The 72,089-nt window shown below is 34.6% G+C and overlaps 1 protein-coding gene and 2 long non-coding RNA genes across 7 annotated transcripts; 2 read left to right on the forward strand and 1 right to left on the reverse strand.

Annotated features, from left to right (window-relative positions):
* Window positions 1-13,318: 13,318 nt before the first annotated feature.
* LOC139891783 (uncharacterized) lies at window positions 13,319-15,397 on the forward strand. The gene is made up of 3 exons (XR_011773834.1): window positions 13,319-13,497; window positions 14,668-14,734; window positions 15,198-15,397. It is a non-coding gene; the product is annotated as an uncharacterized lncRNA (long non-coding RNA).
* A 5,220-nt stretch (window positions 15,398-20,617) lies between these two features.
* LOC139891784 (uncharacterized) lies at window positions 20,618-22,696 on the forward strand. The gene is made up of 3 exons (XR_011773835.1): window positions 20,618-20,796; window positions 21,967-22,033; window positions 22,497-22,696. It is a non-coding gene; the product is annotated as an uncharacterized lncRNA (long non-coding RNA).
* A 24,551-nt stretch (window positions 22,697-47,247) lies between these two features.
* Window positions 47,248-49,731, reverse strand: LOC139891785 (acyl-coenzyme A oxidase 3, peroxisomal-like). 5 transcript variants are annotated; one of them, XR_011773837.1, is made up of 6 exons: window positions 49,409-49,731; window positions 48,752-48,928; window positions 48,440-48,646; window positions 48,242-48,359; window positions 47,866-47,975; window positions 47,248-47,763 (listed from the first exon to the last, which is right to left on the reverse strand). XR_011773837.1 is itself a non-coding variant. In XM_071874765.1 (6 exons), exons 3-6 carry the CDS (start codon window positions 48,458-48,460, stop codon window positions 47,422-47,424), a joined length of 453 nt encoding a protein of 150 aa, XP_071730866.1. In that variant the 5' UTR covers window positions 48,461-48,646; window positions 48,752-48,928; window positions 49,409-49,731; the 3' UTR covers window positions 47,248-47,421. The 5 variants fall into 5 exon arrangements, 3 of the variants coding, with proteins under 3 accessions (XP_071730866.1, XP_071730864.1, XP_071730865.1); XR_011773836.1 differs by having other exon boundaries at window positions 48,242-48,367; XM_071874765.1 differs by having other exon boundaries at window positions 47,248-47,688; window positions 48,242-48,296.
* Window positions 49,732-72,089: the final 22,358 nt, after the last annotated feature.

The raw sequence follows: 72,089 nt of genomic DNA on the forward strand, positions 1-72,089 counted from the left end.
TTACATAAAGGATTTCGTCCTTTGTAACCTGAGCTTGAACCACTACCCGCACCTTGTGTGGTTTCTTGTTTCTTGTTGGATTGTTGATGATTACCATCCCACTTTCTTTTGTTTTCTGATGTCTTGACATCGATGTTCTTATCCAGAATAATCCGGTCCATCAACTCGTTTGCCATGGTGATGGCTGATAATGCTAAAAACGAACATATATTTCATAGCATTATTCCTCAAGAAAGACAAGCTTTTAGTTGCAATTGTTCTATTTACAAGTGATATTCGTTTAAATAATAAAAGGTGAAGACAAAAGACAGATTCGACGAATTGAAGACGCAAACGACCAAAAAGCTCAAAAGTACAAAAGACAATAAAAAAGGTTCCAATTATTGACAATAAACGTCTCGAAATTACAAGAGTACAAGATTCAAAACGCAAAGTACAAGATATTAAATTGTACGCAAGGACGTTCGAAAATCCGGAACCGGGACATGAGTCAACTCTAACGGACTAAAAATTACAAGTTAACTATGTATATAAATATAATATAATATATAATTAATTATATTAATTATATATATATTATATTTATAAATAAAACGTCGGCAAGAAAGACTCCAAAAGCTGGTGAGCTGTATTTTCAATCTCCGCGACTCGCGGAGTTTGAAGGCCAAAAATGCCGCGAGTCGCGGAGCCCCAAGTTTTGAAAGTCCCTATAAAAGCAACCGAATTCTGAGCATTTTATAATCATCATATATCCATCTCTTACTCTATATCGTATATATTTATATTTATATTTATATTTTAATTTTAATTTTAATTATAATTCTAATAATAAGAGTATGTTAGCGAATGTTGTAAGGGTGTAAGTCGAAATTTTGTCCGTGTAACGCTACGCTATTTTTAATCATTGTAAGTTATGTTCAACCTTTTTATATTAATGTCTCGTAGCTAAGTTATTATTATGCTTATTTAATCCGAAGTAATCATGATGTTGGGCTAATTACTAAAATTGGGTAATTGGGCTTTGTACCATAATTGGGGTTTGGATAAAAGAATGACACTTGTGGAAATTAGACTATGGGCTATTAATGGGCTTTATATTTGTTTAACTAAATGATAGTTTGTTAATGTTAATATAAAGATTTACAATTGGGCGTCCCTATAAATTACCATATACACTCAATCGGACACGATGGGCGGGGTATTTATATGTACGAATAATCGTTCATTTAACCGGACACGGGAATGGATTAATAGCCACTAGAATAATTAAAACAGGGGTGAAATTATATACAAGGACACTTGGTATAATTGATAACAAAATATTAAAACCTTGGATTACACTCAGTCGACATCCTGGTGTAATTATTAAACAAAGTATTAAAATCTTGTTACAGTTTAAGTCCCCAATTAGTTGGAATATTTAACTTCGGGTATAAGGATAATTTGACGAGGACACTCGCACTTTATATTTATGACTGATGGACTGTTATGGACAAAAACCAGACGGACATATTAAATAATCCAGGACAAAGGACAATTAACCCATGGGCATAAAACTAAAATCAACACGTCAAACATCATGATTACGGAAGTTTAAATAAGCATAATTCTTTTATTTCATATTTAATTTCCTTTATTTTATATTTAATTGCACTTCTAATTATAGCACTTTTATTTATTGTTATTATATTTAATTGCACTTTTAATTATCGTACTTTTTAATTATCGCAAGTTTATTTTATCGCACTTTTATTATTCGCAATTTCATTATCGTTATTTACTTTACGCTTTAATTTAAGTCTTGTATTTATTTTTATTATTTTTCATTTGGTTTTAACTGCGACTCAAGTTTTAAAATCGACAAACCGGTCATTAAACGGTAAAAACCCCCTTTATAATAATAATATTACTTATATATATATTTGTATTTTTATAAAAGTAAACTAATATAGCGTTAAGCTTTGTTTAAAGATTTCCCTGTGGAACGAACCGGACTTACTAAAAACTACACTACTTTACGATTAGGTACACTGCCTATAAGTGTTGTAGCAAGGTTTAAGTATATCCATTCTATATATAAATAAATATCTTGTGTAAAATTGTATCGTATTTAATAGTATTTCCTATAAAATTAATAAGTATTATATACCACTCTGCTAAAACATCAAGTTATTTTTGGCGCCGCTGCCGGGGAATCTCTTAAAAGCCGGAAGCGCAACGCTAATAAAAAAAAAGAAGATTTTTAGTTTACTTTTATTAAAATTCGTTTTTATAAAAATACGTTTTAAAAATTCGAAAATATAAAAAGAAAAAGAAAAATATAAATATTTTTAGGAGTTTGATAAATATTTAAGTTTTATAAAGTTTCTTTAGTTTGTAAAAATATAAGTTTTATTTAATTTATTTTATAAATATATTTTATAAATATAAAAAACCGAAAAAAAAATATATATATATATATAAATCTAGTTTTACGATTTATATTTATAAAATTATAAAGTAATTCTATTTTTATTTTAGTATTTAAATATAAGTTTTTATTATATATAACTTTTAGATTATAAAACAGAAAATTATAAAACATAAAAATAAAAAATAAAAATAAAAAGAAAAACGCGTAGAATTTTAAATATCCTGTCAGTTGAAAACTGGAACCCCGCGACTCGCGGGGTTTAATGCCTCGATTACCGCAACTCGCGGAGTTTCCCTGACACCGACAGAAACCCTAATTCATAATTAATTACGGGTAATTATTAATTATTATAATTATAAACCCTAATTATCTATTATTATTATAATTAAGTTTTATTTTAAAGTTTCTTTTTATTTAATTTGTTTTATTTAGTATTAATTAGTTTAATTAATTTATAAAATTAGTAGTTTTAATAAATAAATAATATAAAAATAATATTTTTATAAAAATTGTACTTTTTACAACTTTTTGTATATTTTTATATTTTGTCCCTTTTTAATCGTTTTAGCGTAACTTTTGTATTTTTCGCTCATATTTAGTTTTAAACTTAGTTTTTGCCATAGTTATTTTTACTTCTAGATTTTTAGGCTTTGCCGTAGAATTCCTTAAGTGCTTTTTCTTTAGACTAAGATTTAGGTACTTTAGAATTTTGCGACGCCTTTTTAAGTTTTAGTTTCTTTTTAAGTTATTTCCATTTGGGATTTAGTTTTTCCTGTAAGCTTTAATATTTTTAGACGACTTTTACCTATGTATCAATTATCATTCCAATTAGTAATCTCAATTTGCGATTATAATTTTAAGTTAGTTGTAGTAATAAGGTTAGGTTAGTCAAGTATTTTTAAGTTTTATAAGTTTCTTTTATTTTTCCGTCACCTTTTATTTTTCAACCATTTTTCTTTTTCGACCTTTTTCGACGAACTCTTTTTCTTTCTTATTTCTCGCTATTCTAGTTTTAGGACATAGATTTTTATTCTACTTCTTATCTAAATTTCTTAAAATTACGAAAATTTATTTTAAGTGGTTAAATTGATAGACATCAAAATTTTATGGTTCGTAGTAATAGTTGGATTTGTACGTGGACCGGGTTATTGGAGCCAAACAGTCCTCAATTATATTGAGACCAAACGAATCCTGCCCCTCTGCTGCATCTTTTGGCTATTCGAAACGTGAGCAAAATCAGAAAAGTCTATTGATTGGATAACTTATTATAATTTTTCTTTCCTTTTAAAAACTAATAGGATATTCAGTGAATGCACCGAGCAAGACGTTCATCACCTTTTGTACGTTCACCACCTGTAACTAGATCAAGACATTTAGCAAATATTACTGCCGTTGATTTTTCTTTAGAATCGTCATCCAGTCGACCAAGTACTTCAGTTCAAATTTCCGATAATCCATTTTTTGAACCCGACCTCACAATTGAGAATCCGGAGAATATTCAGGAACGGTTCGTAGATCCTGAACCACTAAACTTTCCTCCGGAACCACCAATCATTCAAACAGAGATTGTTGATGAACGAACCATTAAATCAGAATCCTCTAGTGATTCCGATTCAACAAATTCAATTATGGAGAATCTGGAACCTTTAAGTATGGAAGACCGAATGAGAGCTAAACGCACTGGCCAAGGTCACGCAATTACTCATCCAGACATTAATGCGCCAGATTATGAAATCAAAGGACAAATTCTACACATGGTGACTAATCAATGCCAATTTAGTGGTGCGCCGAAGGAAGATCCAAATGAACATCTACGTACCTTTAATAGGATCTGCACACTATTTAAAATCCGAGAAGTGGAGGATGAACAGATATATCTCATGTTATTTCCCTGGACTTTAAAGGGAGAAGCCAAAGATTGGTTGGAATCGTTACCTGAAGGGGCGATCGATACATGGGATGTTTTAGTTGAAAATTTTCTTAAACAATTCTTTCCGGCATCTAAAGCCGTAAGACTTCAAGCAGAAATTGTTACGTTCACACAGAAGCCAAATGAAACTCTATATGAGGCGTGGACAAGATATGGAAAGTTGTTAAGAGGATGTCCGCAACATGGTTTAGACACCTGTCAAATAGTACAAATATTCTACCAAGGACGCGACATCACTACAAGGAAAGACATAGATATAGCAGCTGGTGGTTCTATTATGAAGAAAACCGAAACTGATGCTTACAAAATTATTGATAACACTGCTTCCCACTCACATGAGTGGCACCAAGAAAAAGATATCGTTAGATCATCTAAAGCAGCTAGAGCCGATTCTAGCCATGACTTAGATTCCATTTCCGCAAAGATAGATGCTGTGGAGAGACGAATGGAAAAGATGACTAAAGATATTCACTCAATACGAATTAGTTGTGAGCAGTGTGGAGGACCGCATTTGACAAAAGATTGTCTCAGTATTGAATTAACAATGGAACAAAGAGAGAATATTTCATACATAAACCAAAGGCCTGAAAATAATTATCAGAATAATTATCAACCGCCAAGACCAATTTACAATCAAAACCAGAATTATAACCGAAATATTCCATACAACAACCAACAAGGTCCTAGCAATCAACAAGTATCCAATAATACTTACAATCAGCAAAGACCTAATTTTCAAAACAAACCACCACAACAAACCGATGATAAAAAGCCGAATTTAGAAGATATGATGACGAAGCTAGTTGAAACTCAAACGCAATTTTTCACATCTCAGAAACAAACTAATGAACAAAATGCTCAAGCATTTAGAAATCAACAAGCTTCTATTCAAAATCTGGAACAAGAAGTAAGTAACCTAGCAAGGTTAATAGGTGAAAGAAAACCGGGAAGTCTACCTAGTGATACAAATGCTAACCCCCGGAATGAAACAGCTAAAGCCATTACCACAAGAATTGGTACAACACTTAAACCACCTGAAATACCTGTAACTTCTGATGAAGCTATTCCTACTCCACAAGAACCACAACCTGATCAAGATAAGGAAAAAGAACCGGTAGTTGAAAAGGTTAATGAAGATAACACAGCTAAGGATAAACCTTATGTTAAACCATACCAACCACCACTTCCTTACCCGAGTAAAATGAAGAAAGAGAAACTTGAAGCCGAGCAATCCAAATTCTTGGATATGTTTAAACAGATAAATGTAAATCTTCCTTTCATTGATGTGATTTCAGGAATGCCTAGATATGCTAAATTCTTGAAAGATCTAATCTCAAATAGAAAGAAAATGGAAGAACTATCGGCTGTTACTATGAATGCTAATTGTTCAGCAGTGCTATTGAATAAGATACCAGAAAAATTATCTGATCCAGGAAGTTTCACAATTCCATGTTTTCTGGGTAGTCTTAGTTCAATAGAAGCATTAGCAGATTTAGGTGCTAGTATAAATCTAATGCCGTATTCACTATACGCTAAACTAGACTTTGGAGAATTGAAACCAACCAGAATAAGCATACAACTAGCCGATAGATCAATAAAATATCCTAGAGGGATAATGGAGAACATGCTAGTTAAAGTTGGTACTTTAGTATTTCCAGTAGATTTTGTTGTTTTGGACATGGAAGAAGATTCTCAAGTTCCTCTCATATTAGGAAGACCATTCTTAAATACGGCTAAAGCAATGATAGACGTGTTCGGTAAGAAACTGACCCTAAGTATAGAGGATGAGAGTGTTACCTTTTTAGTTGATAGAGCAATGCAACAACCACAATCTGCAGATGATACATGTTATTATATTCTAACCATAGATGCACATGCAGAATTATTAGAAGAATTTCCAGAATTACAAGGAACAGGAGAATGTTCTTTAGGAAAAGGTAATGAACCAATTGATGAAGCTGAAATGTTAGCTACACTTATAGCTAATGGATATGAACCAACAACAGAAGAAATTCAAATGCTAAAAGAAGAAGACAGATATCGATACAAATCATCGATAGAAGAACTCCGAAATTAGAGTTAAAGCCACTTCCAAACCATTTGGAATACGCTTATTTACATGGTGAATCTGAATTACCTGTAATAATATCGTCTTCTCTTACTGAAAATGAGAAATCACAACTCATTTCTGTGTTGAAAGCTCATAAACCAGCCATTGCATGGAAGATTCATGATATTAAAGGAATAAGTCCTTCGTATTGCACACATAAAATCCTTATGGAAGAAGGTCATAAAACGTATGTGCAACGCCAACGAAGACTAAATCCAAATATGCAAGATGTAGTTAAAAAAGAGATTATTAAACTGCTAGATGCAGGTTTGATATATCCAATTTCTGATAGTCCATGGGTAAGCCCAGTTCAATGCGTGCCTAAGAAGGGTGGCATGACTGTCATTATAAATGAGAAAAATGAGCTTATTCCTACTAGGACTGTAACAGGATGGCGTGTATGTACTGATTATAGAAAATTAAATGACGCCACCAGAAAAGATCACTTTCCCTTACCTTTCATAGATCAAATGTTGGAAAGATTAGCCGGAAATAGTTACTATTGTTTCCTAGATGGATTTTCCGGATATTTTCAAATTCCAATAGCACCCAAAGATCAAGAGAAAACCACATTCACGTGCCCTTATGGTACTTTTGCTTACAAACGCATGCCATTTGGACTTTGTAACGCCCCTGCAACCTTTCAAAGGTGTATGATGGCAATTTTTCACGACATGATAGAAGAATGCATGGAAGTTTTCATGGATGACTTTTCAGTCTTCGGTGATACATTTGAATCATGTCTAGTTAATCTGGAACGAATGCTTATTAGATGCGAACAATCAAATCTAGTACTTAATTAGGAGAAATGCCATTTTATGGTTAAAGAAGGCATCGTTCTTGGTCATAAAATTTCAAAAGAAGGAATTGAAGTGGATAGAGCTAAAGTAGATGTAATTGCTAAACTTCCACATCCCACCAATGTTAGAGGAGTTAGGAGTTTTCTAGGGCATGCCGGTTTTTACCGACGTTTCATAAAAGATTTTTCTAAAATTGCCACTCCTATGATGAGGCGACCTCGTATTGCCCCGGTAAGGAGAGTCGAGGCACTCACGGTCGATGGCGTAAGGAGAAGGGGTAGACCTACACGTAGGTGGATGGATAGACTTAGGCTCGACATGAGGGAGCTTTCGCTGACTGAGGACATGACTTCTGATAGGGGTGCGTGGAGGGCTAGAATTAGAATAGTCGAGTAGGGTTACGTCCTATTATGTTATTTTTTATTTTTAATAGTATTTCTCATTAGGTTTCTTACTTTGGCTTTTTTTTGCTTTTTATTACTTTTTTATTATTATTATTACTATATTTATTATTATTATTATATCTATATTATTATTGTTAGTTTTTATTATTATTATTATTTTTATTATTATTATTTTTATTATTACTATTATTTTTATTATTATTATTATTATTATTATTATTATTATTATTATTATTATTATTATTATTATTATTATTATTATTACTATTACTATTAGTATTATTTTTATTATTGTTACTACTACTATAATACTCTTGGTATTACTAGTACTGGTACTATTACGACTACTACTATTACTTTTATTATTGTTATTTTTATTATTATTATTATTATTATTATTACTTTTATTATTATTATTATTATTATTACTATTAGTGTATTATGGGTGTGTTAATATAAATTATTAATATTATTTGTGGTATTAATATTATTACTATTGCTTTTAACTATGTTTTACTAACACTAGTACTAGTATTAGTATTTTTATTTTTTAGCCGCTTAGAGCCTAAATTGATTTTCAGGGAGACTTTTAAACCCATGAAATTTTGATTCTATCATTTTCATGGCGTCTCAATATATATATATATATATATATATATATATATATATATATATATATATATATATATATATATATATATATATATATATATATATATATATATATATATATATTTTTTTTTTTTTTTTTTTTTTTTTTACTATTTTTATAAATAAATAAAAAAAGGCCGGAGGTCCACTCGGAAGCAATCTCTTTATCCGCCGAATAAAGAGAGGGATGACTTTCTCTACTTTTCTGGGTGGAGAAATGACTTGTTTTTATTCTCGGATAAGGGAAGGATTGTCTACATCTCACCTCCCCCATACACCACTCAAGTGGTATTGGGTACTGTTGTTGTTGTGTTGTTGTTGCATTCATCTTTTCAGATGAGTGTATCAAATCTTTTAATATTCTTAAAGAAAAACTCACTAATGCGCCTATTATGATAACACCAAATTGGAATCTACCATTTGAACTAATGTGCGATGCAACTGATTTTGCAATGGGAGCCGTTTTAGGACAAAGGATTGAAAAACGATTTCAACCTATATATTATGCTAGTAAGACGTTACAAGGAGCACAAACGAACTATACAACTACTGAAAAAGAACTCCTTGCTATTGTCTTTGCTTTTGACAAATTTCGATCATATCTCGTTCTAGCAAAAACGGTGGTCTATACCGACCATTCTGCTCTTAGATACTTATTTTCAAAACAAGATGCTAAACCAAGATTAATCCGTTGGATCTTACTCTTACAAGAGTTTGATATTGAAATTCGAGATAAAAGAGGAGCAGAAAATCTCGCCGCTGATCATCTTTCTCGTCTTGAAAATCCCGAATTAGAAGTTCTAAATGAATCGGCCATACAAGACAACTTTCCTGATGAATATCTATTGAAGATAGATTATAAAGAAATCCCATGGTTTACAGACTATGCAAACTACTTAGTTTGTGGATTCCTTGAAAAAGGATTATCGTACCAAAGACGAAAGAAATTCTTCAGTGATATAAAACACTATTTTTGGGAAGATCCACATCTATTTAAAAGTTGTCCCGATGGAATAATACGCCGATGTGTATTTGGAGATGAAGCTAGTAAAATATTAAACCATTGTCACACAGGACCAACAGGAGGGCATTATGGGCCTCAACTAACAGCAAGAAAAGTTTATGATGCTGGATTCTATTGGCCTACAATTTACAAAGACGCACACCTTCTTTGCAAATCCTGTGATGCTTGTCAAAGGGCCGGAAAAATAAGTCAACGTGATGAAATGCCACAAAATGTCATCCAAGTATGTGAAGTATTTGACATTTGGGGTATTGACTTTATGGGTCCATTTCCAAAATCTCATAATAATCTATATATACTCGTAGCCATTGATTATGTATCTAAATGGGCGGAAGCACAAACTCTCCCAACTAACGATGAACGAGTTGTAGTCAACTTTTTAAAACGTCTTTTTGCAAGGTTTGGAACACCGAAAGCTTTAATAAGTGATCGGGGTACTCATTTCTGTAATAATCAACTTGAGAAAGTTCTTAAAAGATATGGAGTAACTCATAAAATCTCCACCGCATATCATCCACAAACAAGTGGACAAGTTGAAAATACCAACCGAGCTTTAAAATGTATTCTAGAGAAAACCGTAGGATCAAATCCGAAGGAATGGTCCATTAAATTGGAGGATGCACTCTGGGCTTTTAGAACAGCCTACAAAACTCCAATTGGAACCACACCTTTTAGACTTGTTTATGGAAAAGCATGTCATCTTCCAGTAGAAATTGAACACAAAGCATTTTGGGCTTTGAAGACATGTAATCTTGATTTACATGAAGCCGGACGTCTACGATTAAGTCAACTAAACGAATTAGAAGAATTAAGACATGAAGCATACGATAATTCGTTAATCTATAAGGAAAGAACGAAGAAATGGCATGATAAAAGAATCAGAAGTTCAAAAGAATTTAAGGAAGGAGACAGAGTTCTTCTTTTCAATTCACGATTCAAGCTATTTCCTGGAAAATTGAAATCAAGATGGTCTGGACCATTCATAGTCAAAAGAGTTTTTCCATACGGAATGATAGAATTAATAAATTCAAAAGGGATTGAATTTAAAGTTAATGGTCACAGAGTTAAACATTACATACATGGTCCGATGGAAGTCGATAACGAAGTTAATCACAATTTCGACACCACGGCTAACTAAGTGTGGGGAGAATCAAGTCTTTAAAGGATAATATGTATTTCTGTTAGAGTTAGATTATCTGTTTTCGTGTAGTTCTCGAAAATGGAACCCGAATGGTCTTTCCCTAGCAGACCCTAAAGAACTAGTCTTCTCCCCCCATTCTGAATTTTTATTTTTTTAGGAAATGAAGACTGCCTGTGAACTAAACCATGGTCTAATGCTACACGCTTTGATCACTAAACGTAATAATGACATACTACCGAGTGAACTAGTATCAGTAATCAGAGAAAGAATGGACGGAGTTAGAAAAGAATCCAGATGCGAAGATAATAAGTTACAATTTGGTAAAGGAAAATCAAAATCCGCAGCGAAAAGAAGAGCACGACACCTAGAAAGATGTCACAAATGCGGAAAATGGTCACATGGAGGTAAATGTTCAAATAATCAAACCTATTCAAACACCGAATTTGTTACTTTATGCAGAGACGGACCGTTCATATGTTTAGAAGAAAAGACACTGAATGCTCGAGGTTACGCCTATGTAGCTATGGAAAACCAATTAAACCGACTATCTTATGAATGGGATAGATCATATAACTAAGAAATCTATTTCACAGGTATGTCTGTACAGTTTTTATTTTATTTTTTTTTATTTTTAACCTTTTGATAATAAACGCTAATTTGTTCGCTAAAAAGTATTAAATTGGTATTGAATAAAATTAGGTTTGGCGACCGAAATTATTGATATCATTCAAAAATTTATTACATCACTGCGAAATTTAACGTTTATTCTTAAGGTATAAATATCTTTAATCAATCAACCCAAAATATTTCAAAAATTCGTCATGAGTTAAATTAGATCTTGGAACCGAAATTACTTTACCGAAAAGAGGGGCACATATTTTTGATAATATTTGATTGATTAAAGTGGGATAAAAAGCCAAAAAGATTTTTAATTTTATTTTTACCATGTTTTTAAAATTAATATATAAATCTTAAATTAATATTGTAAACTTTGTAAAATCAATATATTTAAAATTGTAAATATTTGAAAAATTAATATAAGTTTGGTGTGAATTTATAATATGAATTTTTAAATTAAGATTGGTGTGAATTTTTAATTTTTAAAATATGAATTTTAATTTTATGCATTTCAAATTTTAAGTTTGGTGTGAATTTTTAATATTAATTTTAAATTTTATATTTAAGTTGTGTGAATTTAAAAACAAAAATATACTTTATCTCATTAAGTTAAAAATATGATTTTTAAAATTCGTCGTAAGTTGAAGACTTGGTCTTTGAACCGAAATTGCTTTACCCAAGGGAGGGACGAGAACTTTTATTATCATTATTTTTAATCTTATTGAATTAAAAGTATGCCAAAAACATTAAAAAAAACCCAAAAATCTTAGCTTTTAAAACAATCGCTACAAAAAGATAAATTTTAAAATTTTGTCGAGGAACGGACTAGGACATCGATCCGAAACGACCTCGTCCTAAATAACAAGGGAAACAAAATTTTAAATTAATTAATTAATTGTTTTAATTAGTATAAGATGTAAAATAAAAAAAAATAAAAAAAATAAACAAACTCCGCGACTCGCGGAGTTTGAAGGGGAAATCTCCGCGACTCGCGGAGGGACCAAAACCCAGAAAAAAAATAAAACGTAAAAAACTAATCAGTTTGAAACCACACACCACAAACTCAAAGAAAAACACTGCGAACAAAAACCCGAAAAATACACCCCAAAATCACAATTTTTAACCGTTAATCACCAAATTTTTTACTAAAATCATGTTGAGAAGGATGCTATCAAGGAATTACTCAAGAAAAACGGTAAATTTCTACACCTAAACACTATTTAATCCGAAATTAGTGTTCTTGAGCAATTTTTTCCCCAATTTGATTTTGATGCTTTTTAGTGAAATTAGGCTTAAATTGTTTATGTATTATGCTTGTATAACCTAGATTGATGCTGTTTAACATGATTAGAAGCCTTAAACTTCAAATTTTGAGTAATCTAGGGTTTGTGTTCTTGAGCAATTTGGGGCTTTTTGATATAAACAGGTTATGGTCGATTTTTGTCATGAATTGTTGCTAAATTAAGTAGTGTAACATGTCTAGGTAGTTAAATGATCCAAACTTTGAGCCTAAACATGATTTTGAGAATTAAAGTGGACTTTTTCAAGTCTAAAATTCATGAACTTGATTTTTGAAAGATAATGCCATTTGAAACTTGTTTAATTGCTAGTAATGATTATTTTGACATGTTATTTGAGTTGAATGCTTATGAACTTGGCGAACATTTTCGTATATGCTTATTTGAAAAAGTGTAGATTTGATGAAAATATGAAAATGAGCTTAAGTTTGATATAAATTGATCATGTCATTGTAATTATTTTGATTGATGATTTTGCTGACACTAATGCATATTTGGATGCACAAAAATTGTGTTTGATGTGTTTTGCAGACTGAAAGGGGTGAATCTTCATCCCAAGCCCACAATGCTCCTACTGAGAATGCGGAACAACAGGAGGTGGATAACTACTACAAGCAGGATATACCTCATCCAGTCATGACCTTTTCTGATATGCACTTGGAAGAGTTGCACCCGAACCTGAGATTTGACAGACTTTGGATAGATTATCCAAAATATCAAAGGGGTTTGCATACTCTTCATTCTTGTAACATCCCGCCTTTTTCCATTTACTTTTCCGTTTAACTATTTAAGTTCCGTTATATGTTTATAACACATCTCGTTAATACGCGTTTGAATTATCTCGTTTAGGTAATTCCCGTACCCGTTTCCTAAGTTGAGGGACTAAAGTTGCCAAATGGAGAAAGAGATGACTAGGTCAACTAGTCAACTCTTTCCTCTCCATTCATTTTATCACCTCCCAAATAATACTTCACCCTTTTTCTCTCAAAACCCTCAAACCTTCAATCATCATCCAAATTCGTTCAAGAAGGATTCGATCAAAACAAATTGCATATTTGAACTCCTCGTGATCTCCTCTTCGTTTCCATACCGATTTCATCAATTTTGGGTAACTTTCTAAAATCACTAATTCTTGTGTTCTTGAGATTTTTAAGTTATAAGGTTGTTAATTAGTGTCTATGGCTCGAGTCTAGTTTGTTTATGTGATTTATATGCTCGATCTCGTTGTTTTAGTGTAACTAGCATGAACTTGAATTTTGGTGTGTTGATCTTGAAATTTGAGTGTTCATATGTTGTTTGATGCTAAGAGATCATGTTTTAATTGTGTTTCTAGTGTTACTAGCTTCATTATGATGTATAGTTTGATTAATGAAACCTCCTAAACTTGATTATGAAATTTGGTGAATTTAGATTAAGGTTTCATGAACTTAAAATGGACTTTTAATGATTTGAATGACATGGAATGTTAGTTGTAAGTGTTAGGTTGTGTTGTATGCTTAATTACCTTCAAAACGGCATATCATATGTATAAATTGGATTCCCGAAACTTAAATTAAAATTGATAAACTTGAAACTTGAAAATAAACCTCTATTGATCGCTTGACGGGATTTCGGTTATAGTATATGATGTTTTTGCTTGATGAAAAGTGCTTAGTTGCGTTCCTTGTCGAAAGAGCTTTCCGATGATATAAACTACATGTTCTAATTGTTCGCGGTTTGTAAAATGTGTTGGTTTGTGTTTTGGTTCGTGCAATTGAGAAATTCAGCAAACAGGGCCTGTAAGGCATTTGGGACGCCGTCCAGATACTTGGGACGCCGTCCCACCATTTGAACCTAGACGCCGTCTAGGATGGCAGGACGCCGTCCCACCCTTCATTGTGGGACGCCGTCTAGCTCTTTGGGACGCCGTCCCATTGTGCTAAAACTGACTGTTCGCCTTGGTCATTTGACATGAAAATGTTTGCTATGCTACGGACCTCCGATTAACATGAAACTTGGCCAACATGCTCATATATGATTATATAACTTAGAAAAATTGTCGGATATCCAACCCGACCCCGTTGACTTTTCTGTTGACTTTGACCCGACCAAGTTGACTTTTAATCAAACTTAACCAAATACTTGTGCAATCGTTCTAACATGTTTTTATACTTGTACCTTGCATGAAACATGACAACTTGACTCACATGCTACATTATTGAGTCATAACGAGCCATAGGACTAATTGAACATCTTTGACCTATCGTGTTTACCGTTATTGATACGACCTATTGTTTAGGTCAAGACTAGCATTGTTCTTTGCACACATTTACTTGTCGAAGTACTTTACTACTCGTACACTCAAGGTGAGATCATAGTCCCACTTTTACTCTTTTTGAACTTACATTTGGGATGAGAAAACATAAATATTTCTTTTACTAAGTGAACACAAGTACAGGAAAACAAACATTCTACATACGAGTTTAGAACAAAATCCTCAATTCGATTATCATTAGTTACACTTGCCGGGTGTAAGCGAGAACTTATGTTGTATGGATCCATATGGGTTTGACAAACCCTCATTCAAACGGTTCGCTACCGTTTACGAATGAAATATATTTTCGAGAAACAGTGTATGTTCTAGCACTAAGTGATGGGGTTCAATGGAAGGAAATGTTAAGCATTGATAATTGGGTGCTCGTGAAACAAACTTTTGGAATGTATTACTATTATTTCATTGATGCAAATCTTGTGGTTCACTTGTACTTACTTACTTAAACCTATGATTTCACCAACGTTTTCGTTGACAGATTTCTATGTTTTTCTCAGGTCCTTGAACGATACATGATACATGCTTCCGCTCATTATTTGATACTTGCATTGGATGTCGAGTATATGTGCATTTCATGGAGCGTCTTTTGACTTTACTTTAAACCATGTCGCCTAGATTTCATTCGTATTATAACGTTGTAACTTAACTATTGGTTGAACAATTCTTGTAAACTTTGGGAACAATCTTTATTATGAAATGAAGGCGACATATTTTGGTCAAACTTTGTCTTAAAGACTTATGACCACGTAACGGGACCTAAGTAGACGGCGCCGTCAAACATGGTTTGGTCGGGTCGCTACAGATGGTATCAGAGCGTTGGTTGTAGGGATTTAGAGTTCATTGGTGTCAACCCCGAGTCATAGGGTACATTAGTGAGTCTAGACTACAACCGGCATATAGACTTGAAGTAGGAATTACTTGACTACTTGTGCATTTATACTCGAACGCTTCTACTCATACCTACTCTTAGTTCATCTTAATCTCACGTTGTTTAATTTGATCGACGCGCCACCTTGACTATATGAAATGATGTCGAATGCACATATGAATCAGGGTAATATAATTTCCGGGATTATATTACGGTGACTCATATGAACGTTCCGACATTATGACATAAAGAATTTAAGGCGAGTCGAGGAAAAACTTCTCTTTATCTTTATTCTATATCACGGTTAGTATTATTGAGAATACTAATCAATGATATTCTTGTGTCTTGAAGGAACAATGGCTCCTCGTCGTGTACGCCGCAATGAAACTCCTGAACAAGCTCTCGAACGAATGATAGCAACCGCCGTAGATGCGGCCATGGCCGGTCACTCATCCAACAACAATAATAATAACAACCACAATAACAACAACAACAACAACAACAATGGAGCCGGAAACTCAAACGAGGGATGCTCCTATAAAGCTTTCATGGGATGCAAACCTCACACTTTTGATGGAACCGGGGGACCGGTCGTGCTCACCCGATGGTTTGAGCAAACGGAAGCCGTCTTTAGCATAAGCGGTTGTCGGGACCAAGACAAGGTCAAATACTCCACTCACACTTTCTCCGGAATTGCTCTAACATGGTGGAACACCTATGTTCAATCGGTGGGTACCGATGAAGCTCATGCCCTCTCTTGGGCCGATCTAAAGGAAAAGATGATTGTTGAATATTTTCCGCGCGAAGAAACCCGAAAACTTGAGGAAGAACTAAGAGCTTTGAAAGCGGTCGGAAACGATCTTAAAGCTTATAATCAACGCTTCGCCGAACTATCCTTGATGTGTCCTAATCTTGTTAACCCCGAATCTCAAAGGATTGAGCTCTACATGCTCGGTCTTCCAAAAAGCATCAAACAAGGGGTGATGTCATCCAAACCCACTACTCATCAAGCCGCTATGAACATGGCTCGCCAACTAATTGAAACGGTTGACGAAATCGTAGTTCCGGCACCTAAGGCCGAGGATAAATCGGGCGGCAACAAAAGAAAGTGGGAACCCTCCCAATCAAGCAACAACAACTTTGCCAAGAAATCCTTCACTTTCGACGGCAAGAAGGGTTATGCCGGGAACCTACCTCTTTGCAACAAATGCAACAAACATCACTTTGGTGAATGTGGCAAGTTAATTTGCCACCGGTGCCAAGGAGTTGGTCATAAGGCCAACGATTGTAAAAGTGCCACTCCCGTTGCTCGAAAGTGGCCCAATGCACCAAAGACGGGCACTTGTTACGAATGTGGTCAAACGGGTCATTATAGAAATGCATGCCCGAAAAGGAAAGATAACACCAATACGCGCGGCCGAGCTTTCAACATCAACACCGAGGAAGCCCGGGATGACACTGAACTAGTCACGGGTACGTTTCTTCTCAACAATTCTTATGTCTCTTGCTTATTCGATTCGGGTGCCGATAAATGCTTTGTATCCGAGACTTTGACTCATTCTTTTAGCACTCCACCTCTTCCATTAGATACCGCTTATACCATTGAAGTGGCTAACGGGAAACTATTAAGTGCCAACACATATTACCGAGGGTGTACGATAAACATTTTGGGTAAGGAATTTGAAATTGACTTGATACCCATGGAACTAGGAAGCTTTGATGTAATAATCGGTATGAATTGGTTAGCCAAAACGAAATCTCACATCCTTTGTGATCTTAACGCAATCCGAATTCCTATCGAGAATGGTGAACCTTTGATTGTTTATGGCGATAAGAGTTGCCCCAGACTCAACCTCGTTTCGTGCCTTAAAGTTAGAAAACTGCTCCGTAAGGGTTGTTTTGCGATCCTTGCCCACGTTAAGAAAGTCGAGCCCGATGATAAGCATATCGATGATGTGCCAATTGTTAGTGACTATTCCGATGTATTTCCCGACGAATTGCCGGGTCTTCCGCCTCATCGACCGGTTGAATTCCAAATCGATCTTATTCCGGGGGCCGCACCCGTAGCACGTGCACCATATAGACTCGCCCCATCCGAAATGCAAGAATTGCAAAGTCAAATCCAAGAACTACTTGATCGTGGTTTTATCCAACCTAGCCATTCACCTTGGGGCGCTCCTATTTTGTTTGTTAAAAAGAAAGACGGATCCCTACGAATGTGCATTGATTATCGTGAACTAAATAAATTGACGGTTAAGAACCGATATCCTCTTCCTCGCATCGATGACCTCTTTGATCAACTACAAGGGTCTTGTGTATATTCGAAAATCGATCTCCGCTCGGGTTATCATCAATTGAGGGTTAAGGGGGAAGATGTCTCCAAAACCGCTTTCCGAACTCGTTATGGTAGTTATGAATTCCTTGTCATGCCATTTGGTCTCACTAACGCACCGGCGGTGTTCATGGATCTTATGAACCGCGTGTGCAAACCGTATCTTGACAAATTCGTTATCGTGTTCATCGATGATATTTTAGTCTATTCAAAAAGCGAAGAAGAACACGAGGAACACCTCCGACTTGTGCTTGAACTTTTAAGACAAGAACAACTCTATGCCAAATTCTCCAAGTGTGAATTTTGGTTAAAGGAAGTTCAATTTCTTGGTCATGTTGTAAGTGATCAAGGTATTAAAGTCGATCCCACGAAAATCGAAGCCATTAGTAAATGGGAGACTCCTACTACTCCTACTCACATTCGTCAATTTTTGGGTCTCGCCGGGTACTATCGTAGATTCATCGAAAATTTCTCTTTGGTTGCACGTCCTCTAACCGCATTGACTCACAAGGGAAAGAAATTCATTTGGGCGACCGAACATGAATCCACATTCCAAATCTTGAAAACGAAGCTAACCACCGCTCCTATCTTGTCACTTCCCGAAGGCAATGATGACTTTGTTGTATATTGCGATGCCTCAAAACATGGTTTTGGGTGTGTATTGATGCAACGAACGAAAGTCATTGCTTATGCTTCTCGACAACTCAAAATTCATGAACGAAACTACACGACGCATGATCTCGAACTCGGAGCTGTTGTCTTTGCACTTAAAATGTGGAGACACTATCTTTATGGAACCAAGAGTACTATCTTTACCGACCACAAAAGTCTCCAACACATTTTCGATCAAAAGCAACTAAACATGAGACAACGAAGGTGGATTGAAACCTTAAACGATTACGATTGCGAGCTTCGTTACCATCCCGGGAAGGCAAATGTAGTAGCCGATGCCTTAAGTCGAAAAGAAAGAGCGGTGCCTCTCCGTGTCCGAGCTTTAAACATCACCATTCACACCAACCTTAATAGCCAAATTCGGGTAGCCCAAGATGAGGCTCTCAAGGATGAAAACATCTCTCTCGAACACTTGAACGTCCTCACCTCTCGATTCGAAGTTAAAGAAACCGGACTCCGATATTTCGCCGGAAGAATTTGGGTGCCTAGTTATGGGGATCTACGAAGCCTTATTTTAGATGAAGCCCATAAGTCACGATACTCGATTCACCCCGGTGCCAATAAGATGTACCACGACCTTAAACAACTATATTGGTGGCCGAACATCAAAAGGGACGTAGCTACTTATGTTTCCAAGTGTTTGACATGTTCCAAAGTCAAGGCCGAACACCAAAGACCGTCCGGATTACTTCAACAACCCGAGATCCCGCAATGGAAGTGGGAAGGGATAACGATGGATTTTATCACCAAGCTACCAAAAACGACGGGCGGTTATGATACCATTTGGGTTATTGTTGACCGTCTCACCAAATCCGCACACTTCCTTGCCATGAAAGAAACGGACAAAATGGAGAAACTTGCACAACTTTACATTAAGGAGATCGTAGCCCGACACGGTGTACCTTTATCGATTATCTCCGACCGAGATGGTCGTTTCGTTTCTAGATTTTGGCGTACATTGCAAGAAGCGTTGGGAACACGTTTAGACATGAGCACCGCATATCATCCTCAAACCGATGGACAAAGCGAACGTACAATTCAAACCTTAGAGGACATGTTACGAGCTTGCGTGGTTGATTTCGGAAAAGCTTGGGACAAGCACTTACCTCTCGCCGAGTTCTCTTACAACAATAGTTATCACGCGAGTATTAAAGCCGCACCTTTTGAAGCGCTATATGGCCGCAAATGTCGTTCACCTCTTTGTTGGGCCGAGGTAGGCGACGTGCAAATCACCGGACCCGAACTCATTCACGAAACCACCGAGAAAATCGTTCAAATCCGAGATAGGCTTAGGACGGCCCGAAGTCGTCAAAAGAGCTATACCGACAAACGACGCAACGATCTTGAATTTCAAGTCGGTGACCGAGTAATGTTAAAAGTCGCACCTTGGAAGGGTGTAATCCGTTTTGGGAAACGCGGGAAGCTAAATCCGCGGTATATTGGTCCTTTCGAAATCTTGGAGCGTATTGGAACCGTTGCTTATCGTTTAGATCTTCCGCCTCAATTGAACTCCGTTCATCCTACCTTCCATGTATCTAACTTGAAAAAGTGTCTTGCCGAACCCGATATCGTCATCCCTCTCGAAGAACTTACTATTGATGACAAACTTCATTTTGTGGAGGAACCGGTTGAAATTGTGGACACCTCCGTCAAGACATTGAAACAAAGCCGAATCCCGATTGTCAAGGTTCGTTGGAATGCCAAAAGAGGACCCGAGTTTACTTGGGAAAGACAAGATCAAATGCAAAGGAAGTATCCTCATCTATTCGTGAATTCGGAAACGCAAGATCTCGAGGAAGAAACAACGACTACTACGCCTACTTAAATTTCGGGACGAAATTTCTTTTAAGGTGTAGGTAATGTAACATCCCGCCTTTTTCCATTTACTTTTCCGTTTAACTATTTAAGTTCCGTTATATGTTTATAACACATCTCGTTAATACGCGTTTGAATTATCTCGTTTAGGTAATTCCCGTACCCGTTTCCTAAGTTGAGGGACTAAAGTTGCCAAATGGAGAAAGAGATGACTAGGTCAACTAGTCAACTCTTTCCTCTCCATTCATTTTATCACCTCCCAAATAATACTTCACCCTTTTTCTCTCAAAACCCTCAAACCTTCAATCATCATCCAAATTCGTTCAAGAAGGATTCGATCAAAACAAATTGCATATTTGAACTCCTCGTGATCTCCTCTTCGTTTCCATACCGATTTCATCAATTTTGGGTAACTTTCTAAAATCACTAATTCTTGTGTTCTTGAGATTTTTAAGTTATAAGGTTGTTAATTAGTGTCTATGGCTCGAGTCTAGTTTGTTTATGTGATTTATATGCTCGATCTCGTTGTTTTAGTGTAACTAGCATGAACTTGAATTTTGGTGTGTTGATCTTGAAATTTGAGTGTTCATATGTTGTTTGATGCTAAGAGATCATGTTTTAATTGTGTTTCTAGTGTTACTAGCTTCATTATGATGTATAGTTTGATTAATGAAACCTCCTAAACTTGATTATGAAATTTGGTGAATTTAGATTAAGGTTTCATGAACTTAAAATGGACTTTTAATGATTTGAATGACATGGAATGTTAGTTGTAAGTGTTAGGTTGTGTTGTATGCTTAATTACCTTCAAAACGGCATATCATATGTATAAATTGGATTCCCGAAACTTAAATTAAAATTGATAAACTTGAAACTTGAAAATAAACCTCTATTGATCGCTTGACGGGATTTCGGTTATAGTATATGATGTTTTTGCTTGATGAAAAGTGCTTAGTTGCGTTCCTTGTCGAAAGAGCTTTCCGATGATATAAACTACATGTTCTAATTGTTCGCGGTTTGTAAAATGTGTTGGTTTGTGTTTTGGTTCGTGCAATTGAGAAATTCAGCAAACAGGGCCTGTAAGGCATTTGGGACGCCGTCCAGATACTTGGGACGCCGTCCCACCATTTGAACCTAGACGCCGTCTAGGATGGCAGGACGCCGTCCCACCCTTCATTGTGGGACGCCGTCTAGCTCTTTGGGACGCCGTCCCATTGTGCTAAAACTGACTGTTCGCCTTGGTCATTTGACATGAAAATGTTTGCTATGCTACGGACCTCCGATTAACATGAAACTTGGCCAACATGCTCATATATGATTATATAACTTAGAAAAATTGTCGGATATCCAACCCGACCCCGTTGACTTTTCTGTTGACTTTGACCCGACCAAGTTGACTTTTAATCAAACTTAACCAAATACTTGTGCAATCGTTCTAACATGTTTTTATACTTGTACCTTGCATGAAACATGACAACTTGACTCACATGCTACATTATTGAGTCATAACGAGCCATAGGACTAATTGAACATCTTTGACCTATCGTGTTTACCGTTATTGATACGACCTATTGTTTAGGTCAAGACTAGCATTGTTCTTTGCACACATTTACTTGTCGAAGTACTTTACTACTCGTACACTCAAGGTGAGATCATAGTCCCACTTTTACTCTTTTTGAACTTACATTTGGGATGAGAAAACATAAATATTTCTTTTACTAAGTGAACACAAGTACAGGAAAACAAACATTCTACATACGAGTTTAGAACAAAATCCTCAATTCGATTATCATTAGTTACACTTGCCGGGTGTAAGCGAGAACTTATGTTGTATGGATCCATATGGGTTTGACAAACCCTCATTCAAACGGTTCGCTACCGTTTACGAATGAAATATATTTTCGAGAAACAGTGTATGTTCTAGCACTAAGTGATGGGGTTCAATGGAAGGAAATGTTAAGCATTGATAATTGGGTGCTCGTGAAACAAACTTTTGGAATGTATTACTATTATTTCATTGATGCAAATCTTGTGGTTCACTTGTACTTACTTACTTAAACCTATGATTTCACCAACGTTTTCGTTGACAGATTTCTATGTTTTTCTCAGGTCCTTGAACGATACATGATACATGCTTCCGCTCATTATTTGATACTTGCATTGGATGTCGAGTATATGTGCATTTCATGGAGCGTCTTTTGACTTTACTTTAAACCATGTCGCCTAGATTTCATTCGTATTATAACGTTGTAACTTAACTATTGGTTGAACAATTCTTGTAAACTTTGGGAACAATCTTTATTATGAAATGAAGGCGACATATTTTGGTCAAACTTTGTCTTAAAGACTTATGACCACGTAACGGGACCTAAGTAGACGGCGCCGTCAAACATGGTTTGGTCGGGTCGCTACAATTCTAAGGTTGTTGAGGTACCGAGGGTCATAGAATGGGGACCCTTAGAAGCTGTAGAATTGGCCGGGCCAATTAGGGAATTACTTGTACACAGGTATGGTAATTCTACTTTTAATGACTGGGTACGTTTATTTACCATGCGTAGACCTGTATATAAAGTATGGTGTGAAGAATTGTTGTGTAGTATAGAGTTGAATGATCGGGTAGCTAGTTTAACCGATCGTTCTTTTATTAGATTTTTGTTAGGCGGTTCGATGCACCACATGTCTTTACTAGACATGGCTCAGGCTTTACGTATATATACGCCTGAGGAGTTAGCATCTGCCGATTGTAGAGGGTTGATACTAAATGGTAGAAAGATAGATGAAAATTTTGATACACACAGTGTGTGGAGTCAAATGACAAGCCATCACCGTTTCAAAGGGGGAAATTACTCTTATTTGGATATAGATAGAGCTGAATTAAGAGTAATTCATAGGTTTTTAGCTAATTCGATTACACAAAGGGGTAAGAACAAGGAAAAAGTAAATGAACAGGATTTGTTTTACCATATGTGTATTCGAGACCCACAAAGCGCTGTAAGTATACCGTATTGTGTGGGTTATTATTTATCAGCTATGGTTCGGGGGATGAGACCGCATAACATAATAGGAGGTGGTATTTTTATTACTTTGATTGCTGAATATCTCGGTATGGATATAAGTCGGGGGGATTATTAGTCGAAGAACCAGAACCCCGCGATACTATAGGTTTAAATGTATACCATGGTGCGAAAGTTTTGAAGAGGCGAAATAACACCGCAGTACCATACCATGGTAGACATCCACAGGTTGAGAGAAACCAACAGCAAGGTAATGTAGGAGGGGGAAATGAGATGCAAGAAATGCAAAGGTTTATAGCTTCACAGGAGTACGAAAATGCTAGACAAAGAGCATTTGAAGATTGGCAAGTTCATCAGAACCAAATCATAGCTCATTGCCAACATATAGGTAGAAACTATATTCCTACACCGAAACCCATATTCCCTCCCTGGTCTATAGAGATGCAACCACCGTATCCTACGTATAACCCTGCCGAAGCATTCTATAGCACCTATGGTTATGCTTGGTGTAGTGACCCGAACTTTTCCATGTTTATATATATTAATTGAGATTGATGTTTACATGATTAAATGTTTCCAACATGTTAAGCAATCAAACTTGTTAAGACTTGATTAATTGAAATAGGTTTCATATAGACAATTGACCACCCAAGTTGACCGGTGATTCACGAACGTTAAAACTTGTAAAAAAAAACTATATGATGACATATATATGGTTATATATATAGTTAACATAATATTATGATAAGTAAACATATCATTAATTATATTAACAATGAACTACATATGTAAAAACAAGACTACTAACTTAATGATTTTGAAACGAGACATATATGTAACGTTTATCGTTGTAACGACATTTAATGTATATATATCATATTAAGAGATATTCGTACATCATAATATCATGATAATATAATAATTTAAAATCTCTTTTGATATTATAAACATTGGGTTAACAACATTTAACAAGATCGTTAACCTAAAGGTTTCAAAACAACACTTACATGTAACGACTAACGATGACTTAACGACTCAGTTAAAATGTATATACATGTAGTGTTTTAATATGTATTTATACACTTTTGAAAGACTTCAATACACTTATCAAAATACTTCTACTTAACAAAAATGCTTACAATTACATTCTCGTTCAGTTTCATCAACAATTCTACTCGTATGCACCCGTATTCGTACTCGTACAATACACAGCTTTTAGATGTATGTACTATTGGTATATACACTCCAATGATCAGCTCTTAGCAGCCCATGTGAGTCACCTAACACATGTGGGAACCATCATTTGGCAACTAGCATGAAATATCTCATAAGATTACAAAAATATGAGTAATCATTCATGACTTATTTACATGAAAACAAAATTACATATCCTTTATATCTAATCCATACACCAACGACCAAAAACACCTACAAACACTTTCATTCTTCAATTTTCTTCATCTAATTGAACTCTCTCAAGTTCTATCTTCAAGTTCTAAGTGTTCTTCATAAATTCCAAAAGTTCTAGTTTCATAAAATCAAGAATACTTTCAAGTTTGCTAGCTCACTTCCAATCTTGTAAGGTGATCATCCAACCTCAAGAAATCTTTGTTTCTTACAGTAGGTTATCATTCTAATACAAGGTAATAATCATATTCAAACTTTGGTTCAATTTCTATAACTATAACAATCTTATTTCAAGTGATGATCTTACTTGAACTTGTTTTCGTGTCATGATTTTGCTTCAAGAACTTTGAGCCATCCAAGGATCCATTGAAGCTAGATCCATTTTTCTCTTTTCCAGTAGGTTCATCCAAGGAACTTAAGGTAGTAATGATGTTCATAACATCATTCGATTCATACATATAAAGCTATCTTATTCGAAGGTTTAAACTTGTAATCACTAGAACATAGTTTAGTTAATTCTAAACTTGTTCGCAAACAAAAGTTAATCCTTCTAACTTGACTTTTAAAATCAACTAAACACATGTTCTATATCTATATGATATGCTAACTTAATGATTTAAAACCTGGAAACACGAAAAACACCGTAAAACCGGATTTACGCCGTCGTAGTAACACCGCGGGCTGTTTTGGGTTAGTTAATTAAAAACTATGATAAACTTTGATTTAAAAGTTGTTATTCTGAGAAAATGATTTTTATTATGAACATGAAACTATATCCAAAAATTATGGTTAAACTCAAAGTGGAAGTATGTTTTCTAAAATGGTCATCTAGACGTCGTTCTTTCGACTGAAATGACTACCTTTACAAAAACGACTTGTAACTTATTTTTCCGACTAGAAACCTATACTTTTTTTGTTTAGATTCATAAAATAGAGTTCAATATGAAACCATAGCAATTTGATTCACTCAAAACGGATTTAAAATGAAGAAGTTATGGGTAAAACAAGATTGGATAATTTTTCTCATTTTAGCTACGTGAAAATTGGTAACAAATCTATTCCAACCATAACTTAATCAACTTGTATTATATATTATGTAATCTTGAGATACCATAGACACGTATACAATGTTTCGACCTATCATGTCGACACATCTATATATATTTCGGAACAACCATAGACACTCTATATGTGAATGTTGGAGTTAGCTATACAGGGTTGAGGTTGATTCCAAAATATATATAGTTTGAGTTGTGATCAATACTGAGATACGTATACAATGGGTCGTGGATTGATTCAAGATAATATTTATCGATTTATTTCTGTACATCTAACTGTGGACAACTAGTTGTAGGTTATTAACGAGGACAGCTGACTTAATAAACTTAAAACATCAAAATATATTAAAAGTGTTGTAAATATATTTTGAACATACTTTGATATATATGTATATATTATTATAGGTTCGTGAATCAACCAGTGGCCAAGTCTTACTTCCCGACGAAGTAAAAATCTGTGAAAGTGAGTTATAGTCCCACTTTTAAAATCTAATATTTTTGGGATGAGAATACATGCAGGTTTTATAAATGATTTACAAAATAGACACAAGTACGTGAAACTACATTCTATGGTTGAATTATCGAAATCGAATATGCCCCTTTTTATTAAGTCTGGTAATCTAAGAATTAGGGAACAGACACCCTAATTGACGCGAATCCTAAAGATAGATCTATTGGGCCTAACAAACCCCATCCAAAGTACCGGATGCTTTAGTACTTCGAAATTTATATCATATCCGAAGGGTGTCCCGGAATGATGGGGATATTCTTATATATGCATCTTGTTATTGTCGGTTACCAGGTGTTCACCATATGAATGATTTTTATCTCTATGTATGGGATGTGTATTGAAATATGAAATCTTGTGGTCTATTGTTACGATTTGATATATATAGGTTAACCTATAACTCACCAACATTTTTGTTGACGTTTTAAGCATGTTTATTCTCAGGTGATTATTAAGAGCTTCCGCTGTCGCATACTTAAATAAGGACAAGATTTGGAGTCCATGCTTGTATGATATTGTGTAAAAACTGCATTTAAGAAACTTATTTTGTTGTAACATATTTGTATTGTAAACCATTATGTAATGGTCGTGTGTAAACAGGATATTTTAGATTATCATTATTTGATAATCTACGTAAAGTTTTTTTAAACCTTTATTGATGAAATAAAGGTTATGGTTTGTTTAAAAATGAATGCAGTCTTTGAAAAACGTCTCATATAGAGGTCAAAACCTCGCAACGAAATCAATTAATATGGAACGTTTTTAATCAATAAGAACGGGACATTTCAGTTGGTATCAGAGCGTTGGTCTTAGAGAACCAGAAAATTTGCATTAGTGTGTCTTATCGAGTTTGTTAGGATGCATTAGTGAGTCTGGACTTCGACCGTGTTTTCTTTAAAAATGATTGCTTAACATTTTTGTTGGAAACTATATATTTTTAACATATGAATATTATGTGATATATTAATCTCTTAACGTGTTTGATATTATGTGATAGATATCTACCTCTAGAACAAGTCCCATTGACTCACCTAATAATAATGAAGAGTCAAATGTAAATTGGAATGATTTGTGGACTGATTCACAAGTTCCCGAAGAGGAACCGGAAGAAGAGTCGGAACCGGAAGAAGAATCGGAACCGGATGAAGAAATAGAACCGGTGGGGGAAATAATAAAACGGTTAAGTAAAAGAAAATCCTCAACCAACCGACCAAAGTTAATTATGGTCAATGGTGTTTCCGCCAAGGAAGCAAAATATTGGGAGGATTACCAATTCTCCGATGAATCGGATTCCGACGAGAATTCCGATGATGTTATAGAAATTACCCCAACTGAATTTAAAAAGGCAAAAGAAAATAATAAGGGAAAGGGCATAAAAATAGAGAAATCTAATTCCAACCCCGATGAACTTTATATGTATCGTCAAACCCCGAAGTCCTTAAGTTGTAACAATGACCCGGGAACCTCTAAACCACCAGGTTTTTCTAAACCAATGTGGACAACGACGGCTCGTATTAGGGGAACATCATATATCCCTAGAAACTTGGCAAAACGAACCAAAACCGAAGAAGAAGAAACGAGCGAGTCGGAATAAGATAGTTGTATTCGTGTGGTGTAATATATGGAATATAGTGTTCTTATGCTTTATGATATATGTAAAAATTGCTTGTATTAATAAGTATTTTTTTTTATGAATCTAACTCTTGTATATTTTACAGTTTAAAAACACAAAATGGATAGACAACCCAATATTTTAAGAGACCTACCCGGAGACATGATTGATGAAATCTTGTCTAGAGTCGGCCAGAATTCTTCGGCACAACTATTTAAGGCGAGATCAGTTTGTAAGACATTCGAAGAACGTTCCAAGAATGTCTTGGTTTATAAGAGACTTTCGTTTGAAAGATGGGGATATCACATTGGGAAACCCATAAGTTACGATGTGTTTACTTTGACGCATATATTGCGGGGAACCCAAATGCTATTTTACGCAACGGGTTAAGAAATTATTTTGACTCAATATATCCGAATATTGGACTTCGTGATTTAGAAAAAGCGGCTAACATGTAACATAAAGAAGCATGTTATGCTTATGGATTAGTAATGTTCGCTTCTCACCAAAGTGAGAACAAGAACACCGGGCTACAACTATTAAACAAAACGTTTCCACAAGTGACGGAGTCGGTAATTGGGGTAAGAAATGAGGTTTTTAGATTATTACGGGACTGTTGGACATTACGTAACCCTCGTCCCTTTGATGACGTTACAACACGCTGTCTTATCAACGGCCATAACGGTTATGTTGCACAAGACCAAGGATGGGAAGTAGTCCTAGTAAAACCAGAATGCATGACTTGTTTCTGGACGTATGAATTACGTGTCTTTATTGCCTTTGCCGAACGACTTGTGTACTAGCTAGAATTGTCTTCACAACTATCTTGTATCAAAGTTATTGTGTGCTATATTTCATGCTTTATGTAAAATAAGCGGTATTGTAAGTTTGTAAAATATTGTATAAAAGTTTGAACGCGAAATATTATTACAATCAGTTTTTCATATAGAATTGTAGTAGTTGAATTGTATATTAGCTACTAAGTATGAACTTAACGGGTAGGTACTACCCGAATTTAAACTTATAAAACGCTAATATGAAGAAAAAGCTTTTATAAATGAGTTCATATTATGCTACGAAATACTATTAACTACTCTTAATATTCTGTATGATTAACTTGTTCCATTTAACTATTTTGAAGGAAATGGCACCGACTACTCGACACACCGTGAATATGAATGAAGAGGAATTCCGTACTTTTCTAGCTTCAAACATAGCCGCAGTACAGGCTGCGCTACATACCAACAATAACCTTGGATCTAGCAGTACAGGAAATCGTGTAGGATGCACCTACAAAGAATTCACTGCCTGCAAACCTTTGGAATTTGATGGAACCGAAGGACCGATCGGATTGAAACGGTGGACCGAGAAGGTTGAATCGGTGTTTGCCATAAGTAAGTGTACTGAAGAGGACAAAGTGAAGTACGCTACGCATACCTTCACAGGTTCTGCGTTAACATGGTGGAATACCTATCTAGAGCAAGTGGGACAAGATGATGCGTACGCACTACCGTGGTCAGCATTCAAGCACTTGATGAACGAGAAGTACCGTCCCAGAACAGAGGTCAATAAGCTCAAGACAGAACTTAGAGGGTTACGAACCCAAGGATTTGATATTACCACGTACGAAAGACGATTCACAGAATTGTGCCTATTGTGTCCGGGAGCATTCGAAGATGTGGAAGAGAAGATCGACGCGTTTGTGAAAGGATTACCGGAAAGAATCCAAGAAGATATAAGTTCACACGAGCCCGCCTCCATACAACAGGCATGTAGAATGGCTCACAAACTAGTGAACCAGATTGAAGAAAGAATTAAAGAACAGACTGCTGAAGAGGCCAATGTGAAGCAAGTCAAAAGAAAGTGGGAGGAAAACAGTGATAAGAATCGCCAATACAGCAACAACAGCAATTACAACAATAATCGCAACAATTATCCCAACAATCGCAACTACAACAAACGGCCCAACAACAACAACAACAACAACAACAACAACAACAGCAACTACAACAATCATCCTAACAACAATAATAACCGCAACAACAACAACAATCAGAAGCAGCTATGCCAAAGGTGTGAAAAGAATCACTCGGGGTTCTGCACCAAATTTTGCAACAAGTGTAAAAGAAATGGTCATAGCGCGGCGAAGTGTGAGGTCTACGGACCAGGGGTTAATAGAACGAAAGGAACAAATGGTGTCGGAACGAGTAATGGTGGAGCAAGTAGTGTCGGAGCAAGTTATGCCAATGTAGTTTGTTATAAATGTGGAAAACCGGGCCACATTATTAGAAATTGCCCGAACCAGGAGAACACGAATGGACAAGGCCGTGGAAGAGTTTTCAATATTAATGCGGCAGAGGCACAGGAAGACCCGGAGCTTGTTACGGGTACGTTTCTTATTGACAATAAATCTGCTTACGTTTTATTTGATTCGGGTGCGGATAGAAGCTATATGAGTAGAGATTTTTGTGCTAAATTAAGTTGTCCATTGACGCCTTTGGATAGTAAATTTTTACTCGAATTAGCAAATGGTAAATTAATTTCAGCAGATAATATATGTCGGAATCGAGAAATTAAACTGGTTAGCGAAACATTTAAGATTGATTTGATACCAGTAGAGTTAGGGAGTTTTGATGTGATAATCGGTATGGACTGGTTGAAAGAAGTGAAAGCGGAGATCGTTTGTTACAAAAATGCAATTCGCATTATACGAGAAAAAGGAAAACCCTTAATGGTGTACGGAGAAAAGGGCAACACGAAGCTACATCTTATTAGTAATTTGAAGGCACAAAAACTAATAAGAAAAGGTTGCTATGCTGTTCTAGCACACGTCGAGAAAGTACAAACTGAAGAAAAGAGCATCAATGATGTTCCCGTCGCAAAAGAATTTCCTGATGTATTTCCGAAAGAATTACCGGGATTACCCCCACATCGATCCGTTGAATTTCAAATAGATCTTGTACCAGGAGCTGCACCAATAGCTCGTGCTCCTTACAGACTCGCACCCAGCGAGATGAAAGAACTGCAAAGCCAATTACAAGAACTTTTAGAGCGTGGTTTCATTCGACCAAGCACATCACCGTGGGGAGCTCCTGTTTTGTTTGTCAAGAAAAAAGATGGTACATTCAGGTTGTGTATCGACTACCGAGAGTTGAACAAACTTACCATCAAGAACCGCTACCCACTACCGAGAATCGACGACTTATTTGATCAACTACAAGGCTCGTCTATTTATTCAAAGATTGACTTACGTTCCGGGTATCATCAAATGCGGGTGAAAGAAGATGATATTCCAAAGACTGCTTTCAGAACACGTTACGGTCATTACGAGTTTATGGTCATGCCGTTTGGTTTAACTAATGCACCAGCTGTGTTCATGGACCTTATGAACCGAGTGTGTGGACCATACCTTGACAAGTTTGTCATTGTTTTCATTGATGACATACTTATTTACTCAAAGAATGACCAAGAACACGGTGAACATTTGAGAAAAGTGTTAGAAGTATTGAGGAAGGAAGAATTGTACGCTAAGTTTTCAAAGTGTGCATTTTGGTTGGAAGAAGTTCAATTCCTCGGTCACATAGTGAACAAAGAAGGTATTAAGGTGGATCCGGCAAAGATAGAAACTGTTGAAAAGTGGGAAACCCCGAAAACTCCGAAACACATACGCCAGTTTTTAGGACTAGCTGGTTACTACAGAAGGTTCATCCAAGACTTTTCCAGAATAGCAAAACCCTTGACTGCATTAACGCATAAAGGGAAGAAATTTGAATGGAATGATGAACAAGAGAAAGCGTTTCAGTTATTGAAGAAAAAGCTAACTACGGCACCTATATTGTCATTGCCTGAAGGGAATGATGATTTTGTGATTTATTGTGACGCATCAAAGCAAGGTCTCGGTTGTGTATTAATGCAACGAACGAAGGTGATTGCTTATGCGTCTAGACAATTGAAGATTCACGAACAAAATTATACGACGCATGATTTGGAATTAGGCGCGGTTGTTTTTGCATTAAAGACTTGGAGGCACTACTTATATGGGGTCAAAAGTATTATATATACCGACCACAAAAGTCTTCAACACATATTTAATCAGAAACAACTGAATATGAGGCAGCGTAGGTGGATTGAATTATTGAATGATTACGATTTTGAGATTCGTTACCACCCGGGGAATTACTTGTACACAGGTATGGTAATTCTACTTTTAATGACTGGGTACGTTTATTTACCATGCGTAGACCTGTATATAAAGTATGGTGTGAAGAATTGTTGTGTAGTATAGAGTTGAATGATCGGGTAGCTAGTTTAACCGATCGTTCTTTTATTAGATTTTTGTTAGGCGGTTCGATGCACCACATGTCTTTACTAGACATGGCTCAGGCTTTACGTATATATACGCCTGAGGAGTTAGCATCTGCCGATTGTAGAGGGTTGATACTAAATGGTAGAAAGATAGATGAAAATTTTGATACACACAGTGTGTGGAGTCAAATGACAAGCCATCACCGTTTCAAAGGGGGAAATTACTCTTATTTGGATATAGATAGAGCTGAATTAAGAGTAATTCATAGGTTTTTAGCTAATTCGATTACACAAAGGGGTAAGAACAAGGAAAAAGTAAATGAACAGGATTTGTTTTACCATATGTGTATTCGAGACCCACAAAGCGCTGTAAGTATACCGTATTGTGTGGGTTATTATTTATCAGCTATGGTTCGGGGGATGAGACCGCATAACATAATAGGAGGTGGTATTTTTATTACTTTGATTGCTGAATATCTCGGTATGGATATAAGTCGGGGGGGATTATTAGTCGAAGAACCAGAACCCCGCGATACTATAGGTTTAAATGTATACCATGGTGCGAAAGTTTTGAAGAGGCGAAATAACACCGCAGTACCATACCATGGTAGACATCCACAGGTTGAGAGAAACCAACAGCAAGGTAATGTAGGAGGGGGAAATGAGATGCAAGAAATGCAAAGGTTTATAGCTTCACAGGAGTACGAAAATGCTAGACAAAGAGCATTTGAAGATTGGCAAGTTCATCAGAACCAAATCATAGCTCATTGCCAACATATAGGTAGAAACTATATTCCTACACCGAAACCCATATTCCCTCCCTGGTCTATAGAGATGCAACCACCGTATCCTACGTATAACCCTGCCGAAGCATTCTATAGCACCTATGGTTATGCTTGGTGTAGTGACCCGAACTTTTCCATGTTTATATATATTAATTGAGATTGATGTTTACATGATTAAATGTTTCCAACATGTTAAGCAATCAAACTTGTTAAGACTTGATTAATTGAAATAGGTTTCATATAGACAATTGACCACCCAAGTTGACCGGTGATTCACGAACGTTAAAACTTGTAAAAAAAAACTATATGATGACATATATATGGTTATATATATAGTTAACATAATATTATGATAAGTAAACATATCATTAATTATATTAACAATGAACTACATATGTAAAAACAAGACTACTAACTTAATGATTTTGAAACGAGACATATATGTAACGTTTATCGTTGTAACGACATTTAATGTATATATATCATATTAAGAGATATTCGTACATCATAATATCATGATAATATAATAATTTAAAATCTCTTTTGATATTATAAACATTGGGTTAACAACATTTAACAAGATCGTTAACCTAAAGGTTTCAAAACAACACTTACATGTAACGACTAACGATGACTTAACGACTCAGTTAAAATGTATATACATGTAGTGTTTTAATATGTATTTATACACTTTTGAAAGACTTCAATACACTTATCAAAATACTTCTACTTAACAAAAATGCTTACAATTACATTCTCGTTCAGTTTCATCAACAATTCTACTCGTATGCACCCGTATTCGTACTCGTACAATACACAGCTTTTAGATGTATGTACTATTGGTATATACACTCCAATGATCAGCTCTTAGCAGCCCATGTGAGTCACCTAACACATGTGGGAACCATCATTTGGCAACTAGCATGAAATATCTCATAAGATTACAAAAATATGAGTAATCATTCATGACTTATTTACATGAAAACAAAATTACATATCCTTTATATCTAATCCATACACCAACGACCAAAAACACCTACAAACACTTTCATTCTTCAATTTTCTTCATCTAATTGAACTCTCTCAAGTTCTATCTTCAAGTTCTAAGTGTTCTTCATAAATTCCAAAAGTTCTAGTTTCATAAAATCAAGAATACTTTCAAGTTTGCTAGCTCACTTCCAATCTTGTAAGGTGATCATCCAACCTCAAGAAATCTTTGTTTCTTACAGTAGGTTATCATTCTAATACAAGGTAATAATCATATTCAAACTTTGGTTCAATTTCTATAACTATAACAATCTTATTTCAAGTGATGATCTTACTTGAACTTGTTTTCGTGTCATGATTTTGCTTCAAGAACTTTGAGCCATCCAAGGATCCATTGAAGCTAGATCCATTTTTCTCTTTTCCAGTAGGTTCATCCAAGGAACTTAAGGTAGTAATGATGTTCATAACATCATTCGATTCATACATATAAAGCTATCTTATTCGAAGGTTTAAACTTGTAATCACTAGAACATAGTTTAGTTAATTCTAAACTTGTTCGCAAACAAAAGTTAATCCTTCTAACTTGACTTTTAAAATCAACTAAACACATGTTCTATATCTATATGATATGCTAACTTAATGATTTAAAACCTGGAAACACGAAAAACACCGTAAAACCGGATTTACGCCGTCGTAGTAACACCGCGGGCTGTTTTGGGTTAGTTAATTAAAAACTATGATAAACTTTGATTTAAAAGTTGTTATTCTGAGAAAATGATTTTTATTATGAACATGAAACTATATCCAAAAATTATGGTTAAACTCAAAGTGGAAGTATGTTTTCTAAAATGGTCATCTAGACGTCGTTCTTTCGACTGAAATGACTACCTTTACAAAAACGACTTGTAACTTATTTTTCCGACTAGAAACCTATACTTTTTTTGTTTAGATTCATAAAATAGAGTTCAATATGAAACCATAGCAATTTGATTCACTCAAAACGGATTTAAAATGAAGAAGTTATGGGTAAAACAAGATTGGATAATTTTTCTCATTTTAGCTACGTGAAAATTGGTAACAAATCTATTCCAACCATAACTTAATCAACTTGTATTATATATTATGTAATCTTGAGATACCATAGACACGTATACAATGTTTCGACCTATCATGTCGACACATCTATATATATTTCGGAACAACCATAGACACTCTATATGTGAATGTTGGAGTTAGCTATACAGGGTTGAGGTTGATTCCAAAATATATATAGTTTGAGTTGTGATCAATACTGAGATACGTATACAATGGGTCGTGGATTGATTCAAGATAATATTTATCGATTTATTTCTGTACATCTAACTGTGGACAACTAGTTGTAGGTTATTAACGAGGACAGCTGACTTAATAAACTTAAAACATCAAAATATATTAAAAGTGTTGTAAATATATTTTGAACATACTTTGATATATATGTATATATTATTATAGGTTCGTGAATCAACCAGTGGCCAAGTCTTACTTCCCGACGAAGTAAAAATCTGTGAAAGTGAGTTATAGTCCCACTTTTAAAATCTAATATTTTTGGGATGAGAATACATGCAGGTTTTATAAATGATTTACAAAATAGACACAAGTACGTGAAACTACATTCTATGGTTGAATTATCGAAATCGAATATGCCCCTTTTTATTAAGTCTGGTAATCTAAGAATTAGGGAACAGACACCCTAATTGACGCGAATCCTAAAGATAGATCTATTGGGCCTAACAAACCCCATCCAAAGTACCGGATGCTTTAGTACTTCGAAATTTATATCATATCCGAAGGGTGTCCCGGAATGATGGGGATATTCTTATATATGCATCTTGTTATTGTCGGTTACCAGGTGTTCACCATATGAATGATTTTTATCTCTATGTATGGGATGTGTATTGAAATATGAAATCTTGTGGTCTATTGTTACGATTTGATATATATAGGTTAACCTATAACTCACCAACATTTTTGTTGACGTTTTAAGCATGTTTATTCTCAGGTGATTATTAAGAGCTTCCGCTGTCGCATACTTAAATAAGGACAAGATTTGGAGTCCATGCTTGTATGATATTGTGTAAAAACTGCATTTAAGAAACTTATTTTGTTGTAACATATTTGTATTGTAAACCATTATGTAATGGTCGTGTGTAAACAGGATATTTTAGATTATCATTATTTGATAATCTACGTAAAGTTTTTTTAAACCTTTATTGATGAAATAAAGGTTATGGTTTGTTTAAAAATGAATGCAGTCTTTGAAAAACGTCTCATATAGAGGTCAAAACCTCGCAACGAAATCAATTAATATGGAACGTTTTTAATCAATAAGAACGGGACATTTCACTTGGAACCCCTATTGGTACCAGTATCATCCCTAGTCTACTTAGTTTTTATTTTTTTTATTTTGTAATTTGTAATATTGATACATTTAATACTTATGTTAATATTGTAATATTTTTTAAATTTTCTAACTTCTTAGATTTTAATAATTTTTGAATGTGGGGTAATATACCAAACTTCAAAAATATGTATATATGTTTGCAGTTTATCTTATGTATACAACAGGGTAAAACAACGCATTTTCAAAGACTGGCATTAAGTTCAGCAAAAGCAACTAATTTTGACGACAAGATGCAAAATATATGTGAAATAACAACAAGACGGAATGAACAAATGATGTACACCATTTATCATTCAGCAAACAAACGCCAATATATTTGGAAACTTTGGTAAAAATTTAATTATTTTCACACAAATCACCCTCAATAATTTAAATTGTTACTGATTTCTTGCAAATGAGGGCATTGCAAGATCTTAAGTGTGGGAAGGGGTTAAATTCTTTCGGATTTTAAAATTTTTACTTTATACACTTGGTTACCATTAAAAATACTAGTAAAGCAGTAGTTGTATTAGAATTTAGTGCTCTCTGATAATAAAGAACAGCCCTAGTCTTATATACTGACTATCCAATTCTAGTAAAATTTTTAAAATTTTCAATTAAATGAACTCAAAATCATGTTTATACATATTTATGAACGATAAAACTAGGTTTTAACACCGAAATTATTGTAACCTCGGAAAGGACATAAATTGAGAAACAAACCAAAATGTTAAAATTCATTTAAAATGGAATAGAGGACGATAAAAAGGAAAATAAAAGCCAAGTGTGGGAAAATTCTCCAAGATATTCAAAACATATGTCACATATTTCTGTAACAAATAACTAAAAATACTTTTGCTTTGGACTAAACTAAACTGTTTTACCCGATGAAAGAAAAGAAGAGATGGATCTACACGATGAATCAATTCCATCATTAAAAGGAAGTAAAGTCTTCCGAAAAAGAAACGCGCTTCTTGATTTAGGTCATGAAGTTGTCGTCCAGACCAGCTGTAGGTTGACGAAAAATCTAGAAAAGTCATCACTAAAATCAGCAGGAAATCCACGGACCTCAGCATTAAACAGGGTCGCCAAGTGGTCAGATTTATCCTAACCATGAGAAGGATTTATCTCGTAAAATGGGGGGGCACCATGCAAATTAGCTGGATAAGTCTAATGAATCAGATCTCCAGAAAGGATAATCTCCTTAAAAGATCAAAAATCAGCTTTTAAGCCTGATATTACTCAATCCTTGAGATTGACCTTAAAGATTGAGAATTACAAACTCATGGAATTCAATGATATCTAAACTCGAGCTTGAACGAGAAAATATTTTGATCAACACTATAAACCGATTTGTTTTCTGAAAACCCAGTTTCAATGCGTTCATTACCATTGAACGTGAAATCCTAGGAATTCACCTGGAATTCATTAGGTCACCTGAACCAAATCGGGTGTCAATCGTAAGAACGGTGGTTGTATAGCATGGTCAAAGACAGGACCTTGTGCCAGACCGAAAAATTATAAGGGTGAGCTTTACTATTTCTCCTACCAAGGATAGTAATTGCGTCCGACACGTTATAGACCATAATTAAAAGCATGTCAGGGGACATTGCCTTAACAGTTGCTTGTTCAACGCTTTCCTTTACAACCGGACGGTAGTTTACCGAAAGGTAATATACGGGACAAGTAAACTGGACGTGTTGCTTTCCAAATACAAGGTTAGCAAGTGGGTGACACAAAACCATAAATTTTGAGCTAAAATTTTCAAATCTGAAACCCACCAAACCCACAAAAATATTTGGAAAACACCGGTAAAGGGTTATTCCGGAAAACTTATCTAGGGTAAAAACTAGATTTAATTTTCAAAAGATCAAATGTTTTCATAAAGATCCAATTTCCTTAATGGATCTAAATTTTTATAGTCATGTGGGACTGTAAACCATATCGTTACTACCATTGTTTATACCGCCGTATAGAAATCACTGATGTACAAAGTGTGAAGAATAAAGATGTGATTCTAGTATTTCAAGACAATATTGCTTGAGGACAAGCAACGCTCAAGTGTGGGAATATTTGATAATGCTAAAAACGAACATATATTTCATAGCATTATTCCTCAAGAAAGACAAGCTTTTAGTTGCAATTGTTCTATTTACAAGTGATATTCGTTTAAATAATAAAAGGTGAAGACAAAAGACAGATTCGACGAATTGAAGACGCAAACGACCAAAAAGCTCAAAATTACAAAAGACAATAAAAAAGGTTCCAATTATTGACAAGAAACGTCTCGAAATTACAAGAGTACAAGATTCAAAACGCAAAGTACAAGATATTAAATTGTACGCAAGGACGTTCAAAAATCCGGAACCGGGACATGAGTCAACTCTCAACGCTCGACGCAACGGACTAAAAATTACAAGTTAACTATGTATATAAATATAATATAATATATAATTAATTATATTAATTATATATATATTATATTTATAAATAAAACGTCGGCAAGAAAGACTCCAAAAGCTGGTGAGCTGTATTTTCAATCTCCGCGACTCGCGGAGTTTGAAGGCCAAAAATGCCGCGAGTCGCGGAGCCCCAAGTTTTGAAAGTCCCTATAAAAGCAACCGAATTCTGAGCATTTTATAATCATCATATATCCATCTCTTACTCTATATCGTATATATTTATATTTATATTTTAATTTTAATTTTAATTTTAATTATAATTCTAATAATAAGAGTATGTTAGCGAATGTTGTAAGGGTGTAAGTCGAAATTCTGTCCGTGTAACGCTACGCTATTTTTAATCATTGTAAGTTATGTTCAACCTTTTTATATTAATGTCTCGTAGCTAAGTTATTATTATGCTTATTTAATCCGAAGTAATCATGATGTTGGGCTAATTACTAAAATTGGGTAATTGGGCTTTGTACCATAATTGGGGTTTGGATAAAAGAACGACACTTGTGGAAATTAGTCTATGGGCTATTAATGGGCTTTATATTTGTTTAACTAAATGATAGTTTGTTAATGTTAATATAAAGATTTACAATTGAGCGTCCCTATTAATTACCATATACACTCAATCGGACACGATGGGCGGGGTATTTATATGTACGAATAATCGTTCATTTAACCGGACACGGGAATGGATTAATAGCCACTAGAATAATTAAAACAGGGGTGAAATTATATACAAGGACACTTGGTATAATTGATAACAAAATATTAAAACCTTGGATTACACTCAGTCGACATCCTGGTGTAATTATTAAACAAAGTATTAAAATCTTGTTACAGTTTAAGTCCCCAATTAGTTGGAATATTTAACTTCGGGTATAAGGATAATTTGATGAGGACACTCGCACTTTATATTTATGACTGATGGACTGTTATGGACAAAAACCAGACGGACATATTAAATAATCCAGGACAAAGGACAATTAACCCATGGGCATAAAACTAAAATCAACACGTCAAACATCATGATTAAGGAAGTTTAAATAAGCATAATTCTTTTATTTCATATTTAATTTCCTTTATTTTATATTTAATTGCACTTCTAATTATAGCACTTTTATTTATTGTTATTATATTTAATTGCACTTTTAATTATCGTACTTTTTAATTATCGCAAGTTTATTTTATCGCACTTTTATTATTCGCAATTTCATTATCGTTATTTACTTTACGCTTTAATTTAAGTCTTGTATTTATTTTTATTATTTTACATTTGGTTTTAACTGCGACTCAAGTTTTAAAATCGACAAACCGGTCATTAAACGGTAAAAAACCCCCCTTTATAATAATAATATTACTTATATATATATTTGTATTTTTATAAAAGTAAACTAATATAGCGTTAAGCTTTGTTTAAAGATTTCCCTGTGGAACGAACCGGACTTACTAAAAACTACACTACTTTACGATTAGGTACACTTCCTATAAGTGTTGTAGCAAGGTTTAAGTATATCCATTCTATAAATAAATAAATATCTTGTGTAAAATTGTATCGTATTTAATAGTATTTCCTGTAAAATTAATAAGTATTATATACCTCTCTGCTCAAACTATCAATGGCTTTATGAATAGTCTTGGGTTTCGATGCTGTAACATTTGCCTTGACATTTTTAGGCAAACCATCTTTGTACAGTTCTATCTTCCGTTCTTCGGTTGGTACCAATTCGGGACATAGCAAAGCTAATTCCATGAATCGCTGATTGTAGTTGGTGAGTTCAGTACCAACAACTTTCAGGCTTCGTAATTCAGCTTCCAACTTCCTAACCTCGTTCCTTGGACAATACTCGTTGATTAGCATTGTTTTGAATTCTTTCCATGGAGTATCATAAGCTACATCTCCTCATACGGCCTTCACATAGTTTTTTCACCACGTGAGTGCACTATCTTGTAAGGTGCACGATGCATACTTGGTCATGTCCTTCTCAATACAACCACTGATTTTAAACACATACTCGATCTTTTCGATCCACCAGGTTAAACCAACCGGTCCTTCTGTTCCACTGAATGATGAGGGCTTGCAACCTTGAAAAGTTTTGTAGGTGCATCCCACACGAGAATTTAGGTTAACTGCAGCACCTCTTGCAGCCTCGACCCATAACATTCTGTCGTTCACTCGCTGATTGATGAGTTTCTCGATTTCTTGTTCCGTCATTCGGTTTAATCGCGCCATATTCTTCAATAAGAATGAAAAAAAAAATTCACATGGAATATTATAGATGTAGTGTATATTTACAGTACATCGTAGCTTATTAATAATATGAACCAGTTATTATTATAAAAGCCTTTTCTTCTTATTAGCGTTTTATAATTATATCTAGGGTAGTACCTACCCGTTAAAGTTCATACTTAATAGCTTAGTACAAAAATTAATTACTACCATCCAAATAATACTCCACCATGGAAAATTATTGCATTTCACACTTCACTAATTTTTACATATGCTTATCTTACATCAAACATTAAGCAAACCACACTAGTAATATTATACAACACGTTATATGATCCCATGGTTTAATAAAATAGCGCATCATTTAACCCAAAACGTTTGTGTTCAAAAAAATCGCTTAACGCTTATCCTGACTGTCTCCCTGCGTTTTGGCTGAGGGGCCGAAGAACTGGATGTCGGGATAGAACTAATAGGAATAGCGGGAATAGGGGTGGTATTGTCTGGTGGAGTTGGTGCCACAACATCCTCACTAAACTCGGGATTTGAATTTTCCAATTCAGTAGCCTTTCGTTTCTTTCCTCGTTCGAACTTGTCTTTCGTAATTTCCTGTATTTCTTCCTCCTCAGGATCATTTTCCGGTTCCTCTTCAATTGATTCATCCGGAAATTGTGAGTCTTCCCCAAAGGTGTCGTTTTCATCATCGGATAGGTTAATGACTGGAACACTATCTGAGGATTCTGGTTCGGAGTCGCTGAACGTGATAACAAATTTTGAACCAGACATCTATCACACAACAACTAGTACGTTAGTACCACATAATATTTACATATTAATTTTTAACCAACAAGGATAAGCAATAGTTTTCGAAATCAAACACGGTCAAAGTTCAGACTCACTAATGCATCCTAAGAAACTCGATAAGACACACTAATGCAAATTTTCTGGTTCTCTAAGACCAATGCTCTGATACCACCTGAAGCGTCCCGTTCGTATCGATTATAAACGTTACGTACTTATTGGTGTCATTGCAAGGTATTGACCTCTATATGTGACATTTTCAAAATCTGCATACGTTTTTATGATACAAACCATAACTTTTATTATAACCAAAGGCTTAAACAACATAATAATGATTATCGTTTAGCGATAATCTTAGTCTTACAAACTTTACATTTGATAATAACAATACGATTTCCAACATATTTCACATTACAATTCTTTCGGTATGCAGTTTTATTTTTGACACAAATATGCATACTCCAAATCTTGCTTAAATTCGGCATAATGCAGCGGAAGCTTTTATTTATCACCTGAGAATAAACATGCTTAAAACGTCAACATAAAGTTGGTGAGATATAGGTTTAAAGCTAGCAGCGTTATAAATATAGACCACAAGATTTCATATACATAAACGTTTTAATAAAAATATTCTAAGTGGTTGAGCACTTGATAACCATACTTAACATTTAATCAACGTCGCATATTCCCTTTATTATGAAATCTCACTACACTGTACCAAGTATAGTCACCGAAATGAAGTACTGCGCAACCGTTGAATACTGGTCGTCCAGTCCTGTTGGGGTTGTCAGGCCCGATAGATCTATCAACAGGATTCGCGTTTACAATACCACATGTAAATAGTAGTTACCAAGCTACAGGGAAGTATGCCAGTGGTACAACTCAACGTAGAATATATTTTTTTATCACTTGTGTCCATAATGTAAATCATAAAATGCATGTATTCTCATCCCGAAATATTTAGAGTTTAAAAGTGGGACTATATACTCACTTTTGCCTTGAAGATATATAACACGACCTGGTCTCCGATAGATATCACGAACCTAACCATATATAATATATCAACATATTTTCTTTTCAAATAATCGTTACATGTATACTTATAATACTTTTAATATCTAATAGTCCGTAGTTAGCAGTCCGATGTTAGTAGTCCACAATTAGTTGTTCAATAAAATAAATAAAGACCCCATCGTATTCGTATTGATCGGAATTAATCTCGACCCATGGTACCGTGTTGTCAAATGACGTGTTGCGTACATAAAGTACGGTGTTGTCAAATGACGTGTTGCGTACAATCATGAGGTCTTATAATCAATCCCCTCGTGTTGTTTACGGGTGGTCCTGAAATATATAAAATCAAATCATAAGTAAATATATATAAAATATCATATTAATTAGCAAAGATATGATTAGTTTAGTTTTACTCCAATTAATTTCGTAGCTAAACTAGCTTCGGATACCCAATTTTGTTTTAGCCGTAGTTTCTTCAATACAACTCCGTTTTTGTTGGTTCAACTTGCCACTTCCTTGGATCGAGCCATTATTTATGAATATGAACAGTAAATACCTTATTTTGTATTCAAAATCACAGGTTATAGGTCAAACTTTGGTGAATCTTATGAAAGTGATCATTTCCGTCGTAAAAACAACATCTAGATGATCATTTTTACAAAAATACTTACACTTTGAGTTACACCATGAGATTTTTATATATTAACGTATTCATAAGAAATATCATTTTTCCAGAATATAAACTTCCAAATCAAAGTTTAAGATGGTTTTTAATTATCCAACCCAAAACAGCCCCCGGTTGCACTCCGGCGACGTAAATTCAGTTTTAAGGTGTTCTTTGTAAAATCAAGTTGTATCTTGTTAAGTTAGCATATCATTATGATATATTACAGGTCTTCAAGTATTTTAAAAGTCAAGTTAGAAGGTTTTATTTAGTTTACGAACAATTTTAAAATCATTCAAACTATGTTCTTGTTGTTATAATTTGTAACTCAAAATAAGATAGCTATATGAATATGAATCGAATAAGATTATGAATAAGGTTACTACCTCAAGTTACTTGGATAAAGCTACTGGAAAGGAAGTATAACTCTTGATCCTAAAGAGTGGTGAAGTTGGATTGAAAGATTGGAAGTAATATTGCAACTTCTTGATTCTAGGTTATTTTTATGATGATTAAAGCTTGTAATTGAAGCTAAATGATGGGAAAAATGCTTGGAGATGATCAAGTATGAAGTTAGGAGTGTTTTGAGAGAGAAATGGGAGTGTAAGTATGAGAAAATGGAATGAAGAAATGGTGTTCATGCATAAAAACGTTTTTAGTTTATAAAGAAAGAAAAGATTCCTAATTTTGTTTTCTTGCTAAATAATTCATGCTACTTGACAAATAGTTAGTTCCAAATGTTTCTTAATCATTTAAGGCTGCTAATGATGATAATTGATGTGTATATACCAATAGTATATACATCTAGAAGTTGCGTACAATACGGATACATATACCCTAGGTATACGTGTAGAAATCTTGAGGAAACGGAACGAGAATTCAAATATAGCTATCTTTTGTAAATATACTTATATTGTATTATGTATATAAGCCCTTTAAAAGTGATTAAATACATATTTATACGATACTTGTATAAGCATTATAAGTTATAGGTATATATGTCAAAGAACGTTACATATAGTTATCGTTTTGAAAACTTAAGTTAGTAGTCTCAAAGTATACTTATAACTCATTGTTATTAGTACACAATGATATGTTAAACCATCCTTAGATCATGTTAAATATGTATAAATACGTATATGTACACAATCGTATAATTATCGTACGTTATATAGTTCGTGATATCATCGGTCAAATTGGACGGTCAAACGTTGTGTAAAACTCTTTTCAAAAACACAAGACTCAACAATTTGAATTGCTTATCATGTTGGTAATGTTTAATTTATGTAAATATTAATCTCATATGTATAAAACGATTGAAAAAAATTCGGTTCGTTACAGTTCACGGCATTAATCTCACTTAAATGTCATAATATCCTAATCTCATCATTATCAAATGATGATCACTCATCGTTTAGCCCTAAAACGGAAATCCAGTACTGTTCATCGTGATCTTTCTCATTTAGTAAACCATCATCTTTCATGGTTCCTTCATCATTTTCACAGAATCAATATCATATCGTCACTTGTCTAATCACCAACTTTTCATCATCGTTATCGTGTATCATCACTCATATCGTTCCTAAAAGAATAAAGTAGTAACAACGGTTTTACAGTGGCTATTTAATGGCTGGAAAACAGCAACACTCGATGGTGATTTTGGCGATTCTTGAACAGGAACAGAAACCTAGGCTGCAGCTTGAGGTGGTGGTTTATTGTCGAACATGAATAGGAAAATATAACCGATATATAAAATAGTTTGTTCGAAGGTGATGGTTTTCGCAATGGTTTGAAATAGAAAGGAAATAATAATAACGTAATAGTGGACTCTCGTTGGTGGTGGGATTTTGAGATGAAGGTGGTGGAGAAGAAGAGTGAAGTGGTGGTTTAGCGGTTTTGATCTTGGGTTCACGAAGAAAATAATAAGAACGAAGGATGTGTGAGTTAGATATGGTGGCTATGGTGGTTTAAGGTGGTCATGGATGGTGGTTGTAGGGTCGTACGGTGGCCGTTAATGGGGTGTATTGTGACTCCGGTGATGGGTTGTAGAAGAATAAGAAGATGAATGGAAGTGGGTTGAATATATGTATGTCATATATTTTTGCATTGTTGAATGTACATATAGATAAAGTGAGTGTGATAAAGGATACAAAACATTGAATCTCAAATCAATAATATAAACAGTAATCTTCTCTAATCATATAACAACTTGATAATTTAAATAATAAAATATAATAAACGTGTTTCAAGAAAGCATCTAGCAGCCATAACATTGAATTTTTTTATGCCGACAGTTTTTACGGACTGTGTATCGTGCGAAATCAGTGGCGGATAAAAGTCTTCAGAAAAATCTCAAATTTTTTGATTAACTATATTTATTTATTTTGGTCATTATGGTATAAAATTCAGTCATTAATTTAATAAATAAAAATTACATCAACTGTCCCTCTCATTTATGGGTAAAATATAAAAAGTGTTAAAATTAAATAACTAGATCCTAAATATACTTTTAATAAGCCTATAACTTATATAACTCATTTTCGGATCACCTTTTATTCTAAAATCATATATATTTTCAATATTCATATACGCGTTGCGAGTTATTTATATATTTAATTCTAATAATTGGTATCCTATTTATATAATCAATTTATGTTATTTAAACAAAACATTTTCATAATCAAATTCTATTGGGTCGAAAAGCGTTTCCGCACGTTTAAAAAAAATATAGATCAATCAAATTTTATGAAATCCAATTTTTCCACTAACTTTTGTCTAACTTTCGTTAATTGACACATTTGTTCTTACTTGTAATCACTTTACTAATTTCCGAATATCGTTAAAAAAAACAGATTTCTTAAATCATAGTAGACCTCTCAACAAAGACTTATAATCATACAATGTATCTGATAAATTAATCATTTGATATTATCTTTTAATCTCGTCAATAACTATAATAAACTTGTATTGGAACAAAATGCGTTCATGTAAAGTATTACATATCTAATACTTTGTTAGCATTTTCAATTAACAAGTATATATTATATATACATATCTATATACACATAATTGTTCGTGAATCGTCAGGCATGGTCAAAGGGTATTTGATTACATGAATATAGTTTCAACATTTTCGAGACTCGACATTACAGACTTTGCTTATTGTGTCGGAAATATATAAAGATTAAAGTTTAAATTTGATCGGAAATTTCCGGGTCATCACAGGAGATTCCTAAAAATAAAGATCCTATAAAGGTACATTATTAAGACCTTTGAATGGGTTCTGAAAGGCCTTTCTTTTTGTAGTGTATGGTCCTATTAACATAATAGAACCCTTAAAAAATAGACCTATTATCTATGTTATGGAACCTTTTTTTAGGGTCTCATTATATAGATAATTACAACAAAAAAGGTCCCAAAAATGACCATCTTAATAATGAATTTTATTAAACATCAAAATAGAAAATAAATACATAATTATGTTTCAAATATCACTAAATAATTTGTAGGAAAAAAATGAATGACAGTGAGCTACAACCAAAGGAGTTAAAACTCCTTTGTTGTAGCTCACTGTCATAATTATAAAATATATTAAGCAGCTGAAAAATGAATGCACCACATTTTTAAAATTTATTTACTTTATACTTGGTACATGCAAATTAATGAGAACTTTTGATATTTAGTTTGCCTCCTACCACTTTTATCAAAACTATAAAGTTTAAAGTATATTATAAGCTTAAAGTGGAGGTGAGTCTTTAAGGAACCTCTTAAGAGTAACTTTCAGAACCAGAAGCACCCATGATAAACGCAAGTTTCTATTCTTAACTTTTTCGCAATAACGTAGTGTATCAAGTGAAAAGTATAAGTTTCGTACCAAATTCGACCATTGTCAACACCATTCGAACCAGTTTTATGGCCACAATCTGCAATACAAACATTTTGACATATTTTTCCATTTTCGTCTCTGATCTGTGCTATAAAAGCATGAACTCCTCGATTCACACCATTGATTTCAAGTTGTGAGAAAACTACTATATGTGTTGCATGCTGGAAACATATAATATTATTATATCAAGACATCATGATGTCCACAGAAAGCTAAAAAGATGGCTTCTTAGAAGGCTACGGAAATTAAAATAGATCATCAGAATATTATAATTTTAAATTATGTTGTTCGCAAAATTTAAAAAAAAAAAAAAACAAATAAAAACTAAAAAAACTTACATTAGCTACACCACCAATCCAATACTTCTGAGCAGATTCACAGGGAGTACTAATGATGAATTCTTGAGCATTAGTATCATATATTTTTTCACGGTTTCGATACCTTGAACCTAAAATATAACTCAAGAAGCAACATACTACTGCTGTGAGAACACATTACTGTTAAAATGATACATACACATAAATAAGCCAAATTGAAAGAAACTCCAATGTACTAATCATTTTTCACTTATCAACATAAGCAGCAATTTTATTTAAAAAAAAAAAAAGAAAAAACAAATGTAACTTGAAACCAGAGCCTTAATATATTGAAGTAAATAGAACAACACTTAAGTGCACAAGTGTATCAAGTGAAAAGTATAAGTGTATAACTTACCATATTGTACCCAAAAGACCACCAGAGATTTTGCTTCACAGTCTTCATTGTTTGTCTGTTTTCTCCAAAGAAAAATTCACGCCTTTACTTAAAGTGTACGAAAAATCTAGCTTCATTCCTAAATAGCTAGATTAGCAATTAATTCAGAAAGACTCATATCTCATTAATTAAATGATTAAAAAAGTGAATAACATGTACCTGAGAAATTTTGTTACCCATGAGAATAACTGAAGTGACCTCGCTAGCGGCTCCAACGCGTCCACCTATTGCAACTCATACATGTTATTCAGCCAACACAACAGCATCATTAACTCCATCACCAACCATTGCAACTATATTGTGCTCATCCTTTTGAAGTCTCCTTATAAATTGACTGTTTTCATTAGGTTTGACTCCATAAAACACCTGCCAGTTAAGATAAACAATAATATGATTATCATACTGCAAAAAGCTAACTCAAGTTCAAATAATGCATCATTTAGGTTTTCACTTAGCAAAAAGCAAACTCACATTCAGATAATGCATCATGCAAGGTTGCAAAAAACGCTACTCAGGGACTACTCGATCGAGACTTTTTAGGGAGTACTCAGCAACTTGATTAGTACTCGGATGATGTTGACTAAGTTTGACACGAGTAGTGTTTAACGTCCTCTCAACAGGAGAAGCACCCATGTATACTATGTATGGCTATAAAAACACAATTGAGACAACAAACTTCAAAACAGAAAATCACCATGATAGAATATTAACTTGAGTCTTTCAGTTTGTTGTAATCAAGTAATTTGTAGCTAGAATTAGACTAGTAAACAAACATCTGATGTATAATACCCGAATATGGCAATGTTTCTTGATTTTGGTGTACTTTCTTTCATTATTGACAGGTGCATCAATAATTAATTATAGTGTCAACATGTACACAGAAGAAGATTAAAAGAAGTAATATTTTGAAAATTCCCATTGAGTTGCTGTGTCTTTTTCCCTATTCATCTAAGATCGAACTGTATACCGAGTCAAAATTGAATTTCAGATTGATAAACATTGATTATATGAACCTAAAAACATTCATAACGCACACATGTATACACAAAAGTAGATAGCTTTCAAGGTGAGATTTGTTAACACGAAAAGAACAATAAAAATAATTAAAATCTGATTAATCAATCAAACCTGTTGTATGTATCGGTCGGATTTTTCCTGCCTACAGCAGCCACGTAGGGTTCTTATTTGCGGATTCGGACGAATGGATACAAATCAGATTAGGGTTCTTTTTGGGGAGAAAAACAGTAGTATGATTGGATTTTGGAAGAAAAAAAAACGTTCGCTTTTTAACAGCAGAACACGAATATACTTACTCTCCTAATTCAATTGATTGATTGATACGGTGGTGTGTGAGGTTCGATTGATGAGAGTTGAAAGGTTGAAGAAGGGTGTGTAACTCTGCAAATGATTTGAGATAAATCGATCCCTAATTGATTTTTTTAACACTTTAATTTAATTTTTACTATATAGTGGAGATGGAGATGGAGATAGAGATATGTGGATGGGCTAGTTCAAATTGAATTCTGAAAATTTTAGATGAAAAAATGGGTGGGAATTGTCCCGCCAATCTCAAATTTAGTACTTGTATTTGTACCCTGTTTTTTTATCCATACACATTTTTTATCATCAAATTTACAAATGTATTTCTAAGTTTATCTAAAGAAGTTGAGTCTATATTATTGTAAGTAAGAGTATAATAGTAAGTTAGTGTATATGGATTAAAAAAGAGTGTATCAGTATCTCCTCCTTTGTATTTTTTCCCCTTTTTAACATTTATAATTTAATAAATCAAAATTTCAAAATAATAATGATACTAATAATTATACACCAGTAATACTATTCATCTTATAAGTTTTTTTTTTCATAAATAACTGATTATTCAAAAAATAAAATAAAAAACTTATCATACAAAGTATTATTCCATATATTTAGTTTTAAAAATAATCTTAAAGGTTATTTTTAAATAAGCTAATATATATATATATATATATATATATATATATATATATATATATATATATATATATATAAATATCCAACTTGGATTAATTCACCTACTTCCCCCCACTTCCTCCTAATTAGTTACTTCCACAATGATCATATCCTATATATATATATATATATATATATATATATATATATATATATATATATATATATATATATATATATATATATAGGGGTATGATCATTGTGGAAGTAACTAATTAGGAAGAAGTGGGGTGAACTAATCCAAGTTGGATCTTACTATTGTGGTTGTTGTTTTATGTGACTTGCTTTGCTTTATATTTTCTTTAGTTAAATCTGACTTATCACAAATCGTTTAGTATGCTATTAGTTTTTGTTGTTGTGATAATGTCCTCTAGAAAGAAAAAAAAGCTATTTAAGCAGCTTTACTGGTACAAAACCCTACACCATAAACATTAAACTCTAAATCCTATACTATAAAAACTAAATCCAATACCCTAAACCATAGACCCTAAACCCCAAACCATATACCTTAAAACATATACCATAGACCCTAAACCCTAGACCCAAAACCCTAGAACCTAAACCCTATACCCTAAACCATATACCTTAAACCCTATACCCTATACCTTAAACCCTAGACCCAAAACCCTAGACCCTAGACCATAAACCCTATACCCTAAACCATATACCTTAAACCCTAAACCCTAAACTCTAAACACTAACCCGATCTTTGCGATGATTTCTCTCATCAAAGATTTGCAATTATCTGTGTCATGACCCCATGCCTCATGAAAGTCACACCATAGCTCACTCCTTGGACCATCTCTTTCCTCCATAGGTGCCGGAGGATTGAAAGCAGTCCGGATAGGTTCAGTGAAAAGAATCTCCTTAGGAGTCTTAGTTAACGCCATTATCAATGGATGTCTCTCTAAGGGCCTCCTGTTGTGATGAAAATCATTGGGATGATTATTGCCTCTCCAACCGCCATTAGAATTGTCATTTCTCCTTTGGTTTCGATCAAAGTACCGTCCTCCGTTGTTCGGTTTGGTACTACTGCTGCTACCATCAAACTTGCTTGGTCCTCGCTCGCCGCTCGGACATACTTTTGTGCAACTTTCAATGCCTGGTGCAGAGTTTTTGGCAGGTCATACCTCAATGTATGAACAAGTGCACTAAACCTTCGCTGATCCAAACAGAAAATGAAACCAGATACTAGTTGTGACTCTCGACAATCAGGTATTTTTTGTGCTTCTAGCGTGTATCTCTTCATGAAATTACTCAAGGACTCATTATGATGCATCGTTATCTCATGTGCATCAAGATGTGTCAAGGTACAGCTACGAAGATTTTGATACTGCATAACAAACTTTGCACGAAGATCCAAATAACTTGTAATACTTCTTGACGGTAAGCTAGCAAACCATTCCCTTGCCATTTTCTGCAACACCATTGGAAACATATGATAAGCTACCTTATCATCCCAATGCTGCAACGTCATTGCACCTTCAAACATGGTAAGAAAATCTTCAGGATCTGTAGTGCCATCATAAACTCCAATTGCCGGTATGCCAAGATTCCTAGGCAACGGATAGTTAGCAATTCGATCAATGAAGCATTGAGTGGACTCTGCCATAGCTGGTGGCTTTGTAGCTTGCTCTCCAGTGATTAAAGCGAAAAAAATTATCCACAGTCACAGCGCGAACGGCGGGCTGCGCTAGGCGTTGCTTATACTTTGCTGGAGCTGTCTACTTAAGGATTCCGTTTAAAAGTAATGCTGCCTTCTTCTCAGACATGAACTCCTATTTCTCATCATTCTCTTCTTCAGAATCAATGCCAATATAGTTCAACTCATCATCATCTTCAGAATCATCAATAAGATTGCTTAACTTGTCCAGTATTTTTGATAACTTGTATTTTGACATAGACTGCTTCTTCATGATTTGCTTGTTTTTGCCATCCGTCGTCCGTCGAATAGATGTAAATGGTATACATCGTCGTGGTTGCATCAATGGTCACTTCTCTGGATTGGTAACGAAATTTGAAGCTTTTCTGCACTTTTGGTTGCTATGTCTTCAATTATTGGCCTTTTCCCTGGATTAGTAGCCAAATGTTTAAGCCTTTCTGCAGTTTCTGCTATTTTTTCTTCTATCGTACCTTCTGGTGGCGGAACTGGTACATCTTCTTCAGGCATTAACGGATAAGTTATCACGCCTTCAGTTAATGGATTGTTGACTGCTTCAAATACGTTTGTGGATGGAGCTTCAGTTGTTTTTGTTCCTTTTCCGTTCTGCATCTTCTTGACATTAGTGGATGGCGCCATTGTTAACACTTATTTCCTTATGAGGTAAGGGTTAGTGTATCAACACAATATTAGAAGTATCTAGCTAAAAGTGGGGGAGTGTTGCCGATTGATGTTTACCCTCCGGAAATAATCCCTGCAGACCCGGTTCACAAGTATAGAAACTTGTGGGGTGGCTTAATTAATATTTTGTCCATTTAGCGTTAAGCTGTTAGCCAAATGACTTCTAGTGAGAGAGAAAGGTGAAATCTCTGCTCAGAAGTTGTCAGAATATCTGAATGTGTAAAATGACAACCCAATGGGTCTATTTATAGTGATAGATCCACCGGATTATTCAGGGACACGTGTCAGATGATGATACATCATGTTATACGTGATCCGAAATATGCGCTGGATGTGACGTTCTCCGGTCAGGGCTTAAGCGCTAGGCGGCCTTCAGGGCTTATGCATGACGGAAGCAGCCTGCACAGCGGAGAACGCTTGACGAAAAGTTTCACAAAACCATTGTTCTCAGTGTTTCTGATGCTAATTTCATGCGAATATTATGCCTTTATGCGTGTATACGATAGGATACACATTACAGGTTCATCCGTGCGGTTGCGTCTGGTCAGCTTTTTCTGAAACTTGTTTTGGTCGTAACTTTTGAACCGTAACTCCGTTTTTGATGAATCAAATATCGTTGGAATTGTAATGAAGAGTAATTTACAATGGTAAACTTTTGAGAAGCTATATGAAACTTTATTTTGGTCAGAAAAAGGGTTTTTAGCGTATATGTCTGTTTTGCATATGACGTTAGTGAATGGAATTAGGTTGTAGACTTATCCAATGATGATTATAAGATGTTAGGACTTGGTTTAATGTTGTGATGGAGTATATGTGTATGTATATAAGTGTGTATATGTGTGTATGTGTGGATATATGTATATATATATATGTGTGTGTGTGTGTGTGTGTGTATGTGTATATATACACATTGTAATTGTGATATTGTTAGTATTTGGAATATGATTTACTAACTTGTGAGTATTATTTTCAGGTGATACAGACAAGGAGAAGACTCAGTGATATTAGACTACCGAGTGATGCCGGTATCGGTGAGTGGGACTAACTGGAGTATATAGTGTAGAGTATCATGTTATATTATGATTGCCATGCTTGTTAGATATTGATGGCGTAAGGTTTATTAATTAGGGCTTAAGATTGACTTAGTCCACAAGTCATCTAAACCCTAATTCCCATCTATAAATATGGGGCAAAACCTACATCAAGTTCACACGCCCCTCCACCACAACGCATTCGGCTTCCATCGCATACGGCTCTCCGCATCTCACGCTAAATGCCTCTTTACGGCGACTACACGATATCTCACGATCTAGGGTTTTTACCTACGGGTCTTGTAGGGTTTTTTCTCCCTTTACCGTCAATAGGGTCTGACTATCGACCGGCGGGCAATTCGTTGGCCACCCTCCCGAAATCATCATCTCGGGTACGGGTTATCACGGTAACTGGACCGGAGGTTAACGACGATGACGCCTAAAAAACCCATCTCATATTGTTGTTTGTGGATGTATTTTCCCTCGAAAAATATATGCATGATCAAGTGGTGCTTTCATTGAGAGACACAACATGACGTCTCGTACTCTCACAATCACGCGGGTATCAAAGGTTTATCTATCTTATTGAGTTTTTAATTCGTTATATGCGGTTTTAAGTACATGTATCTTTCGCGCAGATGTTCGCGCGCTTTTCGCACAGTGTCCGCAGCTTTAGACGCAATTTTCATGCGGTTTTACGCATGGTGGTTCACGCGGTTTCCCCGCGCACTCTGCATGCGGTTTTACGCTCATCTGTTCGCGGGTTTACGCACAGTTGTTTGCGCAGGCTCATGTGAACTTATTTTCCATAGTATAATGAGAAGTTCGATACGATACTTGGCAAAAATATCATACCGAACTTGGGGGACTTGATGGCGTAGGGTTTATTAATTAGGGCTTAAGATTGACTTAGTCCACAAGTCATCTAAACCCTAATTCCCATCTATAAATATGGGGCAAAACCTACATCAAGTTCACACGCCCCTCCACCACAACGCATTCGGCTTCCATCGCATACGGCTCTCCGCATCTCACGCTAAATGCCTCTTTACGGCGACTACACAATCTCTCACGATCTAGGGTTTTTACCTACGGGTCTTGTAGGGTTTTTTCTCCCTTTGCCGTCGATAGGGTCTGACTATCGACCGGCGGGCAATTCGTTGGCCACCCTCCCGAGATCATCATCTCGGGTACGGGTTATCACGGTAACTGGACCGGAGGTTAACGACGATGACGCCTAAAAAAACCCATCTCATATTGTTGTTTGTGGATGTATTTTCCCTCGAAAAATATATGCATGATCAGATATACTTGCTACTATGGTTAGTATGTTGTGATGATTGCATGTTAGTTGGTGCTTGTCTGCTGGAGCCCAGTACATCCCTATTGTGTGGTAGCCTCGGTAGGAGAGATCAACCTGCGGGTTGGGTTCCTCTGTGGTAGCCTAGACAGTCATGGTGTATATATCTGTGAATGACGCGTCTGTCATGTGTGGATTATATATATACAACACGGTGGTGGAGAAACTTCTAGTAAGCCCTAGTCCGATCAACTGGTGGTTAATGGTTTGGCCGAGCTGCCAGAGTCTCTGTAGACGGCACTTGGGTTATGTTTATGTGTTAGATTATGTGACATGATTAGTATGATGTTTCCTGTATACTATTACCTGTAGTTAGTTGCACTCACTTAGCTTCGTGCTAACCCCCTCCTCTTCCCTGCAGGTTGACTGTTGCTTACTTGATAGATTCTAGGGAGACGGATTGTTGGGAGATATGTTTGACTAGTCGGAACTATGATGTCGCACCTTTTCTATTAAAGCTATATTAATATGTTAATATAACACCCGGTCATTTATTTATTAACGTGTTTATCATTAAGAGAATCATATATATATATATATATATATATATATATATATATATATATATATATATACATGTTTATATAATGTAGCTGATAAATTGGTCTTCCGCTGTATTTAAAAAAAAAATCTCTGGGGTGTTAAATAGGGTGGGCCCCTTAGTGGGCCATTTTCATGTTATGATAAATTGCTTGTGGCCGAACGCTCGATCGAAGCCCGAAACGCAAAAACGCTATTACGCGATTAATAATTCGAAGAGATAACGTATACGCGATAAATAAAATATATAAACACTATATATATACATATGACATCAAAATATCATATTTAAAATAATTTGGATTTAAAAATCCCAAAAGTCTGACCGTTGGTTTGAAAACTGAAATATTCGTCGGATAGAAATCTACGACACGTAGAAACGTATAACTTTAAAATATGAATACAAATATTCACATAACACATAATAATTAAAATATTATTACAAAAATAATAATATAGGTCATAGAAATGACGTGGCACGAATAACAATTAACGGGCGTTAAATAATAAACGATAAAAGATAACGGGAAAAGTAGGGTCGTGACAGTCCATGTCAGCCTTCTTCTTGAAGACTCATTTACACCCTGTTGTTTTACAATTGGGTAGCGGATCAATCAAGTCACATACTTGATTATCTTTCATGGACTACATTTCTGCCTTCATAGCATCTCGCCATTTGCCAGGTTCTGGATCTGATATGGCCACCCGGTAGCTAGAGGGTTCATCATAATCCCCTAGATGAGGTTCATCTGAATTGATTAGAAGATTTAGCCTCTCAGGTCGATGATGAGTTCTACTAGATCTACGAAGTACAGGTGCAACACATTCTGGCTCACCAACAGTGCGCTTGAATTTAACATGTGGTTGGCTAGTTCCTTTAAAAGGTATGTTAATTTGTGATTCTTGAATTTCTTTAAGATTTACTTTACTCCTACTGACTTCTTGTAAGGGGAGATCTCCTTCCAAGAATTCAGCAATCCGAGCAGTAAACACTTTGTTTTTTGCTTTATAGTAAAAGTAGTAACCCATTGTTTCCTTTGGGTTACTACTTTTACTATCAACTGAGTTCTTATTTGTTTGAAGTGTCATGCTTCTCATACGCTTCACAATCTCAGACTTTCAACTAAGGCATCTTGAGACTACTCCCAAGCCGTAACTAAAATGGTGTCTTTTCTAACTTCTTGGGTGCAACCATATTGAGTATGAGCATGAGAAGGCTCCAAAGCAGCAAAGGAGAGATGGTGATGATGATGGTGATGGTACTGATCAAGGTACTGGCACTAAGCCCAGCAACGCTCATACTGAAGTAGGTGTCAAGACTGCTGGTGAATCTCAACCCAGTGTGTCTGCCACATCTGTGGATGATATTGGTTCTGGCAGTAAGCCTAGTGATGTTTCTGAACTGGCTGTTGATGAATCTTTTGTTGTGTCTCAATCTATTGAAAGAAAAATGAAAAGAAAAATGGAGAGACATCAGAAGAGATAGCAGGAATTGAGTGATGCCTTTAATGCTAAATGGGAGGCCTATGCTGCTCATAAATGACATAGAATTGAGCATAGAAGAAGCCTAGACCCTGAGAAGATGGATATTCAGGATGAACTGATTAGCATAAATAAATACAAAAGAGATGCTCGAAAACGAAATGCTAAGTTCATGGTGAAATATGACAAAAAGAAGGCAAAGCTGTATGCTGAGCGAGTAGACAGAATTAAGAAGATGACACCTGAAGAGATGCAAGTTTACTTGGCTTCAACTGAGCCAGGAGGAGTTAGAGCTGATGTATTCATGAAGTGGCTGGATGCTATATTAGAAATCAGCCAATCCTCTCGATCTGCATCTACTGCTCAGCCAGCTACACAATCATAGCCAGCAGAAACCATCAACCTTGATGATGATGATGATGTTCAGAGGGAGTATCTTGCTATTACTCCCTATCTGCCTCCACAAGAACCAGTATCAACACAAGAACCATCAGCTGAACCCATGTCAATCGATAAACAAAGGGTAAAATCTGCCCCTAGGGACAATCAGCCCCTAAGGAAAGAGCCCTTATTTGAGGCAGCTGATGAAGATACGGTGGAGTTGTGCCAGCTGATACTAATCAGTCAGCTGGTACTAAAGACACAGCAAGGAGTGCTGTGAGTGAAGACCCAGCCAGAAGTGTGCGGCTGGGTGTAACAAGTGATGAAGACCCAGCAAAGGTGGATGAGCTGGGTGCTAACAAATATGCTGATTCGGTTGATGCTGCTGATTTCACAGTCTGGGCCAGAGGGAGTTCAACATTTATTCAATCACCTATTCCTGCCTGGACTCTTGCTTACTTTGACAGGACACTGGATGAACGTATTAATTTTTATTCAGTGGGTTCTTCTGGCACAGCAGAATCACGTATGTATCCTCCATCTTCCCCAAAACGTCATAATAAACACACTAATTGGGAAGATGATCCAGATGCACAGGGTGAGCCAGACTTAAGAAAGATGAATCCAGATGAAAGAGAGGCTTACAGGCTGGAGATCACTATTCCAGAACTGCTTGAACAACGAGTAGCAGCTATACCTGAAAGGATACGCCACATCAGATTGTTGTACCATCTACTTGATCAGCAATTCTACATCAATGCTATGGAATTCGGCATTGAAGTTGGTGTGTATCTATACAACAGTGGTCAAAGGCTACATACTGATGCAGAGAAAGATCTCTTTTATGAGGCTCTACAGCTGGACATGGATCTAAAGCAATACTGTGATGCCATGACTACTGATGAAGGCAGACAGTTGATTGCTACAGCAAAATCCCTCAACATTACTGCCAATGATTATCTTTTAAGTGTTCAACTTGAAAAGCAAAGAAGGGAGGATGCTGATGCCGAATATGCTGAGAGGCTGAGGCTTCAGGAAGAAGAAGCTAAGTTGGCTGCTGATAGAAAACAAGAGGCTGAATCTCTCAAGTTAGCCAAAGCCATTGTTAAGGAACATGACAAGGCATTCGATGAACTGGAAGCTGCTGAGAAAGCACATGTTGCTGCCCCTATAAAAACTGAACGAACAATAGAGTTATCTGATCATTACTATAGGAGCAAATATGGTGATGTGCTAGCCAGAAGATCAAATCCTAGTAAGATCATCAAGGTGCACAAAGGCACAAAAATGGCTTTCTCTGTCAGCAGGGAAGGTAATGTTCAGGAGAGGATAGACTACACTGAAATAAGAACCTTAGGGTTCAGTGAATGGATGGAGATACTGCAGTACTTTATTGGCAAAGGTAAAAGTGGTATTAAAGATACACTGAAACCTGAACTTCAAGAGATTTTCAACAAAGCAGTAAAGTATGAGAATGCACCAGTAGTGAATGTAGAAGAAGTTCTCTCTCAAAAGCCTAAAGGAAAGAAATATACTGGTGATGGCCCACACAGAAGAGATCCCATCATTCTACCCCCTCAGATTTCAGTATTCGATCCTGCTGAAGTGCCTTACTTATTTCTTGAAACCTGGGCAGCTCTCAAAGTGAAGGAAGAAGAGCTATCTGGAGATGAACAAGAGAAAGATAAAGATAAAGACAGATAGCCTTCTAGTGATTTAATTGTATCTTTTGTTATTTCATTTTACATTATACTGTTCTGTAAATGTTTGTATATACTCTGCTGTAATGAAAATGAAATGAGTTTATCTTCAAAATCATATCAATTTATAAGATATAGATAACTCAGCAAAAGATCCCAAAACAAACGTAAAAAGGGACAAATTTACTGCCCATTTTTTATTAGGTCCCTTAGTGCTGGCTTTAGTGTTTTCTCTATATGTCATAGGTTTTGTCATCATCAAATAGGGGGGGATTGTTGAGTCCCCAAAATAATTAAGGATTTAATTATGACAAAACTGTAATTTATTTGCACTAAAATGTTATGTGCAGCCAGCACAAGTTTGTTTATGTATAGACAGCAAATATTGTTGTGTTGGGAGTTTAGTTTGCTGCTTAGTCTACCAGCACAAGGTAGACAGTATTCTTCAATTAGCACATGATGTGTACTCAGCAATTCAAGAATATCAAGTGACTCAGCAATGAAGAACCAGCATAGCTGGAATGCAGCTTACTACACAAGACAACTATGCTCCATTACAAGCATAGTGGTTTCCTGAGTGGTCTACATCAATTGTACTATTTAACTGAAGTCAAAGACAAAGTTGAACAGAAAAGGACACGCGTCAGCGGCTGAAAAGTGACCTTACAAGACCACGTGAGAATGCAGAAGTTTAACGCATGTGCAGACATGTGTTATACTTTGTCAACGCCTAGGGAACACAACATTCTATTTGTTTAACAAATAGTGGTGCCAAACCGAATTGGGGTGTTCCTGCAAATAGCTACCAAAGAGGAAAGAGGAGAGCACGCTCTCTGATACAGTTGTTCCCACAAGTACAGACATCCTATCTACCAGTGGACAATAGATCAATTACACGGATAATAGGACTAGTATAAATTGATGTATCCACTATTGTAACAACTAGTGGTGTGGGTTTGTTTATTTAGAGTCCAAAATGAAAGGACCCGTCCTAATCCATCCGGACGAAGTCCATATCGATTATAAACGATTCACAACAGTTGATTACATTGCGAGGTACCTGACCTCTATATGATACATTTTACAACATTGCATTCGTTTTTGAAAATACAATCTTTCATTTCAACGAAAATTGACGGCATGCATACCATAACTGTATTATTTGTTTATTCGTAAGTGGGTGTCTTGGTACACTTGGATGGAATGGAAACCGAATGAAATAAAAAAAATAAAAATAAAAAAACAGCGTAATTAAAGGAGGATGTGTAGTGAGTGTCTCGGTTTCTTGCATGCTTCATAATTCAACTTTTACTCATAATCCATAAGAAAAAAGTGATGTCAAGTGGCCAAGTAGAAATTTTCTTTTTCTCTTTCAATTTGTTGGCTAATAAAAATATAACAATGTTACTGAATAGTGACGGGATTTTAAAAGATATATATATATATATCTTTTAACCAAAATAACCAAAATAACCAAAATAAATAATAGCAGCTTTGCAAGTTGGTGGCTGTGAGAGTTTGGAAGGAAACAGAAAAATAAATACATAAAGTTGATATTGGGTTGGGGTTTGTGGCGTTTTAAATTAGAAGAAAAAACAGAAGTACAAGTCGTAGCAACAGAGATGTTTGATGATGGTTTCGCAACAGAAAATAACAACAGAAGTTGCAGCAGTTTAGATAAAGTGATCATTGGTGTTTCACGATGGGTTGTGGTGTTCAACAAAGAGGAAAAGACGAGAACAAAGGGAGCATCGGTTATAAAGGTAAATGGGTTCAACATTAATAGTTTACCCTTTGGTTCATGTGAGGTGTGTGTTTTGATTCTTGATTACTAGCGAGAACGGTACTAATAAATGGGTGAGGATTCTGGTTTGAACACGTCATACTTATATTGGTATTATGGAGTTGGTAAAGGTGATTGATCAGTTTTGCTGGCATTGAGAATTTTATGCCATCGGGTACAATCTCACAGATAGGAAGGACAGATGAAATAGCAATTGATGTTGATACACAACAGAAATCAATATCCTAACAGTTTAAGAATCGTCAGAAGATTTTGGCAGGAAGCAGAATAATTGATGGAATAATATAAAGCTCGGTTGATTTTTAACAAATTATACGATCGATTATGATGTATAACCATTTAGGAGTCAGAAACAAAAGTTACTTACCTTTTGATTACAACAAGAAACAGAATTCGATCCAATTTTCCTATATACGTATTTATTTATAGATATAAATATATATTATTAATAATTAGAATACTAAATATAACAATATAATCTATAAAATATATAATATATAAAATATAAAATAATAATACAATTAATATTAATAATAATTATCATACTAATAATAATATTAATTGTAATAATGATAACAGTAATTGTTAGTAAAAATGTTATTAATGATAATATTAAATTATATTACTTTTATAATAATAATATTGATAATAAAAATAATGATCCTAATTGATAATATCAAATAATAATACAATTATTAACATGTTACATGTTTTAATAATACAAATAATAATATTAATAACAATGAAAGTAATAATATTAATATTCCTATAACAATTTATACCTACCAACTCTCCTATATATTAAATTAATACTATTAATAATACTGATATCAACATTAATAACGAAAGTAATATAACACTATATTTTAACTCGTAATTAAATTTAATATAATATTATTACATTTTAGTAATAATGTAATACCTATAATAACACATTTGAACATTTAATATTTATATATTTTAGATATATTCCAACATACATATAATGTTAGTTGTGTACTGAATTCATATATATATATATATATATATATATATATATATATATATATATATATATATATATATATATATATATATATATATATTAACATCTTATATATTTTGTAAATTACTTTACATGTTTAAATCAATTGATTAAATGGTATTATATTAATTCAAATTAATATATATACATATATTTATATTTACATATATTTATATTTACTTATTTATTTACACACAATTGTTCGTGAATCGTCAAGAACAGTTAAAGGTCAATTGAATATAAATAATAGTTCAAAATTTTGAGACTCAACATTATAGACTTTGCTTATCGTGTCGAAATCATATAAAGATCAAGTTTAAATTTGGTCAGAAATTCCCGGGTTGTCACAGTACCTACCCGTTAAAGAAATTTCATCCCGAAATTTGAGTGAGGTGGTCATGGTTAACAATAAAAATGTTTTCATGACGAATATGAGCTGATAAATAGAGTTTTATTACTGTTGAGTAATATGGATAATATAATTCGATTACTCGAAGAGTACGAGTGATGCTATCACTAAATAGTGGAATGAGAAAGACATGTTTCATCATAACTTTTGACTAGTCATGGTTGAATTTCGGAATTCAAGGGATTTAAGGAAAATCTTCGAAATCTAAAAGATTTGATTCTTCGGCGAGTAAGAAAATTAAGATCTCTATAATTAAATACGGTGATCTGCCTTGATTACTCTGTCTGATATTTCCATTATAAATTAAACTTTTTCCGTTCCATTATATTCACCATTCCTATACTTTCTTTCTTAGTTCATACATCTAAATGATTGTGAAAACGCTTAATCCAGTTCTAATCCTTGATATTTTCCTAATTATCATTTCTGTCATCCTTCTTTTCAATCTTCCACCAGAAAAATCTGTTTACTTCTACTATTTACTTGGGGTGATACTATTCTTAATTATACCTTGTCTTTATATTGTTATTCGTATTAATATCCACGGTTTGTAACCTCCGTGTTGTTATTAGGCTTTATATTTTCTCTTATATTTTGAAGCTCTTTGCCTTTTTATTCTCTTCTCGACCTCTAGTAAAGCGAGTAACGATCCAGAATTCGTAAGTATGGAGTTTCGAACGAACTTAATGTTCTAAACAAGAAAGAACGTAATAGCACGATTTGGTTTGTCAAATTACCAGAATCACTGAGAATAGAATTATCAAGAATATATTTTCTTGATATGTTCAGAAGTTAAGCAGAATGAAAGAGTTATGTGACATGGCACATGATGACATTAAGATATGTGAATCATCACGTTCTATTAGAAACTCGGCATGACTTACTGTAATATAATCATGTTGATCAAGTGTCATTATATTATACTAACTCACGCATCAGTTCTCAACATTACTTCAATAACATTCATATTTTAAGCTTGAAAGTTTACAGAATATAGAAACTAACAGTTTCTATATGATGTAACACTGATAGCACGAAGAGATAATTAATATCGGACGAGAATATTTATGAAGATATCTTCAGAAATATTGAGGATATTTATAATGAAAGACACGATGATATCTTAGAATTTCTAATATCAAAGGATGATAGAGAAGATTCATCCATGAGGGTTTAGATTCAGAAGCAAGGCGTTTGCTAAAGATTTCATCAGATACAGAATCATCAGGATTCTTTATGTACAAGTTTAGTCCTTGTGATTTGTTCAGAGTCTCCTTCATGGTTAGCTCAATCTGTTTTCCAGTTCCAACTTTTCTGAGCTTTTCCAACATACTATTCTTTATCATCAACTTCCGATGATTAAGGTCGTTTACGGTTGTCTACGGTTTCTGCTGCTTCATTCAGCTTTTTCAACATTCAGAGTATTGATTTATAGACTGAGTGCTTTTCAGGATTTTAGATGAAAGATCATAATTTTAAGAGATGAATATTATACATATAACTGTTGATGTAGATATGCTGTAAGTTTTCAAAGTACTGATTGCTAATTCCCGGTAATTGGTATGCCTGTTCTCGTTACAAGATGTGGATGAGTACATGATGAGACTTCAATAGATAAATATAGTGATTTGTCGGAGAGATTTAAACCAAGGAGCGACGAGATTGCTGGTACATCTGCTGGTAATATGGTGGAATATAAAAGGTTTCCCGGTAACAATAAAAGAACACGCATATATATTAAGATTATAATAAGGTTGTTTCGGACGAAAAGTTGAAGTTGACTTGCTGGAGCTGTGACAAAATTTGCTACTTTGAAAGGAAATGCAAAGTTATTTTGGGTAATAATAACACTAAAGGAAATAGCACAACTACGTGTTAAACGTTTACTCAGTTTATGAGAGTTTTTCAGATGCATAACTAAATGCATCAATCTTTTCTCCCGTAGATGAAGTGCGATTGATTCATCTTCTCGATTGAGGTGTTTTCAAGGATCATGAAAGGTTTGAATGCGGATTATAATTGTCAGGATACAAATGAGGTTTAAGATGAAATCAAGTGGCAAACTTGAAGAATTATTTAGTTTCATATGTTATAATCAGTATTTTAATTCACTTTAATTGTCCAATATTATTAGTCCACAGTCGATAGTCCACAGTTAACAGTCCAATAATTCATATATAGTTTAATATATAATATTCAAATTGATTAATACGTATCGTGACCCGTGTACATGTCTCAGACTCGATCACAACTCAAAGTATATATATTATTATAGAATCAACCTCAACCCTGTATAGAAAACTCGATCATTACTGCATATAGAGTGTCTATGGTTATTCTAAATAATATATATATGCGTCGATATGATATGTCAAAACCTTGTATACGTGTCCCGATATTTAAAGTGCGTAAAATAAATAACAGAAATTAAATAACAATAAATAAAATTGTGAGAATTAAATTGTGATAAAATAAATTGCGATAATTAAATTGCGATAAATAAAATGTAATACGGAATTAACAGTTAGCTAGGAACAGTTAGCTAGGATTTTGTTAGCGTGGATACTTAACAAAATTTCTCGTAGTTAATTTGTTTGTTTCTAACAAATTTTATTTTGTCCAATATTTTCTTCATTATGCCACTTGTTGGATTCTGATAAGTAAAAATCCAAATATGAAATTGAATGGAAATGGTTATTCTGTGATGAACGGATTCGTATAGCTGTGGTTGCAAGTAGGATAGTAAATGACTGTTGAATCAGGTTCGAAGAATATACATTGTAACTTATTTATGTGAAATCTAAATATCCCTCGGGTATTACCTACCTGTTAAAATATTTTCATCATTAACAGTTTGTACAAAAGAATTTTTAATTACAATCTGTATGAAAATATATATACATATATATTTTCTTCAGATATAATCATGGATTTAATGAGTTAATATGATATTAAACTCATTTGGTTTACCATTAGAACTAGAATACATAATCTCTAAAACATTTAGAGATTACTTAATCGTCATGAAAAACGAAGATAATCGATGTAGAACGATACGTAGAACGATGATTATACTCGAGGTACATAATTAGATGTTGAGGTGTATGATGTGAACTTGAGTTGTTGGTGGTACTGGTATTGATGTTGGTGCTGATGATGTTGCTGAAGCTGGTACGTTTTGCACCATATTCTCCAAATTGATTACTAGAGCGCGAAGTTCATTGACTTCTTGTATTACTCCGGGATGATTGTCGGTCGGAACGAGCGGATGAATAAGGTTTAGAATCTAAGTTATGATATAGTCGTGGCGAGATATTCAAGAAGTGAGGGTGAAAATGGTGTTACGAACAGGTTCGCCGATAAGTGCATCAGGTTCTTCGCCAAAAGGTGAATTCGATTAGTGGAAGGAATCGCCTTCTGCGCGTCTCCATCGATTAAGTCGACTACGAATCCATCAGGTGAATTGCGGATGGATGATTGGCTGATTCATTCTGCTGACGTTGCTTCCGGAGCTTAGATGACTATCCATTCGGAATAACTGTCGGAATAACTATCAGAATAGCTGTCGGAATCCCAGGGACTCGAACTAGTTGAGGGATTCATTTCGTACGATCAGATGAAGGATTTTCGATGAGAAATAGTTTATAGGATGTAGATTAGTACCCTGCAATACATAATTTACATATGCATATATAATACTAAAATCTCATAAGTTACGGAGGAATCTACGGAAGCTGTCAGGTAAAGATAACAATAACAGATACGCTAAGATATGAATTAGCAGATACGCTAAGATATGAATTTTGTCTATACACTATTCATGAAGTCAATGCAATAAGATGTGTATAGACTAAGAATAGTAAGCAGGTAATTTACTAAGGATGATAAACAAATGATTTCTGACAAAAATGATAAGCAAAACTTTTGACATGCAGACACGGTCGAAGTCCAGACTCACTAATGCATCCCAATGACTTATCAGTTAGACACACTAATGCAGACCCGGTTCACTAAGACCACCGCTCTGATACTAACTGAAAGGACTCGTCCTAATCCATCCGGACGAAGTCCATTTATAAACGATTCACAACAGTTGATTACATCGCGAGGTACCTGACCACTATATGATACATTTTACAACATTGCATTCGTTTTTGAAAAGACAATCTTTCATTTCAACGAAAATTGACGGCATGCATACCATAACTGTATTATTTGTTTATTCGTAAGTGGGTGTCTTGGTACACTTGGATGGAATGGAAACCGAATGAAATAAAAAAAATAAAAAATAAAAACAGCGTAATTAAAGGAGGATGTGTAGTGAGTGTCTCGATTTCTTGCATGTTTCTTTATTCAACTTTTACTCATAATCCATAAGCAAAAAGTGATGTCAAGTGGCCAAGTAGAAATTTTCTTTTTCTCTTTCAATTTGTTGGCTAATAAAAATATAACAATATTACTGAATAGTGATGGGGTTTTAAAAGATATATATATATATATATATATATATATATATATATATATATATATATATATATATATATATATATATATATATATATATATATATATATAGCAAGTGGTGTTTTAGTAAAAAAAAAAAAAAAAACTGAACGGCCAAAGAAAGAAGGAAAACAAAAAATATATATATATATATATATATATATATATATATATATATATATATATATATATATATATATATACATACGCCTTATCACCTTTCTTCTGGTACTTGTCAAATAACCAAAATAAATAATAGCAGCTTTGCAAGTTGGTGGCTGTGAGAGTTTGGAAGGAAACAGAAAAATAAATACATAAAGTTGATATTGGGTTGGGGTTTGTGGCATTTTAAATTAGAAGAAAAAATAGAAGTACAAGTCGTAGCAACAGAGATGTTTGATGATGGTTTCGCAGCAGAAAATAACAACAGAAGTTACAGCAGTTTAGATAAAGTGATCATTGGTGTTTCACGATGGGTTGTGGTGTTCAATAAAGAGGAAAAGACGGGAACAAAGGGAGCACCGGTTATAAAGGTAAATGGGTTCAACATTAATAGTTTACCCTTTGGTAAATGTGAGGTGTGTGTTTTGATTCTTGATTACTAGCGAGAATGGTACTAATAAATGGGTGAGGATTCTGGTTTGAACACGTCATGATTATATTGGTATTATGGAGTTGGTAAAGGTGATTGATCAGTTTTGTTAGGACCCCGAAGTTGTATAGTGTTAATGTGAAAATAAGCTTAAATGAAGGTTCCTTAGAAGAGGGCTATATAAGGAACCTAAGTAGTCCTAATTAGATAGTCATTGCATTGTAACCGAGTTCTAGAAGCTGTGGAATGTAATTGTACCAATTCTCTCTAATACCGAGTCTCATGCTTACATACCGAATCTCTCTTTATCTTATCATTTCTCTCAATCTCAACATGATCTGACCTATCATTTGGTATCAGAGCTTCCAGGAAGTGATTCTACATCACTATATCGATCCAGAGATTGTAGATTACAGAATCTGATTACTCTCGGTATTTTGAATCACATTCGGTATCATCGAATTTGATAATCTGACGTTCAGATTCTTGTGATAAGTTCAGCAAAGGTGCATTAGGTATTTTAGAAAGAGTTTCGATCATCATTACAGCTTTTTAACTTCAATTATGGAGAATCAAGTTGATTTTTAGAGTTTGTGGCTAAAACTCTCGGTATTGTTTAATTTAAGCTTGATTCTGGATTTTTGTGAAGATTTAAGGATTCAGTTGTGTTCATGAGGTGTTAAATCACATTTCTGACGGTTCAATTTCTTCAATTCATTAAGTTTTGAAGATTTGATCAACACTCGGTATCGTAACTGTCATACCGAGTCTGCTTCATTACTTAAATTCATCTTAAGTGTTGCAGATTGTGGTGTGATTGTGATTCTATCACATTCGGTTTGATTATACGCAGCTAATTGGTGTGGTTTGAGAAAGGATTCTGTCATATTTCTAAGTTTTAAACTTAGACTCGGTATTGTCAACTGCTACAGTTGACATTCGGTATCCTATACTTTCGGTATCTTTGATATTTTGTGTGATACTAACGTGTTTCCTTGTGCAGCAAGGTTACAGAATCTAATTCAAAAGGATTGAATTGAGTTTGAGCTTCAAATTCATACAGAATCTGACTACCGAATCAAATATAGAATCTGAGTTTCTGTATCACTTAATCCATTATTTTAAGTGGTTACAGGCTACAATTCTTATGATTACAGAATCTATACTGAATCTGGGTGTGTCTCTTGTATTTCTGATCAGTTTCTTTTACAGAATCTGATATACAGAATCTTTACCGAATCTGCTACTTTACCGAATCTGCTACAGTACCGAATCTGTTACAGAATCTGACATTCTGATCAGATTGTTGTGATTTTTCATCTTAGATTTATGAAATACAGAATCTTTACCGAATCTACCTCATTTTCAAGATGTCTACTCAAGATACTTTAATCATTGGATCAGATTCCCGTCCTCCAGTGTTATTTGATGGCAAATACACTCAGTGGCTTCACCGTATCACTCAGTACATAGACTATAAGGGTGAGAAAGCAAAACACATTTGGGCTTCTCTGAGAGATGGTCCAGTTGTTGATTATTATCCGGATACTGGTATGCCAATTCCAGTCTATGAACTTTCTGGTGATAAGCGTGAGAGAGCTCAGGGTGACATAGAGGCAAAGAATATTGTTATGCAAGCTATCCCGTATGAATTGTTTGAAAATGTTGATAGCAACACAACAGCAAAAGATATATGGGATGAGATCAAACGATAGCAAGAAGGTTATGACATGTCAGACGTTACTAAATTGAATAAGGCTCTGGGATTCTATGAAGATTTCAAGCAGGAAACTGATGAACCACTCAAGGATACCTATCGTCCTTTCAATGGTGTTCTCAATGAGTTGAAAAGGTGCAAGATCATAAAATTAAATGCTGAAGTCAACATGAAGTTTCTCAAAAAGCTCAATGCTGATTGGCTTCCTTATGGAACCATTGTTCGATCTACTAAAGAGATTGACAAGTTGACTATTCATGAGCTTGTTGGAGTTCTTATGCATTACCAACCTGAAGTGTCTAAACTTTAAGAAGGAAGGAAAGAGTCTTCTACGGGCGATCCACTTGCCCTAATTTCCAAAAAGAAGAGCAAATCATTGACGTCTTCCAAAAGCTTGTCCAAGAAAGTGCTTGTTGAAGAATCAACTGATTCAGAAGATTTGAATCTTTCAATGTTGATGATTCTCATCTTGAATTAGTCAAGATGGCAGCCATGTTCATAAAAGCCTTGAACAAACACAAGTTTAAAGGCAAGTCAAGTAATCAACGCAAAAACTCGTCATCTTCCTCGTACTACAAGAAAGCTGATCAATCTAAACAACAACGTGCTGATGATTCCAAGAAGGAAGATTCAATTTGTTTCAATTGTGGCAAAGCTGGTCATTACTCTCGTGAGTGCAAGATGCCTAAGAAGAAGGACGCAGCTTACTACAAGAAGAAAATGTTGATGGCTAAGATTGTGGAAACTGGGGGAGAGCTAAAACCGGTTGATGATACTTGGTTTAACTGGACTGACGATTCAGATTCAGAGGTGGAACATGCAAATGTTTGCAAGGTGACAAAGCTCATCAAAGCTAAGGAAGCAATGGAGAATTCTGACTCAACATCCGATGATGATGAGGTACAATCATCTAAAATCTCACATGATTTTAAAAAAATGCAAAATGACTTGATGAAGAATTTGGTCTCAATGTCAAAAGAAGTTAAAGGCTTAAAATCTGAAAACAAAGTTTTAAAAGATAAAATCAAAATGAATGAGACCAGACCTTCCTCATCCAAATTGAAAACGGATGTGCAACAATTGACTCTCCAACTCAACTATAAGGAAACTGAGTTGGAAGATCTGAAAAAGACAATTCATCCAATTAAAGTTGAAAAACTGATTATCGTTTAAAATCAGAACGACTTGCAGAAAAAGTTCAATTTTTAGAAAAAGATCTTTCTGATTTGATAAACCAACATGAACCCACACTTTCAAAACTAAACAAGAAAATCGTTCAATTGGAAAACACCATAATTGAAAAGAACACTGAAATTTCTTTATTGTCAAAAGAATCTTTTCAAATAAAAGCACAACTTGCTCGATATGAGGAAAAACTCTATCGAACAGAGCAATCCAAAGCTATCATGGATATGGAACTTTCAAAACAAACGATTTTCATGAATAGACCAAAAACGATTCATGGTGAAAAGTAGGGGTTGGGTTATGAAGATTCGAAAATTTTGGAAGATGCTTCCAAAAAGATTCCAGGATTATATCATTCTGATTATTTTCAAGCTGGTTTACCATCACATTTTGTACATGCTTCTGATGCTGATTTTGATGATATTATTGTAAATCGTAAATCTAGGAAATACCATCAAATTAGCTTAATGTATGAAAAAATCAATGCTAAGATAGGTAAATCGAATCCTGATTTTTTGAAAAATCTTGTTGAAACTGAAAAGAACATGCAACGTGAAGATTATGTGCCTAAGTGTAGACTAGTTTATATCCCAACACTCATGCTAGAGAAATACATTTTAATGCTTGAGAATGAAGTGTTTAACAAACCTAGTTCTAGCATTACTGCAATAGATGAGGTGTTTGATGAACCAATTTTTGATGTGAAACCAATTCTACCAACTTTACCTGCATGTCCAGATGATGTTTTCCGTGCAGACCTAGCACATGAACTAACTGTCTTCTTTGAGACAGATTCTCTAGGTCAAAATTCTTTAGATGATAAAGTAGAACCTCAGGATGGACCGAACATTGAACCTTTGATAGATTTTGAAAGTCAACTTGATCCTTTGCATGATTATTACTTGCATTTGCCTGCTGTACGTAATTTGAATCGTATAGTAGCTCAACTTGAACAGGAGAATATTGACTTGCAACTTAAGTGCCAATCATTAGAACGAATGCTTGCTTTGTGTGATAAATTGCCTTCACTGCCTAAGAAAGAACGTGCTTATGCTTTTAAGGAGGGTGAAGTGATAGTTTCTGCTGAAGAATTATGTCTTGAGATTAAAAGCTTAAAACAAAATTTAATTCAAATGAAACAGGCTAACACACTTAAGCAAACGTCTAATGTTGCAACTAATGTGCTTGAATGTACTGGTGAGATTACTAAGAAGGGGAAGGGAACAACAACATCTAAGAATGTAAAACCCATTACTATTCTTAAAAATCCTCTACATTCTCAATTTGGCAATCATGGTTCGAAAGTTGTTTCTACAACTCAGTATATTGTTAAAAAGGTTCATTCTCCAAATGGTTCTGTGTTAACTGAAAAGATTCCTATGATTCCTATGATAAAAACTTCAAAAGAGAGTCTTTTAAAGAAATCAGTTAAGTCTACAACACACACAAGTTCTAAACCTGATTTAAGTGAGTATGATGCAAAAGAAAGTACAATCAAATTGGAAATTCTGCAAAATCAGTCATCTCATGTGTCAACTGAAAAGTTTGGACGTCTAACTAACAAAGGTGTTTTTCGTGTCACAGGTCATAATCCAAACATGAATTACAAATCTGTATGGGTTCCTAAGTCCACGACTAAGAAAGTAGCAACCAAACCAAAGCAATCTGCTAGTCGGCCTAGGAAATCATCTCATGTTTTTCAATTTTCGTCTGTGAACAAAACATCTACTTGGAATAAATTGTGTGTT

The sequence above is a fragment of the Rutidosis leptorrhynchoides genome, chromosome 2, assembly GCF_046630445.1.
Source record: "Rutidosis leptorrhynchoides isolate AG116_Rl617_1_P2 chromosome 2, CSIRO_AGI_Rlap_v1, whole genome shotgun sequence".
Taxonomy (NCBI): domain Eukaryota; kingdom Viridiplantae; phylum Streptophyta; class Magnoliopsida; order Asterales; family Asteraceae; genus Rutidosis; species Rutidosis leptorrhynchoides.

Bases quoted from the DNA above. Each gene is read 5' to 3' on its own strand.
- LOC139891785 (XM_071874764.1), bottom strand. From the start codon at position 48,460: ATGGGTAACAAAATTTCTCAG. The intron at 48,297-48,439 runs GTACATGTTATT...TGGAGAAAACAG, and splicing joins TGGGTAACAAAATTTCTCAG to ACAAACAATGAAGACTGTGA. The intron at 48,003-48,241 runs GTAAGTTATACA...TCACAGCAGTAG, and splicing joins GGTCTTTTGGGTACAATATG to TATGTTGCTTCTTGAGTTAT.